Source organism: Arvicanthis niloticus, chromosome X (genome assembly GCF_011762505.2).
Source record: "Arvicanthis niloticus isolate mArvNil1 chromosome X, mArvNil1.pat.X, whole genome shotgun sequence".
In the NCBI taxonomy this organism is placed as follows: Eukaryota; Metazoa; Chordata; class Mammalia; order Rodentia; family Muridae; genus Arvicanthis; species Arvicanthis niloticus.
This window is the reverse complement of record NC_047679.1, coordinates 8,341,181-8,413,269: the sequence shown is the minus strand read 5'-3', so window position 1 is coordinate 8,413,269 and position 72,089 is coordinate 8,341,181. Positions and strand designations below refer to the sequence as shown.

General features: G+C 45.6%; 1 protein-coding gene across 2 annotated transcripts; it reads right to left on the bottom strand.

The window, feature by feature from the left end:
- Window positions 1-29,803: 29,803 nt before the first annotated feature.
- On the bottom strand, window positions 29,804-43,327 carry LOC143435512 (uncharacterized). Of its 2 annotated transcripts, none has more exons than XM_076918427.1 (6): window positions 43,177-43,327; window positions 33,129-33,159; window positions 32,780-32,899; window positions 32,041-32,137; window positions 31,449-31,617; window positions 29,804-29,973 (listed from the first exon to the last, which is right to left on the bottom strand). In XM_076918427.1, exons 1-6 carry the CDS (start codon window positions 43,279-43,281, stop codon window positions 29,848-29,850), a joined length of 648 nt encoding a protein of 215 aa, XP_076774542.1. In that variant the 5' UTR covers window positions 43,282-43,327; the 3' UTR covers window positions 29,804-29,847. The 2 variants fall into 2 exon arrangements, with proteins under 2 accessions (XP_076774542.1, XP_076774543.1); XM_076918428.1 differs by having other exon boundaries at window positions 32,798-32,899.
- Window positions 43,328-72,089: the final 28,762 nt, after the last annotated feature.

Here is a 72,089-nt window from a genome sequence, read left to right as displayed (position 1 = left end):
TGAAGTAGTCACAAGCCCACCCAGGTTCAAGGGATGAGGTTCACAGAAGCAGCTCCTGATGGAACTTGGGATGTGTGGGAACTTGTGGCAGTGTTTTAAAGACCCCTGGAGCTGTTGTGTACAATATCCACTCTTGTTTCCAACCAGCCTTGACCACTGAGGCAAGAGTTTTCTGTTGATCACAATGCCATCAAAGCAATGCTAAGGATGGGGACAAAAATAGGAGAGGAAGAAGGGCTGGGAACAAAAACTCTGCCCTGTCTTTTTTTTTAGGTGTCTAACTCTGCTCTCTCATTTCTGAGAGTCTGTATAGCCCTTCTTTTCCTACCCTCAAAGGCTGGCTGCAGGCTACCTGAAACCTTTGGTTCATTTCTGGGTGAGTGTCCTTAGAAGGGGATGTTAGACTAGCCCACCGAAGGGTCTCTGAGATTATAGCCACAATTCTTGGCAAGGGAGAGTTCTGGAGTGTTGGTTTCCTGCTTCTATCTATCCCCAAGATGCATCTAGTAGCTTGCCTAAGTCTCTGATTTGAGAGAGAGAGAGAGAGAGAGAGAGAGAGAGAGAGAGAGAGAGAGAGAGAATCTGGGTGCTCAGATTTCTCCAATGAGGAATTTAGGGGATTCACTTCCCAGCACTCTCCCTCCCTCCCTTTACAGTCCCTTTTACAGCCAAGAAGACCAAAGATCAGAGGGGCTGTGACTTGTCCAGGGTCACCAAAGTGTCAGTGGTGGAGTCCAAGCTATAGGTCACCCTGCCATCAGCCCTAGGGTATTTTCCATAGCTGGCTGACAGCCAGGGGTTACACTCAGGGGAAAACCACTAATCAGCAGCATTTGGCCGGTTCAGTCAGCGGTTCAGGCCTCTGGACAGCTTTCAGCCTTCCAGGAGGGTCCTGCCCACCCCCAGTAACCCACAGAGGCCCCCCAGGCTGCCAGGGCAGCCTGCGGTCTGCCCAGCTAATGGCAGAGGCTCTGAGGGGAGTGGAGCCTCGGTAATTACAGCATCAAGGAATCACAAATGGCTCTGTGAAGATGACATTAGAGCATTAGACCTGGCACAGCTGCCTCCGCAGAGGTGGTTGGGAGGAGGCAGGGGCTAGGAGCCAGAGCTAGGGGACAGAGACAGATGTGCCTCTGTCTCATTCCATCCCCTTCCCAGGCTGGAATGACAATGCCAGGATTCAGAAGGCCCTCTCGGGCCACCAGTCCCATGTGTGCCAGCAAAGATAGCAGATGTCTTTCAACGTTAAGTAATTGCAGGAAACACTTCTTTAGATAACACACACACATAGATACACGCATGCACGCACACACGTACACACGTACACACACACACACACACAGGAGGATCCATTCAAGAAAAGGGAGCCTTGCTTTTGGGGGGTTAAAAATAACTTCCTCAATCCCCATGGTCCTTTGGCAGCCTAAGAAGCAGACCTGACCCTGCCTAGTGCTGCCCATGACGCTAGGGAAAGACTCTGCATCACTGGTCCTATGGGGGATGGGAGTGGATGAAATGTGTTGGCAAGACTGGAAAACATTGGGGAGGAGGCATTATGGAAGGGTAAGTTTTTGGTCAGGCCTCATCTTCCCAAGTCTGAGAAATGGGTAGGAATTCTACAGGCTGCCTTTGGTCAAGATCTGCACCAGTAGCTATCATCTGTAGCAAAGGCTCTGGGGACCAGACTGAGCTTGCCTGTATTCCCACTGCTGAGTCACCAAGCCTTGATTTCTAAGGCTGGGAGCAAACGTATGTGTAAATGTTTTCTTATGTAAAATGTGTAACCAACCACAGGGCTGGCTTTTTCAAACTTACAAGGAGGGAAGGAAGGAGGAAGAGTTGGGGAGGGAGGGAGGGAAGGGAGAGTGAGAGGGCAGCCAGGGCGGGAAGCACATGGGCCACTTTTATGTACCACTCCTCTGATACACGTAGCGGCGGGGATTGATGCTCTCTTTGAAGTAAATTGCATGCCAGTGCACCATAGCATGAAAGTTAAGACTTAACCATGGCTGGGACCTCTGAGACCCTGCTGGAAGCTAGAATAATTAGCACAGCATTTGGCAGCCTCTCCTCTGGCTCTGCGGGCGGTGACAGGAGTGGTGGCACAAATAGGTCTTCCTGTGTGTTTGTCATGGGGTCTGTGGTGGCTGTGAGGAAAGTGGACCCTGGTCAAGTGGCAAAAAGAATTAAGGGGGCAGGGGCAAGGGCTGGCACTGAACTCATGCAGAGGACAGTGGGTCCTGCTTCTCTCGGAGCTAGGGAGCAAATTCACATAGCTCTGCAGATTTCACATGTTCCCCTGTCACAAAGAGAAGCCAGACATCACCAGTGCTCATGAAGGAACCCAGGAAACACAGCTACAAACCAGATCCCAGGTATACTACAGGTAGGTATCTTGGGGTGTCTGGCCAGTTTGGGGCACTCCCCCACCCCACTATATTTGGTCTAATGTTTATTCAGTGGCTTTCAGAAGACAGTGGGTGAGCCTCCTAGGCCTTTAGGCTTTTCCTCTCCCATCCCTCTCCTTAGGTAGCCTGTGAACCCCTCCGAGGGGCTTTTTTTCATGTTAGAAAGGCAAATAGATCCACATATCCTAAGCCTCAAAGAGGGGAATCTTGACAGCTTCAGCAAGCCCATCCTTGATGCTAACATGGGCTGTTTGACCTCAGGTAAATTCCTGGCCCTCTCTGGGTCTTGGTTTCTGCTTGTGTAGGGGTGGACTGGGGTTGAACAAAGTCACTTTGAAAGGGCTTTGCTAAGTTCTGTACTATAACTGACTTACCACACTCCATCCCCAGGCAGGGATGTCCCTGTGAAACTGTAAGGTGTCAACATGCAGCAGTAGTGTTTAGTTATGGGGTGGCAAATGCTGTAGAGCAGATGGGGGTACCTCCTTGGCAAGGGCTTTTCTAAGGTTGCAAGGGAGATGGGTGTGATTAGTCAGCTTTCCACAAAGCACAGCAATTTTTCCAGACCCCACTTTATAGCCACAGGAAAGCCACACTGGATCAGCATTGCCAAAAGCTTCCATGAGATACAATCTCATAAAAGTTTTTTTTTTTTTTTTAATAAATCTGCCCCCATCTCAACATGGAAGGAAACTGAGGCTCTGGCACGAGGCAAAGAAACAACACCAGGACCTCGTGGGACCTCAGTTCAGGAAGCTCATCTGGCCCCTGTAGTGGCTAGTTATATTCCCAGGCCTGGACAAGCCACAGGGAAGAGAGCTGTAGGCATCCATTTGGAAAGCCATTCTTCAGAATCTGCCTCAACACCTCTCTCCCCTTCTAAACATGGTCCCAGGCTCTCCAGGACTCCAGATTCCTTGGTATTAGCTTCCCTACCTTGAGAAAGAAGAACAAGCTCAAGGCTAGCCTGGGCTGAAGAAGATATTCAAGGTTAGACTTTGAAACGTAATGAGCGCCCACCCCATCCCCTCAAAAGAATGAAGCAAAACTATGACTAGGAACATAGCTCAGTAGTAGAGTATTTGGTTGGCATACATAAAACTCTGGGCTCAATCCCAGTGCCACAAAAGAGAGGGAAAAAGGGAGGGAGAAATAAAAACTATGGCCTCAATCACATGGGTATACAAATCCCAAGCCTTGCACACTAGCTGGATAAATCTGGCTTGTTGAGAACTTCTCAAAGCCTTGGTGTACTCACCTGAAAAGTGGGCATTAAGTCAACCTAAATGAAGTCTTGTAAGGGCTAAGCAAGGCGGGAGAGCCTCCTCATAGGTAGGGTGAACGAGACATTCCCAAAGGCAGCCTTACTTGGCAGCCTCAGAAAGGCTGGGCTTCAGCTCCAAGCTGCTTTTACCTCCAAAGCCTTGTGCTGTGCCCAGCACAGGTTGGACCCTGTAAATATTTGTTGAACTCAATTACAGTTGCAATACCACGGAGGCTCCACTGATGAACAGAGAAAGCTGGAAGGGCCAAGGAAGACTCCCGACAAGGAATGGTGGGGGGGGGGGGGCGCAGTAGAACAGAAAGAGGTTAAATCAGGGAAAGAAGCCATCTGGGAAAGCTCATGCTGAGGGGCCTGGAGTGTTGAGGAGGTTTGGGTCTCTCAGAAGGGAATAGAGGTGCTAGGGCAGATTCTGAAGGGCAGCTTTCTAAAATGCCTACAGTCATCTTTCCTGTGGCTTTTCTAGGCCTGAGAAAAATCTGATCCATAAATCAGAACAAGCAGCCACTGGTGCCAGATGAGATTTCTGAGCAAACTGTCCTTGGCTGCTCCCTCCCAAACTTCCCACCTGCTAAAGAGATGTGGGTGTGGGAGAAGGAAGTGACAGGGACCCCCTCCTATGTCAATCCTGGGTTCAGAAGATTGGGGAATCTCTGGGTCACTGAGAAAATGACTAAGTCCTCCCCCTACTCCAGAGTCTCAAGCCTCAAGCATCTGAATTATAAGAGAGCACACAATCCCACCTTAGAGTGCTCATATCTGCCCCTGACTATGAGACAGCCTTCTTCAGAAAGGGGTCTCTGCCCCCCCCCCCCCCGAATAACTAACTTTTGTACTCAGAGACATTATCCTTCTTGTATCACAACCAGGACAGGGGACACAGACTTACCAAGCAGCCAGAATGGCAGACTCTCTCAGGGTTTTTGGTCTCTCCTCATAGGGATGTATGAGTAGATTGACTACATGCATGAATGAATAAGGAAATCAGCGCATGATGATGGATAGATGGATGGACAGGATGGTAAATAAGTGAATGGCTATGGGAACCGATGGATGGAAGGATGACAAGGAATGAATGGTGTGGATGGATGGATAAATAAATGAATGGATGGATGGATGGATGGATAATAGGAATGGATAGATGGATGGGTGGGTGGGTGGATGGATGGATGGATGGATAAATGGATGGATGAATGGATGGATGGATAAATAAATGAATAAATGGATGGATGGATGGATGGATGGATGGATAATAGGAATGGATAGATGGATGGGTGGGTGGGTGGGTGGATGGATGGATGGATGGATGGACAGGATGGTAAATAAGTGAATGGCTATGGGAACCAATGGATGGAAGGATGACAGGAATGGATGGTGTGGATGGATGGATGGATGGATGGATGGATGGATGGATAATAGGAATGGATAGATGGATGGGTGGGTGGGTGGATGGATGGATGGATGGATGGACAGATGGACTGAGTCCTGACCCTCTTCTGGCTCCCCACAGTGGAGGCCTAACAATTCTTATATAAACAGAGTTTCCTTTCTACTTTTTCTTCAATTATGGCCTTAAAATACTACCTTTTTCCCAGCTCCTTGAGTTACAAATAGCCACACAACAAATTTCCTCTAAGAAATTGTCATTTTAGTTAACTACAATTCCACACATGGGACATTATGGCAAAGGGAAGAGAGACCACCCCAGGTCTAAAAACCAGAGTTAACATCACTGAGTTGTATGACCCTAGATGACCTGTAAAGTGTCTCTGGACCTGGCTCATTCATTACCTGTCATGTCAGAAGGTTAATCGTTATCTCCCAGAGGGAGGGGTATATTTTGAGGAAAGAAGAATCTTCTCACTAAGTGTCTGACATGGTAACTATTCCGTCTTTTTAAAACGTTATTTCTAATTGTGGGTATTTGCATTTATATATTCTTGCGGGCCATAAAATGATGCTGGGCTCCCTTGAGCAAGAGTTACAGGCAACTGTAAGCCACTGGACACAGTTGCTGGGAATCAAGCTCAGGGCCTCTGCAAGAGCAGTACACTCTCTTACTGGCTGAGCCATCTCTTCAGTCCCAATAACTATTCTCCTTTCAAAGATGTGGGTTACCTGAGATTCGAAGCAATCCAGGCCTGGATTGGAAGCTACGTAATCATTCAGCATGACCTTGTGCATCAGTAGGGAGTTGCAAATCCCAGTTACCTGACCTGTCAAAGGAACAGGCTGTGATACCTTTCACCATGAGCCATGAGCAGTAGGCATGCTCTATGAAGAGCTCCTAGCACATGGTAGGTATTCAACATATAATATCACACCGTTTTTTTTTTTTTTTTTCATAAAAGGAGTCAGGGAAACTGAGGCAGAAAATGTCCTGAGTGGCAGGGTCTAGGTATGGTCCATGTCCCAGTAACTAGACCTAGGACCTGTCCAGTAGCCCTGAAAAACCAACATTTAGCCTGATTTCTGACAGGCTGCAGCTCAGGATAGACAGGGTAGACAGGGGCCTGGATTCCTGATCCAATGTTCTTCCCACTGTCCTAAGGTAACACAGGGACTTCTGGAGAGCGGCAGAGCCACGCCACTATGGCTTCCAACTATTTCAGTGGCTTGGGCTCTGGATCTCATCATGCAAGTGATAAACACTGTGCGTCCCTCACAGGGTGGTTGTGGTAGGGAAACGGTGCCTGACACATACAGTGTCCCCAATCAATGTTAGCTGCAATTATTTGCTCTGTGCCACATACAGCTTTGATCTCTCAAAGATCCATTCATCGCTCAGCTCCTTCTTCAAGGGTTTGGGAAAAAAAAAATACGGCAAATGAAATTCTACATGAAATCATCGCTGTAATATTTCTACTGCCAGGACAAATCATGAGAGGGGGAGCAAACCTGGCAGTGATGCCACTGGCCTGCTCACAGTGAGGACGGGACATTAATATAAGCCGATTCGTTTCTAATGGCTGGGAAAGATGGAGGGGGAGGGGATGACTGCCAAAAAAAGCCTCACTAGGGAAAGGGGAAGGAGCTCTCAGTCAGAGCCTCCAAAGGTGACGGGATCCTGTGTCCAGCAGAGAGAAGCTGAGAGGGGAGCATCCTCCCCAAGGATCCAGGCCCAGACACCCTCCCAGCTAGGTTCCTGACTCTGATGCCTCCTCCTGTGGGGTGTAGGGCTTTCTCAAGCCTAAGGAAGGTGAAGTGACTTCTCTTTTCCTCAGAGCGCAGCCTGAGGAGTTTTGCTGTTCACAAACTCCCCCACTCCCTTCTGGGAATTCATCTTTTCAACTAAAGAAGGGGAGTCTTGCTTAAGCGGCAGTTTTCATATCTATGCTGGGGAATGCAAGGGTGAGCAGGGGATACCCTGCTCTTAGTCAGATCCCCCCAAAGGTGAAGGGATCTCCGTGGCCAGCAGCCCGGTGCCGCCACTGCCAGCTTTGCTCCCCCTCTAATGATTAGTCCTGGCAGTGGAAATATTACAGCGACGGTGACAAACAGGGTTGAGTACGGGCCTGGGCTGGACTTTCTCATAGTCTTCCCACCCACCCTTAGCTTAGTTGAGAACTGGGGCTCCAGATACACATATGATTTTGTTCAGAAAAATGGCCGCCCCTCTGTCAAACTCAAGAGGTTCAGAGCCTCTGCACTAAGGCCTCTCCCCTCCCCTCCCTCACCAAGTGTCCTCTATCTTAAGGGTAGTAAAGGAACTAGTTCTGAGTCCAGAGGCCTCTCCAGTTCTTCTTCCTGAGTGGCCTGTTTATCCAGAAAGGGCTGGCTGGACACAATGCCTTGGCCTCAGGCTACCTTCAAGAGCCAAACCCAACAGTCTGTTGGGCTTCCTGCCGTGTGCCAGCATACTCTTTGGCAGAAGAGGTGACCAGCAGGCAAAAGGCATGCTGTTTTGCCTGGGCTGGGGTGCCTCAAAACGCTGTCCTGCCAGTCTCCAAGGAGATCACATATTAAGGCTCAGACCTAGGGGCCAGAGTCACAATGTGACCGTGTCTTCTTTTTCAAGAAAATAGGAGATCAAGGTAGGGTGGAAACACCCCCTTGACTTTCAAGAAGTGGTGTGAATATCCACACACACACCACTCACTTTGAAGTCCCAAGTCCAAATTCAAACTTGAGGTCCCCAAGCAGAAGGCAGGAAGCATTTGTTGAAGCAAGGATATGGCACACCCCATGGACAGTGATGAAGACGATCAATAAATAAGCAACCTGGAGCCAGGCATGGCAGGGCCCTTGAAAGACAGAAAGGCCCAGAAACAATGGTCACAGGTCCACAACCTATTTGACAGTCTTGCTAGGGCTTCGCGCTCACTTTTGCGATAATTTCTCCTCACCAAATTTTTTAACCAAGGCTCAGTCCTCGATGCTGCAGGGTTGGGAAGTAAAGCCTGCTAGAAGGTGGTTAAGTCATATATAAGTGGTGCCCTCAGAAATGGATTAAAGCCTTCTTCTTATTCACTAAGTTAGCTAGCACTGAAGCTTGATCTCCTGTTCTCTCTTGGTCACTAAGTTCTCTGTTCGCCCACTTTGCGCCAGCCGCAGAGCAGACAGGTACAGGTGCCATACTCTTACACTTCCAGAACCGGGAGCCCAAATGAAGTGGGAAAGATAAGGAATTTTTGGAAAGTCAGTTATGTTGGATGGTGTTTTGTTGGGGCAAACACATGAAGGAACACTTCACTGAAGTGGACACAGGTGAGAGGCTAAGGCAGACTCGTGAAGGAATGTGTCACTGAAGCAGACACAGGTGGAGGGATGTTCTGCTAAAGCAAGCACGCGAAAGGACTCGTGATGAAGGATTCTTCACTTACGACGCACAAATATTGGTTCACCTTATATTGCATAGTTGAACTCCATTTGTCAGGACTTCATAGAGAGAAATGCACCAAAAAACTTCTGGTGGTGTGTTGTAGTTTCATGCCACTTCCAGGGGCCTGGGCTGCTAGGAAAAGTGATGTCAGCTGAGACAGACACACATACTGAGGCAAGACACATGCTGAGGCAAGACCTGTAGAGGACATGTAATGTTTGGAGGAAGCATAAATAGGACTCAAGGGACAGTGAAGGAGGCTGATCTGGGCTTGGTTAGTTGCTCCAGCTAGCTGTGCAAGGCTTATTGCTGTCTGCTGATTATCACGTTGCTGAGAGAGGAACAGCCAAGAACTTTTCCTGGCATTCCTGTAGGCCTTGGTCCCTCCTACTGACTTGTGTCAAGGTTGAGGCCTGGCTATCTCTGCTAGGTAGTGCCACCACTGCTGATTCCTGTTTGCTATCCCAGCTCTACCAAACTGAACTGCTGGTGTATCCATGGAGTGTTTGTGAGTGGATTGAGCTGCCGCTGCCTGCTAACCTGTGAACTGAACCACCAATTTCCTGACAACACAGACAGGAGTTGCTCCAAAGAACCTTTTCTAAACAGGTTCACTTCCCAACCCCCCCACATCCTTTCTTTTCCACTACCTCTGGTGGGTGGTGGGCTAGACGGGTTGTTAAAGCATTTAAGAACTAGCATTAAAAATGGGGTTTGAAAAAAAATAATAGTTACATCCAAATAACTTTCTCTTCTTCATAATTCACTTGGTTCCAGGTTTTCTATTCTAGTGATGGAAAATAGACTAAGACGATGTTAAGTTCTGTAGTTTAGGCACCTATCTTAGAAGGATGAACCAGAGGCTTCTGATGGACGGGACTTACAAAAGCAGACAGAGCAAACTACTTTAACAAAAAGCACTTACAACCACGCATGCCGTTCCATGTCTATAATCCCACCAAGCAGGAGGCTGAAGCAGGAGGAGCTCTGAGAGTTCCGCTCTATCTTGGACTATATATCTATATAGTCTATATATCTATATAGCAATCTATATATCTATATAGCAAGACCCTGCCTCAAAAGAAAGGAAGTCAAGAGAAGAGCATCTTCAGTTCTTTGCAATGCACAGGTTAAAGTTTAAATTGTCTTGCTCCAACTACTTTTACTACACTATTTTCTTAGACTGTAGAAAATATTATAGATATTTAGGTGGCTTCTTTTTATTTGGCTGTTTCTCCCACTGATATTCAAGCCTTAGGAGTTTGAAGGTGATGTAATAGGAAAGTGTTTGGCCATCTCAACCAGAGTCAAGTGCCCATCTACCATGACCTTGGTTCCTCTGTACATGCCACAGAAAGGAGTGGGATGCCCAGAGCAAAGCTAATCTGATTGCAACTCCATGGACTATCAATAGGTGGATACATGAATGGAAGAATCAGGATATGTGAAATACTTCACACTACATACCACACTACACAGCAGCGAGAATGACCAAATTGCATCCATACGCAACACCGTAGATAAGTCTCACCATCATAAAAGACAGCAAAAAGGTTAAAGACAGAATTCGGTTGGTAGAGTACTTGCCTAGCATGCACAAGGTCCTGGGTTTGGTTCACAACCCCACAGCATGGTGATGAATACCCCTAATCCCAGCACTTGGGAGGAGGCGGGAAGATACAAAATTCAAGGTCATCCTCAAGTATGTGGTGAGTAGTCAAGTCCAGCCTGGGCTTCTTGTCAAAATAAAGACAGACCCCAGTAGGTAGACTATAGCATTCATTCAGGTCAGGTTGAAAGTCCCTCTCTCTATATAAAATAGAGACCTGCTAGCCTTACAGGAAGCAAGACATGAGGGGAGCTTCCTGGGAGACTGTCCCCACCTCAGTGTTGTCACAAGCAAGGGCTTTCAGCTCCTGAAAAGGTATCAAGCTGAATACCCAGATCTGTGTTCTTCTTTGAATGTAGGTTAGACTTCAATAAAAAAGTAGAAGGGGAAAAAAACAGCTAATGTTGTCTAATGGCCTAAATTCTATGAATATGCAATAAACTTGCAGCCTAAGAATTTTGTCCTGCAATTTGCCTGCTGACTCTAGGTTGGGGAGATGTCAGGGTAACAAAGCACCCCAGGGTGAGCATTTGACAGGAAGCATTAGCTGCCCCCCAGGAGCCTCAAATACCTGATGGCTTTTCTCCTGCTTAAAATTAAAAAACCTGCCTGTAAAGATGCCGAGGAAGGAAGAACCCGCTACGGCCCTCATTTTGCAATGTTATTAACTGTGGGAGTTGAACGCAGTGGGTAGTGGGATTCAGCCACAACTGCTAGCTCCCATGCCTGGGGAGTGGGGCCAGTGGCTTCTTTATCTTTACACACCCCTCCCTGCCAGCCTTACCCACAAAAGCATAAAGATGCTGTTGCTTAATAAACAGTTTCCTATGGGTCATGGCACCCTGGCAGAGGAAAGAGGAAAAATACTTCATTTGAACTTCACATGCACTGCACACCCAACCATATGAAGCACTTTATCTATATGACCTGCTTGCCTCCATGCCTCAGTCCGGAAGTCTGCACTGCTCAGAAGCTTCCAGTTGTCTAAGCCCCATTCATGAACTAGGTGGGACCAATACTAAAAATCCTTCACTTTTTTTTTTATGAGGTCACCTTTAACTGAGTGATTATCTTAGGGTTTTACTGCTGTGAACAGACACCATGACCAAGGCAAGTCTTATAAAGAACAACATTTAATTGGGGCTTGTTTACAGGTTCAGAGGTTCAGTCCAGCATCATCAAGGTGGGAACGTGGCAGCATCCAGGCAGGCATGGTGCAGGAGGAGCTAAGAGTTCTTTCTACATCTTTATCTGAAGGCTGCTAGGAGAGTAGTGGCTTCCAGGCAGCTAGGAGAAGGGGCTTAAAATCCACACCCACAGTGACTCCTACTACTCCAACTGGGCTACACCTTCTAATAGTGCCACTCCCTGAGCCAAGCATGTACAAACCATCATGATGTTCTAGGTTTGCATCGAGACCCTGCCCCACTACCCTCTGCAACTATGGCCCACAGAGGTCAAAGCCAGCTGGTCCCTGACCATTACTCTCCACATGGGCTCATTCAACTAGCCATAGGCTGAACAGATTCAAAAAACTGGGTACAATGGCTCATACATCAGCTCTTTATGCATTAGAATTTCCACAAACATGAGCCACCCCCCCCCCCAGTTTTCTTAATCTTTTCAACCTATAGCTGGTCGAATGAACCCACCCAAAGCTACAAAGTAAGGACCTGTTTCTAAAAACAAAATGAATCACAAAAACAAAGTGATTCTAAAAATAATCTGCATCTACATGGAATAAAATCTGTTTTCTTATTGTCATTCCCGCAACAGTACAATCTAACAACTACTTAAAATGTACATGGTATGAGGTATTAAACATACTCAGAAATGATTTAAAGCATATGGGAAGATGTATATTGGTCATAGGGCATTGTATGTAAAGAACTTGCCAAACCGAGTGGTTGGTGCCCATGCAGATCCTTAATCCAAACCTCTATGTATGCCAAGGGACAACTGTGACAGGAGTGGCAACCCCTACAGTTTGTTAGCGTCGAGGTCTATGCCCACCAACTCCAAGACTCCTCACACAGCACGTTTACAGACAAAGCTATCACTTCCCCCAAACTAGCATCCTCCTCCAACTTTTAGTGGTTGCCAAGATCATGAGATCCACTGGAATTGTTCCCCTCACTGAGGTACTCTGGCTCTTTGTGCAAATGGGTATTGATAGGATTTTTTCTCTGCTGTTGGTGAAATGAGCCAATTCAAGCCAGATTAGAATGTATTAAATGCAGGTTTGTTTGGAAGCTGCTCTCCAGTGGGTGAGTTCACTGGCCCCAAGGCCTGAGGCCAGGGCAGTTAACATGGCAGGGGTAGTTAACAGGGCAGTGGGGAAAAGATGTGGTCACAGACAGGGATGAGAAGAAGAAAAAGAAGAAAGAGAGAACAAGAGACCAAAATGTCTGGATTATATAGGGAGGAGCCTCTGGGGGAAGGGCAGCCCAGCCCGTGGGCTGGAAAGTTCAGGGTTGGAGTCAGGGTATGCCAGGTAGGAACTGAGGAATGCTGGGAAAACCTGGAGGCCAGGTCTGCTTTGATATGTAAAATATGCACCTCAGTCTCTTGTCCTGGGTCTGAAACCAAACAGGTATCTGACCTAGGATACATGGTACCTGGGGACACTGGTGCCTGGGGACAACTTGGAACTTAAGTCTTACTGTTGCAATAAGGCCATAATTTCCTTAATGTCAGAGAGTGCAGAAGTGGGGCTTTTTCTGCTGATCTCCACCCTCAGTATTCAGTGGCTCACTCCAAATTGAGGCTGGGGGTGGGGTTGGCTCTTTCTAGGCAAAGCCCAGGGGCTCCTGGAGCCAGCACACCGCTGCCCAGCCTTGCCACAGCTTCCTCTTTCCCCAGGAACTATGGTCCTACAGGGCAAGTGGTCCAGACATCTCTTGTGTCACAAGCCACTCCCAGACTCAGAAACTTCTAATATCCATGGTCCATTGATTTTACCCAAGAATGTAAACACAGGGCAGTGTAGGCAGGTGGCATCTACCTCTGTCTACCACAAAATCACCTACAGAGGTAAACCAGGACTGACTGAGCCACTTCCCTCAGTGGTCACACACAAGTGACAGGTAGCAGGCAGCTCTCCCAAAGCTGAGGTGCAGGGGTCTGGGTTTCTTGCCCCATGACTCTCTTCATGAGAACTGCATTTCCATACAACCTGGGAGTCACATTCCAGGAATGAGCTTGGGCCAGGCTGAATTGCCTGTTAAGGTCCAGCCTTGGGAGTCACATAGTGTCACTTTGCCCCTCTATTTCCAAGGGAAGAGACATATTTATCTATCCATATAAGGGTCTCAAAATTCTATTGGAGCATTCAGGAGTGGAATTAACACTACAGTTACATGGCTCATTTTGTGAAGCACATTTCGACCTTATATTCAAGCCACAGTAAGAACTTTGTAAACTTCACAACACAACCTTCCCAGATAGTGACTTGGAACTCAAGAGATTATTCATGGGCATATAAAATGGGTCAGTAGCTAAAGGCATTTTTGGCTAAACATGATAATCTGACTTCAATTCCTGGGGATTCACATGGTGAAAAGACAGAATCAACTTCCAAGTTTTCCTCTAGCCTCTGAATGCATGCCATGACACCTACACACCCTCACATATACATATATATGCAAAACAGATTAAAACGTAATAATAAAAAATTTAAAAAGTTATTTGCTCAGAACTCAAATCCATTGCTAAACATGGTAGCTTGTGTATGTATTCCCATCATCCAAGAGGCTAGGTAAGGAATCTCAGGTTAGAGGATAGCCTGGGCTACATAGCATGCTTTGGACCAGCCTGGGCTATATAGTGAGATCCTGTCTTTAAAAATAAAGAAGAACAATTCTCTGAAAAAAAAAAAACTAAAAATAAAACAATAACGAAGGAAGGGAAGAAAGAAGGGAGGGATAAAACAATCAAAAACCCTGTGAGAGTATTAAGATGTATTTTTCTTTAATCTTAAGGAAGAAGCATACAAGAGACTAACAGTGGTTGTTTCTGAGAGGAGGTCTTGTACTGAGTGTCACTGGAACTAACAAGAGAGACTCATTCACATAGAAGAACTTATAGTGGGCAATTTTGTTGGTTGGATAATTTAATATGAGAAGAAAAAGTGCAGGAGGGAGGAGGGGAATATAAATGATGCACCAGTTTCCAGTTGGTATCAGAATCAAACAGCAAAGCCTTCCATGGACCATGTGTTAAAACGGATTTTGACTCACTTTTGCCTCTCCCTGTGGCCGAACCACACCCTCACACCCCTGACCATGCAACTGCACATCTTCTCAAGGACATATCCTGTCCCACTAACATAGGGCTTGGCATTATGATCACCTTTGGCCACCGGGCAAAAGCAACAGTAAGCTGGTTCCAAGTCTTATCCTTATTTGGAGTTGACCATGAGTCACAAGAAGAGCCTTTCCCAGGCAGCTGTGTTTCCTTCTGTCTGAATGAGAGAAGCAGACCAGTGCTTTGGGCCTAATCCACAGCCAGGCGCTGAGCCTTGGCTTCCACCGCTGCAGCAAGCCACGCTCAACTACAGACAATCCAAAGATCCAAAAGTGCTCCATAAGCCCTTGGGAGGCAGAGACTGGTGGATCTCTGTGAATTCAAAGCCAGCCTGGTCTGCAGAGAGAATTCCAGGACAGCAGGGTTGGGGGTGGGGGGGTGGGGGGGTGGGAACACGGTTACATTGAGAAATCCTGTCTCTGGAAAACAAACAAACAAACAAACAAACAAACCAGTGCAAAATAAATACTTGCTATTGCATACCATGTAGATGTGAGGTGTGAATGTGGAGGCTTTAAGCAGCATGATCACACCAAAACACTAACCAGTGCAGTCTCTAAGCCATCTAGCCCCTGATGGTCATTGCAGCACCGTCTCACCTTATACTGTCCTGTGCTTTACCAGATTCTAGCACCTTTTGCAGTATCTGAAGGTTTATAGTTTTCCCGTTACAGACGGTCTACTTGTCGTGCAGGTCTATCTCTACTCACGATTCATGTCCCAGAAGGATATCAAGTGAACACCTACCATCTCCCCTCTATGCTCCCCTTACGTTTGGCTTTCTGAGAAAATCCTGTCTGGTCCTTGTAGTCTTCATATTGGCGCTTTCTGTTGCTGTGGTAAACACCAGGAGCAAAATAACTTGGGAGAGAAAGGGTTCATTTCATCTTCCAAGTTACAGTCCATCATCCAGGGAAGTCAAGGCAGGAACCTGGAAGCAGAAACAAAATCAGAGGCAATGGACAGATGTTGCTTACTGACTGCATTACAACTCAGGCCCACCTCCCAAAGGATGGTACCACTCACATTGGGCTGGGACCTCCTACACCAATTAGTAATCAAGAAAATGCCCCAGACATACCCAAAGGCCGGTCTGATAGAGGCGATTCCTCAACAAAACTCCTCCTTTCCAGGTGTGTAGAGTTGACAACTAAGCTTAGCTGCCACACCTGTATAACTTTCTAACTCTGAGATTCTTGTGTTTCCGTATCTTCTTCCATGGTGCAGGTATCCTCAACTTTTAACGTTCATCTCAGGACTTCTTAGCTTTACAGTGATACTGCAGAAACCACACTCCAAAATTTGATTTTGGATCTTTTCCCAGGCTAACAGTTGCAGTGTGACACTCTCTCAGGACACTCAGCAGGAGCCATACACAGCTCATAGTCAGCCATGCAGTCAGGAGGGGAAGCAGGGACACTCTACAGTGTGCTATATCAGATAAATTACGAGAGCCAGTCAACAGCGTCACAAAACAAGCTTTGTGTAAGTCGATCTGGTCTTACTGTAGGCTAATGTCAGTGTTCTGATCAAGTCAGAGTAGGCCAGGCTAAGTGAGGATATTCAGAAGGTTGGGTGTGTTAAGTACATTCTTATTTTTCTGACACAGGGTCATGAGTATCCCAGGCTGGCCTAGAACTCCAAATGTATCTGGGGTAGGGACAGGGGGCTTGACCTGCCTCCACCTCTCGGGGCCTGGGATTACAGGTTTGTGCCACCTCGTCTAGTATACGCAGTGCTAGACACTGGACCCAGGGCTTTGTGCATACTAGGCACTCCCAACCATACTATATCTCTAGCTCCCCACTTTGTAATTTAGAATACTTTTAAGGTGCAGCAATTTTTGTCTGTCAAGAACTAACTCCATTATAAGTCAAGACTCATAGATATTGGTACTCTGAGTTTCTCAAGGGCAGGGTGCAGGCCTATCTTGTTTACCCATGTATACCCTGTGGTAAAGGTACCTGGCACATAGTGCCTAGTGACTAGATGGAGAGGACTGTTTCTAATCATACAGAGAGGGCTTCTTTCCCACTGGGGACAGGGCTTCAATGAATAACAGCATTTAATCGGAACCATAAGGTGTGAGTGGAATTTAACACAAGCCGGAACACAGCCAGGGGCCACTCCAGGGACTCTGGGAAACAGAGAAGGATGAGGTGGCTGGCCGACACCAGGGTATCATATAGAGGCCAGGGAGATACAAGGGGCTTTCTTGTCCCACTGTGGAGCTTTATTTTCACCAGCTTGGAAGCCATAGGTGGGTTCAAGAAAACAGGGATAAAGCAACAAAGATGTCAAAGGCAGGGGATGGCACTGTTGGTGCAGGATGAAGAGGGCATGAGGTGTGGAGAGAAAGCCATCATGTCTGGGGACAGCATAGAGTAGCCTTTCTGCTAACAGAGCCAGGTAAGTTCTGGCCATTGTGAGAGATTGGGTTAGGGGAGGGGGGATAACATCTGCCTTTCTGCTTTCAGTGACTAAGGGAACAGTATAACTGCTAAATTGCAGAGAAGACAGACTAGCTGGCCTCAAGGGGAAGGCAAGAAGCTTAATTTTACATTTGTCAAGTTGGATGTGAACATGGGTCATCCAGAAGGCAGTTTGGAGCAAGTGCCAGGATTTGGAGAAACAGCTAGAGAGGTGCCCTGGCTTGCCTTCCTACAGAAGTAGACTTCAAGACAAGGATTTATATATGCAAGTGGCTCATAGGGAAGCTATTCCAGAAACAGTGCAAGGGGGCCAGGCAGGTGAGACAAGGAAGAGAAGGTAGCCAATAGAGGGGTATTTGCGGGCAAGTTCACAATGGGACAAATGGAAATTGTATCTCTGGGAGGATGTTCGAACCCAAGAGAAGCAAGCCTGGCACTGCCCACCCAGCTCAAGACTGGGCTGCAGTACAAAGACACTAACCCCCATTAGTCCTCATTTCTCAGCTCTTCCTAGAGACCCCTTCCCCCTGCCACTTCCACATTGCCATTTCCACAGGAAGAGAGGGATCTGGTGACTAAAGAAAACCTTCAAGCAAAGAAATGCTGGTTGCATTGGTAGCCAAGAAGGTAATGCCTGCAGTTAGGGATCTACAAGTATTAGCATGGTTCATCTTCACAAGAACCATTTTAAAGATGAAGAGATAGGGTGTGGTTGAAGTACAGCAGGTAGGACATGAGCTGAGCATGCATGAGGCTCTGGGTTCCATCCCTAGCACCACAAAAACTAAAACTAAAAATAAAGACAAAGACACTGAGCCTCAGAAGCAAACGTGACAGGTCACTGAGTCCTGCTTTACCCAAAGGACTAGCCAATATGGCATAAAAGCATGGCATGTGCAAGGCATTGATGGGACTCAGAAGCTCCCAGAAGCTAGGCTGGATAAACGCCACATAGCTTTAATCCCCAATACCTACAAAGCAAAGGCAAGTGTATCTGTGATTTTGAGAATTGTCTGATTTACATGGCCAATTTCAGGCCAGTTAGGGCTACATAATGAGACTCTGTGTGGTGGTTTGAATGAGAATGTTCCCCATCGCTCATATACTTGAATGCTTGGTCCCCAGTTGGTGGAATTTTAGGAATTTAGTTTAGGAAGAATTTTAGGAGGTGTGGCCTTGTTGGAGGAGGTGCATCATTGGTGGCTGGCTTTGAGGTTTCAAAAGCATGTACCATTACCAGTTAGCTCTCTCTCTGCCTCATGCTTCTGGGTCAAAATATAAGCTCTCACCTGCTGCTCCAGTGCCATGCCTAGCCTACTGCCATGCTCTCTGCCATGGTAGTCCTGGATACTAACCCTCTAAAACTGATTTCTTTCTTTCTTTTTATTATTTTTTCTTCTATATGTTGCCTTGGTCACAGTGTCTAATCACAGCAATAGAAAAATAACTAAGACATCCTGTCTTGGAAAAAAAAAAAAAAAAGAAGCTTCCAGCCTCCAGCCTCAGGAGCCCACTGTCAAAAGAAACGACAGTGACAGTGATGGTGGCCATACGAATATCTTGTCATAAAAGACAAAGTTAGAAAGGAGACAAAAGCCCTACTATTATTAAGTGTCAGGAGCAAGTGATTGGAGCTTGGAAATTTTGAAAGAAATAAAGTCTTTAAATAGCACTGATGACAACCGAGTGGGGAAATCGATTTTACAGCACCTGCTCCTGAGGGCGAGAAGAATGTCACCCCAGGGAGGTAGCTCTGGAGGGCTCACCTAGGGCCTGCCGAGTGTCAGCCTGAGCAGTTGATGTCATACCTGAGATGACAAGAGCAATATCCAAGGGTCACATGTTACAGAGAACTGGGCTTTCTTGGCCATATCAAGGGCAAGCACAGAAGAAATTAATTTACTGATGCCATATGAAGGCGAGTCTGTTTTGAAGAACTGTAGCAAATGGCTGGGAAACTGTGGATCAAACATTTTTTGGAAAGCTCTCAGCTAACGCTAAACCAATTATTAATCATTAACAAGAGTTGCAAAACAGGTCTGTGCTGGCCAATGAAAAGAAATGGGGTTGAGAAGCCTGTGGAAAAGGCAGATGCTTGGTTGTCCTTGGGTATGAGTGAGTTACTGTTTTGTTTTTGTTTTTGTTTTTTTTTCTTATCATTTGGTCATTTCTCACTGAGGCTATGCAGTGACAAAACCACATGTGCTTGAACAGAAAGAACATCATGACAGCGGGGCTGTGTGGCAGAGGACAGATGTTCATATTATGGTGAGAGCCAGGAAGCAGAGTGAGATCAGAAGTGGTCAGAGAAATTCTGTTCCCCTTGACTTACTTCCTCCAACTAGGACCCACCTCCCAGAATTTCCAGAACCTCCCAAAATAGTACAACCATCTGGACTCATCCCAAGCTTGAGCCTATAGGGAACATTTCAGAGTCAAGCTGTAATGGACCCTTGTCCAGAATTGCCCAGGGAGAGTTTTCATGATGCAGATAATCCAATGTGTTAGTTTTATATTTATTGTTGTGATAAAATACCCAGACAAAAGGCAACTTAGTGAAGAAAGAGTTTATTTTAGCTCACAGGTCCAGGTTATACAGTTCATCACAACAGGGAAGAGAAGGCAGCAGGAATGTCAAATAGCTAGTCACAACACACTTACAGTCAAGAGCAGGGAAACTAATGAATGTATGCTTGTGCTCAGCCTGCTTTTCCCACTCTTATTCAGTCCAGGACACCAAGCCCAGGGAATGATGCTGCCCACAGTGGGCTAGTTCTTCCCATATCAGTTAATTTAATCATAACAAATCCCCCATAGAAAGGGCCACAGGCTAACCTGATCTAGGCAGTTCTTTACTAAGGCTCTTTTCAGAGGTGATTCTGCATGGTGTCAAGTCGACAATGAAAATTAATCATCATAAGGGTTGAAAAAATATTACTCAGCAGTTAAGAGTATTTCCAGCCTTTCCAGAGGACCTAAGTTCTCCTAATATCCATGTATGTTCATAGCCACCTGTAACTCTAGCTGTAGAAGATCCAATTCGAAATTCTGGCCTCTGCAAGCACCCTCACACACATAACATACATTTACTCAAACACACACACACACACATGCACATCCTTAAAATAACTGAACAGCATGTCCACACTCACTGCCACTAGCTTCAGCCAATCCTTCAGCATGTCAATCTGTGTCTCCTGTCCACTTTAGTATATGACATCTGTTGTCCTACAGTCTTGTCAAAACTGCCGTTTCAGGGCAGGGCAAAGTAGCGTATGCCTGTAATTCCAGCACTTAGGAGGTGTGGGCAACAGAATCTGGAGTCAAGGTCACCCTCTGCTACTTATGAGTTTAAAGCCAGCCTAGACTACATGAGACCCTGTCTCAAAAAAAAAAATAATAAATAAAAAATAAAAAATGAAAAGAAAATTAAAAAAAAAAACAAAGAACACCCCCCCCCATGTTTCTGCTATTTCATGCCCCCAACTCTTATAGTATCCCAGGCCTCCTCCTCCTTCTGCTGGCTTCCTAAAGGGACTTTAGGAAGTTCTTTGTTCCTGCTCCATGTTCTTTCCAATACCCATATAGATGGCTTCATTTTCCCTGTTCACCCCTGTATTCATCTCTTCCTCTACCTGCCAGTACCCAGCACATAGTCAGACTCCTAGCTGTCAAATGATTGTCAAATACTCTTAAATGAGAGAAGCATTTTCAGGCATTTCCTCAAAGACAGGTAGCTCACTGAAGAGGCCCTGGCCTTGCCTTAGGTGGAAATAGTAAAAGAAAAAGACAAAATACCCACTCAGAGACAGTAGGGACACAGGCAGTGAACTCACAGGGAAAAATCTTACTTCTCTCAGCCACAAGAAGCAGCCACAATGAGCTGAGCTCAGTCTACACTCTTGCAGGATTTTTCCCAGTCACTGAGTATCCCATGGGGACCACGACTGTCAAAGCTACTGTGGCTTTCATGGCTGTCATGGCAAGCCAGAGCTCCCATCAAAAGGGCTGCCTAGGAAGATCCCCAGCAGTCTGCCTTTGTCCTCCCCCCCCCCCCCCCCGGTGATTTACGGCCACCTCCACACACATGTACTCACTCATCCTGTCCACTGACTGAAGCTGGGCTGAGGCCCATAAACTAGGCAACAGCTATTGGCAAATTCATTAATTAGGATTCTGTTTGTACTTTTATTGTGAAGGAAAATCATTTGTCAGCTTAAAGTCAGACCCAGTGCCTGATGAGAGCTGTTATTCTAAGAAGGAATTGACTGCAGGCTCTGCAGAACATCCCCTTTCCCCTCCCCATCTCCACTACCCCACCCCACCCCCATTCCACCTCTACCCTGACTCCCATCCCTCTGCTCAAAGCCTGTGTGTCAGATCTAGTGAATTGCTTTCCGCATTGGCCTCCACCAACCTGAATTGCCTTCTGTTCAAAGATATGGATCAAGGGGGCTGGCCCTTCCCAGCTCCATAGAGTGACACCACAGGAGTCAAAGCTAGCCATGGCAGTCCCTGTTTCCTGTCCCAGTAGCGTGACTATGACCAATGAGGAGAGGGAAGAAGTCAGTCAGGGCTCTTTGCAAAGGACCAGAGAACGGAGCATTCTGTCAAAAAGCCTTTGAACTTGTTTTGGAACCTGACTCCAGGAGCTAAGGAAGCTCTGTTGGGAACAAGAGACAAGACTGAGGGTCAGCATGAATAGGCTGAGGATGGCAGAGCAGAAAGGAGGGACCCTGGGTATCGACGACAACGACAGTAGTGGTTGCTGAATTCATTACCCAGGAGTAGTCCTGCGCTGGACTTCTTGGCTGCAGGGAAAAAGAATTTTGTGGTCTACACCACCTGCAGCGAGCTTTGAGTTGTAATGTAGGCATCAAATACCTCTGCAAACACCCTACCTCCACCACAGCCAGCTGAATCCCCCCTCTCTCCCCACCACTGCCTTCATTTGGATACCTACTCTACTAACAGTTGTGTTGTTCTGTCTGGTGCCAGGGATGAAACTGGGATGACCAATTTCAGACCCTAACAAGGCTCCAGTTGCCCATGTGTAAGCCTCTTTGCCATCAAGCACGCGCGCGCGCACACACACACACACACACACACACACACTTACTCATGCTTGATCACACATGCCCTCATACATACATACATCCACGTGCTCACACACTTGCATGCTCATTCACATACACATCCATTCACATATTCACACACACTCTCACACATGCACAGTCTCATGCACATGCACACAGCCACATTCACAGTCTCGATGACACACACTCACGCATGTATGAAATGCACATATGTAATTACACATAATTGCTCTGTACATGGATGTCTCTTATACAGGTTGAGTTGTGTACTCTTAAATTCCCATGTTAGCCTCTTCACTCTAGGTACCCCACACTGTGAGTTCAACTGGAACTAGGGTCATTGCAATTTCGATTAATGAAGATGTGATTATATAGTACAGGTTGGGTCTCTAATCTGATGTCACTGGGATCCTTATAAAAAGGGCACATTTAGAGGCAGACACGTACTTGGGGGTTGGAATCACTTGGCCATAAGTGAAAGAACTACCAGCAGCTAGGAGAGAAGCCTGGAGCCAATCTCCCTCCATCACTTTCAAAAGGGACAGGGGCCACCCTGGGTTTGACAGGGTTATAACATCTTGACTTAAAGCTTTCAACCTCTAGTAGTGTGAGAAACCACATTTGTATCATCCCTGTGCATGGCAATTGGTTACAGTATCCCTAACAAACAAATCTTGTCCCTTACATACATAACAAGGCAATGGTACTACATGTGGACCCACTTCATCTACAGAGGACAAAAAGCATGCTTGGTGGAGATAGCGCATCTTTTCTAAGTTGTGAAGTTCCTCCAAAGGTCTTCATACACAGAACGGGCTGGGCAGGCCAGTTGGGTAGCTGCCCAGAGCACCAGGCTATTAGAGGATCCAAAATATCACTGGAATAAATAGAAACATCCAGGCCAGTTGACGCAAGTTTCCACAAGCTTCTACCAAAGTAAACAGCAGCCTTTTATGGCAATTTAAAAAGCACTCTTGCCAGGCACAGACCCTCTCTTTGGGTATTTTTGTGCTCCACCCATATAGCTACCTGCCATCAGCTCCCATTCTAAAGCCAAAGAAAGGATGGTATCGCTATCTGACACAAACGAGTATTTGCGTTATTATTTGTAACTTCTTCAATATGTTCCCCTCCACACACAAATTGTCTGACTTGAGAAAATGCCTAAGAAAGCTGATGCTAGGACCCACAAAGAGGGTAAGATATTTACCATTTTAGACCATTAGTTTTTCTCTACCCAGGGACAGTAAATCACCTAGTAAATCTGTCCTGTGAATAAGAGATTTTAATTAATGTTTGACAGAATCTGTTGCCTGACCCACAGTCTCCTTTCTGCCCCCTTTCCCATGCTAAGAGCATCTGAAATTTTACTTGGCATAAGGTCACTGAGCATAAAGACTACATCTCCCAGTCTCCCACACTGACCTCGTTCAGAAGCTGTTATTAGATGCTTTGAGGTTCACTTGTGTGACAACGGCCCTCAGACTCTGATAATCCCAGACCAACCGGCCATAGGGACAGTGCTCACTCCCCATCTTACCACATAAAGTGCCACCTGATAAGGTCTACCTGAGAGGGCCTTACTTCGTGTCATAAAACCTGGTGGCGTTACTAAGATGGGCCCTTACATTTCCAGGAGGCCTCTCAAAATTAAGACTGAAGCCAGGTATGCGGCATGCTTTTAGATTCCAGCACTCTAGCAGCAGAGGCAGGTGGATCTCTGTGAGTTTCAGGCCAGCCTGGTGTCTCCCCCCTCCCCTTCCCCTTCCCCCTCCCCCTACCCTCTTCCTCTCCCCCTCCCTCTCCCCTTCCTCCTCCCCTCCCCCTCTCTCCCTCCCCTCCCCTCTCCCTCTCCCCCTCCCCTCTCCCCTTCCCTCTCCCTCTCCCTCTCCCCTCTCTCACAGACACACTGGTTCTGTGAAAAAGAATGCTTACTGAAAGGTATGAGGATCTGAGTTCAAATGTCAATACCCACATTTGAAAAAAAAAATGGATATAACTGAATGTGTGCCTGTAGCCCTTAGCACTACAATGAATAGAGGCAGGAGAATTGCTGCGTGTTTCTGGCCATCATCCTAGCTTCAGGTGTAGTGAAAGATCCTGTCCCAAAGGACTAGGGCAGAAAGCACTAGAACAGAACACCTGAGGTCATCCTCTAGTCTCAAGTAAACATAGACACATGCACCTGTACATACCCATACACACTAAATAAATAAGAATCTTAAATTCAAAAATAAGGTGACATGGGGAGCGCTCAGACCATGGCCACCTCATTAGTAGTAGCACTGGAAACAGCTGTGTCTAGGGCACTCTGGCAACACACTTACAAGGAAAGTCCTATCCTCACCCTGTCTTGCAGCCCTGGGGTCAGGCACATGCTCCTCCTCAGGGACCCCCTCCCCAAGTACACAGGCAAACAGGAGTTAAACAGTCCTTTAAAGAGCTGTACAGAGGGGATGGGACAGCTGGAGACATCAGGCAGGCAAACTTCCTCTGTATCCTGGCCTTCTCTTCCATCTCAGTACATCCAGCCACTTCTGTTCTCATAGCCTTGCTGTCCTGGTAGCTACCTGCTGCCATGCAGCTGCCAATATCTGCAAAAATACATATTACTCAAAAATGGTAACACTGGAAAGAGAGAAAGGAGGGACCGAGGAAGGAAGGGAGAAAAAAAGGAAGATGTTAAAATGATTTATATTTCAGAGCTCAAAAATTGTCACTTCCCTCTATCCTGTGTCATCATGCCTTCTGGTCATTTCCTCTACATACACACACACACACACACACACACACACACACACACACACACACACACACACTTAAGAGGGGCATACAGAGTGCTTTAGCTGCTCGGCAGCCATCTGCCCTATTTGAGCAGGAGCCCAGCAGAGCTAGCTGCAGCCAGCAGACATTCTGGCAAGACTCCAAGACTTCTGAGTTAGGACCTCAGTTACTTAGCAAGCCTTTATATCCACCAGCCTTCATTTCGCAGCTGTAGGCTATGCCGGGTACACAGGCACTACACCAAGCAAGGTAGGTGAGGTCCAGGCTTTCTACTTCTGGGCAAAATAAACAATGAGCTAACAAATTGGCAAACAGCAGTTGGTAGCAAGAGCCACCAGGAAGCTCGCTTGAGTGACCTGTAGGCTAACTAAGATTTTTTAAAAGTCTGAAATGTCATTATTGAAGGTACAGCTGACACAAAGGGCCTGAGGCAGGTTAATGAGGTAGGGTTTCAACTGGACTCAGAAAGAAGAGGTAGCCTTGTCAAAAATGTGTTCTCCCTTTGATTATGTGTTAGTACAAAGGAAACCACAGGCATGGCTAAGACCCACCTTAGCCAAGTGAGCAGAGCAAGTAGACATGTATGTGCCCCTGCTGCTGTGCACGGAGGACATGCATCCTTGGAGTGGTGCTTTTGCCCGACATCCAGAAACAGAATCAGTTACCCAGAAACACCAGAAAAAGCCAAACAATGGGGCAATCTGCAAAAACAACCAGCCGGTACTCCAAAGTCCTCCTGTCATGAAACGAAGACACATTGAGAAATGGTGTCAGCTTTAAAAAGGGAGGGCCACGACTGCATACAGCATGTGACTCTAGGTTGGATCCTGGGCCAGAAAAGCATTCTTTATTTATTTTTTTCTTCTAAAGGACCCTCCTGAGGCACTTGAGGAGATTTGAACAAGATGTGTGGATCAGGTAATAGTGTTAGATTGGTGTCAATTTCCCGATTATGATGAACTGTACTGTGGTTTTTTGGTTATTTGTGTAATGTTAGGAATGGAAGCCAGGTCCTGGACTCCACTACTGAGCTATATCTCTACCCCCTATACTTCCTTTTTTTCTGAGACAATGTCTCAAATTTAAGGGCTAGCTCCTTACTTCCAACCCCCCAATGCTGTGACTACAGAGGTATCCTACCATATCTAATATTGTGTATGTGCTACTGTGACTCAAACCAGGATCTTAGGCACTCTCCCAACTAAGCCCCATCCTCAATCCCAATTATTATATTATACTATATTACATGTGTATATGATGCGAGAAGAGGAGACTTCTCCCAGGGCACATGTATGGAGGTCAGAGGACAGTTTTGTGGAGTCGGTTCTGGTTCCTTCCACCTTTATGTGGGTTCCAGGGATGAAACTCAGGCAAGTGCCTTCACCTGTACCATCCCATTAACCCAATTGCTTTTTAAAGAGAAGTCCTGAGGCTGGGGGGCAGTGGGGCACACCTTTAATCCCAGCACTCAAGAGGCAGCAGAGACAAGCAGATCTCTCTGAATTGGTGGCCAGCCTGGTCTACAGAGTGAATTCCAAGACAGCCAGGGCTATGCAGAGAAACCCTGTCTTGAAAAATAAACAAAAGAGAGATGGATTTCCCGTTGTTTTAGGTAGTACACGCTGAAACATTTAGACGCAAAGGTACATCAGCTTGCTTAATGTCAGAGGTCACAGGGAAATCCTGCCATGGAACGAGGAAGGGAGGGAGACAGAGGCAGAATGAATGCAAATTGCTAAAAATGCCTGACACCTCTGAATACAGGGGGCACAGGAACTCTTGAAGCTCTTTTTGCAGCTTCTCGAGTCTAAAACTATTTCAAAATCAAAATTTCATAAAATATAATAAAAAATAGTTTTAAACTTCATAAAATAATAATAATAAAAATGTTGTCTTCCCTGGCCCCTTAGGTGGTTCATACATGTTGAGTGAAGGGGCAGCATGAGAAACAGATGCCTGCAAGGGGTCGACAGAAGCCCTGCCTTCCAGATGGCAGAGAAATTAGGATTCCAAAATCTTCCTAGCTCAGGGTTGGGGACCCAGCTCAGGGGACCCAGCTCAGTCGATAGCATGCTTGCCTGGCATGCACAAAGCCCTAGGCTCCAACCCAGCATCGTAGAAAACCCAGTGGTGGAATACACCTGTAATCCCAGTACTCAGGGCGGAGGCAGGCAGGTCAGAAGTGCAACCTTAACTACACAGGGAATTGGAGCCTTGCCTGGAATACATAAGAATCTGTTTGGGGTACCCGCGAGCAGGACGGGGAAGGTCTTTCTGTCTTAAGGAATCTACTGGGTCTCCCAGACTGAGAACAAGAAACCCATCCAATACTGATCAAATGGCTACTTTACAACCCGTCAAAAAGCAATCAAAGGATGGATCCCAGAGAGGCTAACTCAGCAGTGTGCCAGGCTATCTATCGCCCTGCTGCCTCCCAGCTTGCATTTGCCAGCGTCCCACACCACCCATCATCCCCTAGGCCAGTCTCAGTCTCTGAGGAAATAAGGCACTCCAGGCCCCAGCAGACCCTTGCCAAGACCCTTTTGACCCTAGCAGGAGCAGCCAGGCTCGGGTGGGAAAGAATAAAGGAGCTGGCTTTCTCCAGGGGACGCCCCTTCTCAGACTGGTGCAGGGGACGCGTGGCACAGCCTGCAAGGCTGTCTAAACAAGCAGGGGCTGAGCCGCACACCAGGCGCCACACTCATTAAACAGGAGGCCAGCCGCAGGGCTAATCTGACAGGCTGCCTCCAGACACCCGGGGGAGGGGGGGCAGCGATGTCGGAGGGGGGGTGCACTGCAGGTGGACAGGGAGCATGTCTCAGAGAGGCCGGGTGGTCCGAGGGTCCCTGAGCAATGTGTGGCCTCCCTCTCCGGTTCTCCTCACACATACTCACACAGAAATCAACAGCACTGTGGGGAAGGACATGAGGACATTTACACATCTCATTTACACACCACCTTGGGGAAGGGGACTCTGAAACGTCATTCCTGGCTCAGTGATTCCCCACTGGACGCCTGCAGCCTGCTTTGCTGGATTAGAGGCAGCAGAAAAAGGAGGCCAGAATGCAAACGCGCTGATAGATGGCTACTAGCAGGTCCCTAGGAGGACCTAGACCTTGATTCTTTCCAATTCTTTCCTTGGAGCCACCGCTGAAGCGCAGTGAATAAGACGCGCCAGAATTCAGAACAGCGAGGGCCCAAGGTCTGGGTAGGGATGTCAGCCTGTGTGTCAGGCCCAGCCTGGCGCCTGGCCAGCTGGGAGGCTGGGAGGCTGGGGAGGCAGGAGGTTTGCAGGCTCATAAAAAGAAATGGCTTGTTCTTTTGCCAGATGAGAGCACGCCAGGTTGGGCGGGGAGAAGAAAGGCGCTGCTAGTGCCGGGACATTTCTGCCTAAGACAGTGTTCTCTTTGCAGGTAGGGAGGCTGGCTGAGATCTGTGTGTGCCCCACTTGCAGGTGACACAGCTGCAAATAAAATAACTGAGGCCTGAGAGACGGAATACCTTGGCCTGAAGCACCTTCCCCCCTCCCCACAGGCCTGTACTCCCACTTTCTCTATGGTAAAGAAACTTCTGGGACACTTGAGGACATACGAAAAATAAGATCCATTTGCCAAGTCAGCCTGGCCCCTCATCAACTTGAGTGTTCACGTATTTTGCCCAAGCTAGGCAAAACTTAGTGGTTTCCTGACTTTCAGATTTCTTCTGGACTTGAAATGACCCAAACTCAAGAAGTGTTTTAAATTTTTTATTATATTGACTTTGGGTATGAATATGTGTGCCATGCGCGTGGAGAACAACTTTCTGCAATCAATTCTCTTCTTCCACCTAGGGATCGAACTCAGGTCATCAGGCTTGGTAGCACGTGCCTTTGCCAGCTGAGCCGTTTCCCTGGCCCTCAAAGGGCATTCTCTCAACCAGCTTCAGATACAGGGCTAGTCGTGTGTGTGTGTGTGTGTGTGTGTGTGTGTGTGTGTGTTGGTGGGGGGGAGGAGGTATTTCATTTCAATCTATCACAGGCAGATACAATAAAAATGATTTGCTAGGAATAGGAAATGAAAAAGAAACAATGTATGAAACGCAAGCCCAGATCTTTATCATTAAATGTAGCAACCATCTGAATCCTCTGTCAACATGCTATGAAAGTCTCCAAACACTTGTTCCTAATTTCTGGACTTAGCTCACTGAGGACAGGTGCCAGGCAGACTGTGAACTGGCACTAACGCCCAGAGTACACTTTGAGTAGCAGTGGCGAAAAGCCAAGGTCAAAGCATGTAGCTTCTGGATGTAACTCTTAGGGAGGCCTAGTGTGCCCTGGCCGGCACAAGGAAAAAAAAAAAAAAAAAAAAAAAAAAAAAAAAAAAAAAAAAAACTGAGTTCTGCTAGGGGTGGTAGGCCTCATGTGGTAGTGAACCCCAATCACAAAATGATTTGGGTGCTACTTCATAACTGTAATTTTGCTTTTGCTTTTGCTTTTGTTACGGGTCATAATGTAAATATCTGATGGGCAGAACATTTGATATGTGACTAGAATAGTGATTGGTAATGAGTAGCTGGTGTTCTCTGAGGAGAGTAGAAAGATGTGCTCTGGAACCTTTGAAGAGGCTGTGATGTCCCCTAACTGAACCCTGATTCACATTCACCAGCTGGCACAACCGCTACCTTTCAGTCTCTGGTGTAAGGGCATCCAGGAAACTACCTGGCACCATTGCTAACCCCAACAACCAGGGGCAGTTCCATTCAGTACACCATGCCACTCAGAGAGTTTTCTTTCCATGGTGAAGCCCAGCAGATGATTTGGGGACACCTCTTCCAAACATTCACTCCCCAGAACTCCCAATAAAAAACTCATAGGCTAATACACTGCCACCGAAGGCAAGGCACAGCTCACTTCTGGTACCCACTTCCCTCCCAGGTCCCAGAGTAGGAGATTAAAACCACTTCCCTGAGATCCTGCTTCCTTATCTTACAGTCTGGCAAGGCAGTGAATCAGGCCCTCTTCCCATTCCTCCTGTTCCTCTGGACTCGCTGAGTAAGAACTTTAAAAACGGACAAAGCTGCAGACAACTAATGGTTATAACTCTATTTCCTCCCAGTAGATTCCAATGCAGGTTAATTGGACACAGTGGAGCAATGATTTCCTGGGTGAGCACTGACCAGCATCTTCTCCCTGGTACTCTGAACTCCATTTGGAAATCCACAGGAAAATAATGCCCAGGGGTCAGTGAAATGGATACACTGTAAAACAAAACAAAACAAAACAAGACAAAAGCAAAACACTTGCCAAGCAAGCATGATGACATGAAGGATAGAACAGACTGCCCCAAAGTTGTCCTCTGATCTCCATCTGTGCACAGTGACACACATCATACACACACACACACACACACACACAATGGTAATAAATAAATATAAATTATAAATAAAATAGTGCCTTAACAAGCCCTGCTGCATATGACACGGTGAGTCCCTCTAGCCCCTAGAGCAATGTTTCTCAACTGGAAGTCACAACCCCTTTGGGGGTCCCATATCAGATATCCTGAATCTCAAATATTTACGTTACAGTTCATAACAATGCCAAAATTACAGTAACAAAGTAGCATCGAAAATAATTGTATGGTTGGGGGTCACCACACATGAAGAACTGTATTAAAGGGTTACAGCATTAGGAAGGTTGAGAACCACTGCTCTAGGGTTTATTGAAAGGGCTGTCCCCTTGACAACTTAGAGACAGAGCATGCTTCCTACAGAGGCCAAGGGCTGAGCTTTCCCATAATTCCATTAGTCTGCAGATGATTAGTGAACACCTACTGGGTGTCAGGTACCAGGAGGGAACCAAATGGACAGGGAAGCTGCACAGTCAGGGGCCTTCATTCAAAGTGCACTCAAGTTTACAGTGGTGACATTGCCACTGCCCTGTGACAACAGCTATGTTCCATCCAGGTCTTCAAAGTAAAGCATGAGCCATCCTTGAGCTCTCAGTTCCTTGGTGGTCTTCCTCAACTCCTGAAGAGCCTCCTGGCAAGGGCTATGCCCTCAGCAGCAGCCCCTCCCCCCACTCCCACTGATCAGTGGCCTCATGAGTGTTGCCCAGGAAACTCACACGTTTTGGGCTTTACCAGGTCTGGGCTCCTAGTTACCACATAGCCTGGTGCTGGGAGAGACATACCAAATTAAAGAGCTCAGAACTGTGTTGACCATGACCTTGACTGACTGACAGCCTCAAGCTAAGTAAACCCTAGCCTGGGTATCCCACAGCAAGAAGGGGAGAAGCCCAAATATTCAGGCTGGGTCATCCTCTCTGTCTGAATTTTGGTCCCTGTCTTTAGGGGTCTTCCCAAGTTTTGGTACACAAATGGTTCTTCATCTATCAAAAAATATAATCAGATTTAATATGTTCTCTATGTCAGCTACAAACTCAGGGTACAACCAAACTCCTCCACTGACTTCTTTACCTCCTGTCCACCATGCCTTCTTCAAAGCACTCCAGAGTTGCTCAGGAGGAAGCCCTCAGAGCTGACTTGGGCTTCCGAGGGACTATAGGCCCTTTTTCTGAATATTTTCTCTCCCAAGGTGGCTGGAGACAATCAACAGTCATTTGGGGCGTAGAGAGCAGAAAGTTACCCATGCCTGCCTAGAAGCACCTGAGAACCACCTCTGTGAGGAAACCCAGGCAGCTGGACTGGCCTCCGGCAGACAGCAACAATACTCACCTTTCCCTTCCTGGGTTCCTGGGTTCGGGCCAGAGCATCCACTGTGGCTGGGAGAGAGTGTGGTCCCAGGCAGACCCAGCCAAACAGCCTTCCAATCAACTGCCTCATGCTTGTTTTCACAGCTGTTCCTCCAGCCAGGCTGTTCCAGTGAGCAAAGGAATCTGTTTGTCTGAGAAAAAGAATGTGGCAGAAAGGCAGGAGGTGCCTGGAGCAGCCAAGGCAACCTTGGCGGCTTCAGAGTTGCTCATAGCCCCTCCCCCTTCCCCCTCCAGCCATACTCTGGGTCCAAGACGCTGATGTCACAAGCTCAGAAACACCCTCCTCACCTTCACCCACACTCATCAGGAGCTCTCCTCTATGTACCAGGAATTAGGATAGTGTCCTGAGAACAGGTGTCAGGCACACAGGACAGAAGCCACCCTCACCCCGTGCACCCAACCACACACACATACACACACACACACACAAAGAGAGAGACATTGGTGGGGTGGAGGTCCCCTGAGAAAGAAGTCACTCAGTGGTGTGTGTGAGAACAGAGCTCATGGGGAAAGGGCATAGAAAGCAGGAGCACAAGTCACCCCACTGGCCTTACCTTTGGCCCAGCCTCATGACAGGATAGGAGGCTGAGCTAGGCTCAGGTAGAATGAAGTCCATCAGGCAAACAGGAGGTCCAGCCACAGCCCCCAGGCCTGTCAATCATGTCGTAAAGCACTGTGAATACCTCAGGGTAGAGATGGACCAAGTTTCCTCATTTGTGGGGTTTGGGCCATAGGGAACACATAGGATCCCCAAAGAAGGGCCCTCATATCTCCAGGTACTGGTTTTTCTCACTTAGCTCATGCCAACCTCAAACTTACCTAGCAGAGTATGAATATGAACTTCTGGTCCTCCTGACTCTACCTCCTGAGAGTTGGGGTTACAGGCTTCTGCCACTATACCAGATTTGTGTGATGCTGGGGCTAGAAGTTGGGCCTTGTTATGTTAAGCGAACAGTCTCTACATCCCTAGTCCCTCCAGGCACACCTGTTATCCCATCCTTACCCATATTCACCATGCTACCAGTCCTCTGGAGTGACCAGGTATGGGCTGGGACTGGGCTATAGAGGGGACATAACTTCTAGAACAACTTTCTGGATTTTACCAGGCTCCCATCCTTAACTGGTCAGATTGTGTTTGGAAACTGCTACTGTGCTCTGGCTTGAGTGGAGCCTCTCAAGTGTGCAGCACAAGTAAAATACACCATTAACAGTAATAAAAATTCTTCTCTCCAATTGTTCTAATCATTAATAATCTGGATGTCACTGAGTTAACCCCCCCACACACATACATACTGTCATGCCCTTGGTCACCTTCGCATACTGTGCTTCCAAATGGCTCTAGGCCAAGGGACTTGGCCAAGTTCATACAGGAAGAGTGAGTGACCAGGAAAAGATGTCTTGGAGTGGACTTTCCTAAAAGAGATCCCAGGAAAGATTAATAATAATAATAATAATAGTTATTATTATTATTATTCGAGAGTGGGGCAGTGTGATGATTTATGTTGTCAATTTGATAGGATCTTACTCACCTAAAAGAAAAGCATTCAGCCATACCTATAAGGAATTATCTAGGCTAGTTAAGCCTCTGGGCATTCTAGGAGTAGGGTGTCTTGGTCAGGTTAATTAAAACAGGAAGACTTACCACTGTGGGTGACATCATTCTCTTGATTGGCCTGAATAAAAAGGGGGAAAGTGACCTGAGTTCTGCTTCTTGGTTGTAGATGCAAGATGACCAGCGGCTCCAAACCCCTCCTGCCTTGATTTCCACAACCTTATGAACTATTCCCATGAACTGTGAGCCACAGTAAACCCTTGCCCGCTTAAGTTGCTTTTGTCAGAGTATTAGCACAGCAACAGGAAACTAAGACAGGTAGTGAGTCGGGAAAGAAAGCAGCAGATAGATGAGCACTATCAGGCAAATCACCAGAGTGAGACGCTGGGGTGTCTCAGTGAGACCTCTTAAAAAGACACCTTAGCATTGCCACAGTTGAGGTATGGGAAGCTGCGATAACTCCCCTCCATCATTGCCTGGGAGATGCTCTGTGTACATGCTCTGTGTACATTGCCTGGAAACCCTTGCAGTGGGGTTCTCAGGCACTCAGAGAAAGTTCTGGATTAGTGAGGGTCACAGGAATTGAGCTAGAGCGAGCACGGTGACACATGTCTATAATCTCAGCACTTAGGAGACTCGAGTAGGAGAATTATGAATTTTAGGCCAGCCTGGACCTAGAGTAAGACTCTCTTTAAAATTTAAAAAATAAATTGAGTGTCCAAAGCTTTGTAGCACTGCAGCCACCTAAGTCACACACTTATCCTCCAAGTTCCCAGTGACTGATATAATCTACTTACTGTCTCCAATAGATTGCCCTCTCTGAACATTTCACATAGATACAATCACACAGCATGTGGACTCTTTTGACTGGTTTCTTTCATGTAGGTAGGGTGTGTGTCTCCATGTCTACAGGTGTGGAGGCCAAAAGTTGACACTGGGTGTCCTCTATTCCTCTCTACCTTAGTTTTAAGACAGGGTCTCTCACTGAATCTGGAGCTGGTTGTTTTGGCTAAGTCTGCTGGCCAATAAACCTCCGGTATCTCCCTGGTTTTACTTCCCCCAGCTCTGGGATTACAGATGTTAGCTAGCCACCAGGTCCAGTTTTTGCATCAGAACTAGGGATCCCAACTTAGGTCCTCATGTAGGATTAGGTTTTTCAAAACCTGCTTTAAGGGTTTGTAAATGCTTTAAATTCCCTTCTAGTCCAGAGGTAGTAGAAAGGAAAGGTTAATAGGGCAAAGGAGAATATGGTCCTGTTTAGAAATAGTTCTTTGGGGGCAATTCCAAAAACATCGTCATTGTCAGAATAGTAGCAATTCAGCTCACACAAATCAGCAGTGGTACTTAATCTACTAGCGAACACCATTCACGAATCAGCAAGGGCAGTTCAATCCAGAAGAAACTGTGAGACTCTGCCAATCAGCCACAGTCCTTGGAAGCAGCAAGAAGCCACTGAAATATCACAAGAAATTCTTGGCGAACCGGTGGTGGCGCAGCCCGTAAGGCATCCGCGGGTTCGAATCCCGCTTGTTCCCATGTGTCTCCTCCCACGTCTCATGGGAAAAAAAATCTTTGCTGCATTTCTTTTTACAAAGTCACAACAAACAATGATCAGTGAAGAGTGGCAAGGCAAACCAATGCCACAGCCTTGTTCACTGTCTGCTTGGTTATACTTATAATGTTTCCAAACATCATGTGTCCTCTCAAGTGTCTGCTTTAGCAAAATATCACATGCCCCTTTTCCAGGCAGCTTCCAGAAAAAACACCATGTGTCTGTTCTCAGCAAATATCCTCTTATAAGACAGTTTCCAGAAAAACATCACATGACACAACTGAGTCTCCAAAGAAACCAGAAATTTCCACTTCTTCCTCATGTTTGCACAACAAATGCTTTTGCTAGCTAAGCCATCTCCCCAACCCCTAACATGGGGTTTATAAGGTTCATTCACATTATAGAACAGATTAGTCCTTCTCTTTTGTGGTTGAACAATATTTCATTGTATGGACATGCCGTAGTGTTTAAGCACTGATGGATATTTATATAAAGTTTTTAAGATTTACTTTTATTATTTTAATGTACATGTGGGGTTGTGTATATGAGTTCAGGGCTCTGGAAGGCCAAACCTAGGATCCCAGTAACTGGAGTTACAGACAGTTATGAACTGCCAGTTGTGTGTTGGGTATTAAACTCGGGTCCTCTGGAAAAGCAGACAGTGTCCTTAACTGCTGAACCATGTGTAAGTTTTTGTGTGGACTTGGCTATATACCTGAACAGCATGGTGAGTCTGTATTTATCTTTTTGAAGAACCAAAAACCTATATTCTATAATATTTATGCCTTGTTAGACTTCTACCAGGAATTAGGAGGATTCGAATTTCTCCATACCCTCCCTCCGTTCCTCTTTCTTCCTCCCTCCCTTCTATCTTTCTTATTTTCTCTCCTCCCTCCCTTCTATTCCTTTCTTCTTCTGTCCTTTCTTTCCTCCATTCCTTTGCTTGTTTTCTTTCTTTCTTCCCCTCCCTCCCTCCTTCCCTCCCTCCCTCCCTCCCTCCCTCCCTCCCTTCCTCCCTCCCTCCCTCTCTCCCTTCTACTTCCCTCTTCTTTTTTGGATACTCTGGGCACGAACCCATATGTCATTGTGGTTTTCAGGTTTTGTTTGCTTGTTTTGTGACTTTTTGATGTTGTTACTTGGTGGGGTTTGTGTGTGGTTTGTTGTTATTGTGTTTTTTGTTTGGGGGACACAGTCTCACTCTGTAGCCCTATCTGGCCTGGAACTTGCTCGGCAGACTAGGCTGGCCTCAAATTCACAAAGTTTGCCTGTCTCTCTCTGCCTCCACAGGTAGCTCATTGGTTTTCTTGATGATGTCTAGCATGTCTTTTTCTTGGTTTTGTTTGGGGTTTGTCCTTCTTATGTAGCCAGGGCTAGCTTTGAATTCCTGATCCTCTGCCTCTATCTTCCAAGTGTTGGGATTGCAGATATGTGCCACCATGTCCAGCTATTTTCTATTTTCTGATTTCTTCTTCCCCCACATCAAAATTTAAAATGTTTTCCTAGAAGGAGGGTAGGGGACAGAACATAGATTTAAGATGTGATTCTTCAGAAGAAAATAGTCCTTTTAAAACAAATCAAGAAATTTCTCCAGTGGGTTCCTTACATTGATTTCTTTCTGCCCCAGGAGGTCTTCCTGGAAAGGGAAGGAAGAGGCTCATTTAGTGGGACCATAAAGAACATAGGCTCTGGGGCCAAACTGGACTTTAAACCCCAGCCCTGACACCAGGTGGGCAAGTTGCTTAATTCTCTGAGCCTCAGTTTCCTCATTTGCACAGTAGGGTGTAGCTGGAGAAGAAGCGTGGAGAGTCACCGAGGTTAAGGTGAAAAAGCCAGTGGCAATAGAAGCCTAGAAACCCATCAATCACAGGACAGAGATAAGAAAATCGAGAGCTCTCCGAGTGTGGGAAAATGCAAGTAACTACATAAATGACCTATATAAAAAGGATGACGATGTTCAGGGTCTAAGAGCTTTTGAGCCTTGTACGTTTTCCAGCTTTTAGTCAACTTCACTCTTTAAAAGGCTGTTCTTTTTCTTACTCAAGTATTTCAAACACTATTTCTTTTGACCCTGGTCAAAATTATTGTTGTTGTTGTTGCTGTTATTAATTTTCTGTGTATGGGTACGTATTTGTGTGCATGTGTACACAGGCAAGAGAGCACATGCATATATGTAGAGGTCAGAGGACAACTTTCTGGAGTTGATTATCTCCTTCCATTGGGTGGGTCCCAGGGATCCCTCTCAAGTCATCAGGCTTAGCAGCAAGTGCTTTTTATTGGCTGCGCCATCTCCCTAGTTAAGGTCTGTGTTCCTGGACAGAAGAACCTGGAAATATGAGCAAGTGTCCTCGGGACTCTGGTCTGCACCTATAATAGGAATGGCCCTTGTTCCCAGTAGGATTGTTAAAACTATTAAATGACATCCCAGACGTATCTCAGTTTACCTAAGGAAAGCTGTGGTAGTCAAACACAAGGGTGAGATGGGTGACTTCTGGGTTTGCCTGGGAAAGGCTCAATTTTACACAGATTCTCAACCTGTGGGGTCGCATATCAGATATTTACATTGCAACTCATAACCGTAGCAAAATTAGTTATGAAGTAGCAGTGAAAAGAATTGTATGGTTAGGGGTCACCACAATACAAGGGACTGTGTTAAAGGGCCACAGCATTAGGAAGGTTGAGAACTACTGGGCTAAAAGATGACCCTGTTTCAGCCTGTAGGACCTGGTTGGTCCTCTGAACTGGGAAGAAAACTCCACCTTTGATCATCTGCCAAGAGCTGCCATTGTGGTCTTTGTTTTCCCACACCCAGGGGGTGTAACTAGGGATGAAAACAGCCCCACTTGCTTTGTTTGTTGGTCGCCACTGCCACTGAATGCTATCCTGTAATCCCCTTTACCCTGCCACCCAAGTGGCTCGCACCCAGGAATTTTAATTGACCTGGATTTAGAAATTTTGTTAACAATGAGTCATAGGCGAAGAACAACAACAGGGAGAGTGGATTTAAATACTCAAAACTGTTAGATGGGGCAGTCAAGCCCCCAGAAAGCTGCTCAGTGGGAGCCAAAGGGAAGGTGGCATTCCCTGCTTATCTCAGAACAAAGCAACATTCAAATGCTTTATCTTAAAATGGACCCTCTCCTTTCCTAACCATGCCCACCACCTGCCTACATCTGCCTACATCTGTGATGCCTTGGCTCCAGGTAGCCAGGCCTCCGTTTGGCCCCAGCTCTGTTAAGTCTAGTTGGCGGTCATCTTGTGAAACTAGGAAGGCCTCTGTTTCATAGGCGAAGTGGATGAGGCCTCAAAAGGTAACTAAGCATTGGTGCGTTCACATAGGACCTCCCTCGTTTTCAGCCTTCAGTGGCTATTCCAACCCATTAGCACATGAGAACGCCCCTGCAGGAGCAGTTGCCATACCAGGTTATTCCTGTTCTGGTTCACTGGAGCCAACATCTAGATTTTTAACCTAGTAATGAGGCTATGGAGTTGGTGACCACAGGTTTCGTACTGAGAGCCACTGGCCAAAGACTTCTGCCCTGTATTACCCATTCCTAACTACTTCAGCAGCTTCAGATGAACAGATTTGGGTCCCACCCCCCACCCCCAAGGAATCAGTCAATGACTATATCTGAAAGGAGAGGTGACAGCTTGCAACTGCAGGGTCAAGCACATGAACGTGAGGGCCTTGGGCAAGACAGAGCTAGCCCAGGTTTAAGGTTTGAGCACGTGGGGTTAATTCAAAATCCCTTCTGGGAAGTGGGGTGTCTGGAGAAGGAGGAAGGTGGAGTGATTGCTTATCCACAGACCCATCAAGGTCTTGACTGTGTTAAAACCCAATCATTACTTCCAGGTTTAGGCAATGTCTTCTGCTTCTGCTCAGTAATGCATGAGTCTTGGAGCCGTGGCCAGAGAAATGGCGAGCCGTCGTATATTGAGCGAGTGATAATGGAATCCAGGAGGTGGAAATTACAAGTCGAAAAGTAAAATCGATGCCCTGACTGTGAAATGACTGAAGGCCTGGTGAGGAGCTGTGTGGATGTGGGTCCCCTGCTTGCTCCAAGAGGGCCTCTAAGACACTTGGCAATTCAGAAGTTCCTTGTGGGCAGGGAGCATATTTTAATCATGGGTAATCATATCATATGATGTCAGGCTGGAACAGGCCTTAGAGAGCTTCCAGCCTTGGAATGGCAAATTGGTTTTATTTTGGTGCCAGCTCCAATCGGTTAGTGATGGCTGCTTGGAGCGCTGGACTGAGAAGGGTTCTGCATCTCTGGGCTCCCACTACCATCAATCAGCTGTGCTTACCACAGGCAGGGTGGCAGGGAGACAACACTCGGCTCTAATTAGCCAACCCTGATGTAGCTCCACCTGCCCTGCTGAACAAGAACTGAGGCGAGAACTGTGTCACTGACCAGTGTCCCTGGCCATACCTCAGTGTGTTCCTGTCTCCTAACAGCCATCTTCTACTAAGCTAGGGGGTCCATGAAAGTGGTCAAGGGTCTATGAACTCGATGGGGGTGGGAGGTGAGACAGAAAATGTGTCTTCAGTATAACTAACCTCTAACTGAAACCAAGTACTTCCTTCCATTTCATGCCACGATGTTTGGTTCATCCTGTGACTGTGACCAGCAGAAACCACAGCTATCCTCAGAGCACTTGGGAGTTGCTATCTCTAAAGATTTCCTCTACCCCTTGCTAGTGTGAAACAATGGTAGTTGTTAGATCTGCCACTAAATCCTATTCTTTAATGCGTTCATGAAAAACCACATTGATTACTACCCCACAAAGTTGTTTTTTTTTTAATATTTAGATAACTACATATCAATCTAATTGGTCTCCTCTGTAATCCTGTTTTGTGCATGGAAATACACCAGTCTGAGAAGGGATATACAGGTCTCCTTGGGTACTAGAGGGATGCACAGCCAACTACCAGTTAAAAGCACAACTCCCCCCTCCCCAGGTGTGTCAGGCCCTGCCCAGCACAAGCTTCAGGTAGAGAAGTAGATAAAGGCACCAAGGGTAGCCTTTGGTACTTCAGATTCATTGCTGTGATTTGGTGGCAGCTGGCAGCTGAGACAGTGAGAATTGGCTGCTCTCCACTCTGAAGAGGCAGCTGACCTCTGGGGCTCCCTGGTCTCAGATGCCCAGACGGTGACAGCTCTGGCCCCATGCCAGGCCTCCTTGGTTTGGCCTTCCACAGCAATGGTCAGTCTGGGTCACAAATACAACAGCACTGCAATGTTTGGCCCAGGCCTTCTTTCTCCTATGGCAACCTAACCCTGGGATTCTGTGCCCACCAGGACTATAAAAGGCTGCACAATCACAGGTTATCTTTGTTCCCAGCCCTGCAAGCTTACTGCTACAGCCCAATGTGGTCTCTAGCTGTAGGGTCGGAGACAATGACAACCTGCGGATGTTTTGATTTCATTTCCAAAACTGCATGGATTCTTCAGCCATGAGACAGATATGCAGATAGATGTAGGATTACAGGCTATTAGACCTAGACACCATCTCCAAAAATCACCTCTTCTCCCATCCCCTACCCCCATCTTCACTTTGCAAAGTAAGACACTGGCTGAGAGAGGGACCATGACCTTCTCATGTGGGACAGACCTGGGTCTAGAATCCACAGTTCCAAACCATCAGGCCAGTCCTTCCCCCCAGTACTTCACAGCCTCATAAATAATGGAAGAGTTGGGTACTTTAACCTTCTGTCTCAGAGTAAGGACTGGGGAAAAATAAAAGCATGTTCTCCTAGCTCAAAGTCACCATCTTATGAGATGAAGGGATCACACTGGGGCTACCCATTTCCAGCAATCTCTGCACACACCACCACATTGATGCTCTGTGACTCGCAGAGCCAGAAAGACTATGACAAAATTCACTTAAAGATGCTGAGAAATTTTGGAAATGGGTTGGGGTAAAGAATGGACCTCCCTTATATCCTAGTGGCATCACCAACAGTACCAAATGGTGCTTTCCAGATGGAGCCTGCCCTACTTGAGGAATCTTCCCTACAGCCTTTGAAGTCAAGAAGCCTGCCAGAGATACAAGGTCCTTCAGTTAGCCCTCATTGAATATTCAAAAGTGTATTTCTTGCTCAAGTCCCATTTCTGGCAGCCATTCTAAAACCAGCCTTCTCCAAGGTAATTCATTAATCCAAACTTCAGGTTTCTTCCATCCCTTAGAAATGGCACTACCAAATTCAATAGGTGACTTGCAAGGTCAAAAGAGAATAGAAAAAGGAAATGGCAGAACCTGAAATGGGAGAAGTTATGATTCAACATCCCTTCTATTCATTTTCTAGAGACTACAGCTATGTCACATGGCCCCAATTTAAATTCAAAGAATCCAGGGAAATGTAGTCTAGATGGAAACTCAATAAGATAAGAAGATGGCTGTGATGAAAACAGAACGTCCCTGCTACAAATTTCAATGCTACACTATTATCCTAGTAAAAATTCTTTGTGTTGAGCTGGATGTGACGGTACATACCTATAATCCCAGCATCAAATTGGCAGAGGCAGGTGGATCTCTATGAGTTTGAAGCCAGCTGGGTCTATATATCAAGTTTCAGGTCAGCCAGGGAGACACTGTCTTTAAAAAAAAAATCTTTTGGATTCATGTGACAAACTAGTTTGTGTGATATGGGAAAATGTTGGAAAGATACAATTAAAAGGTTGCTGGGCAGCTCCAAAAAACTAACAGGATGTCACCTAAGCACGCTTGGGAAGAGTGAGATGACTAATCTTATTGGCTTGATTCATCCATTCAACAAACACTATTGAGCCCTTACAGACCTCTTTCTGTGTTGTGTCTGGGTTGCTATCCCCAAATCCCTCACAGAAACTACTGAAGAGAGCAAAAGGCTTCTTCTCCTGGTCCCCAGTTTCAGAAGTATAGTCCATGATGACAGGAAGACATGACCAACTTTATGGTATTGGAAATATATGGCTAAGGTTCTATCCTTCACTGTGGGAGACAGAAAAAGAAGAGCTAGACAAGAACTAGAGCCCTCCCTCCAAACAGGAATCACCGTGACTCGCCACACTTCTTGAGATGAGCATATCTGAAGAAAGGTCGCAGTGGGCACTTGTTCCATGTCCTCTTGGTAACTGGCCACTATCAAAGGTTGTGACTGGCTGGGCATGCTTGTAATCTCAGCACTTGGGAGGTAGAGGTGGTCGCACAGCAGACTAGGCCAGCCTCAACTGTATAAAGGGGCTTTATCTCAAAATAACAATGAAACGTTGATACTCAAGAAAAAAAATGACAAACTTTTCACTATGACCTGCAAGACCTTCCCAGCCTGGCCCTGCCTGCTAAGCAGACCACATACCAACCTTCTCTACAAATGGGACCCTTTGTGAGTTTGAGGTTAGCCTGGTCTGCAGAGTGAGTTCCAGGACAGCGGGCATTGTTACACAGAGAAACACTGTCTCGAAATATCCTGCCAGGAAGAGAAAGAGAGAGACAGAGACAGAGACAGAGACGGAGGAAGGAGAGAGAGAAAAAGGAGGGAATAAAGAAAAGGGGAGGGAAGAAGGAAGGAAGGAAGGAAGGAAGGAAAGAGAAATACTAGTAAGAAGGAAGGGTATGGCCATATCCACCAGCCTCAGAAACACGTGGCTCGAACTGAGAAGAAGCACCTAGACACCTGGAATGGACCTGCTAGACTGACCAGCTCATGCTCATCCCCATACCTCACCCCAGTTTCTGCCATAAGTCCTTATAAAAGCCCCCACCCAGACTAGAAGCTTGATGGTACCATGGTTCCTGGGACCCCTCCTGTTACACACTAGCTCTGTGCCCCCATTGCCACCTATGAATCTATAAGAAATAGACTGCTCTCTAAAACTCACCCTCTGCGGTCTATGAATTTCATTCTTCAAATTCTCAAGACAAGAACCCAAAAGCCACTGGCTCAGAGTGTCTTAGGTAGCTGTGGAGTTTCCAGGACCCTAGCTTCTGAGAAAGGCCCCATTATTCTCAGAGACACCCCAAAATTCCTGTATTGCATACACACTAAATGCAATCTTTCTTTCTCTCTTTCTTTCTCTCTTTCTTTCTTTCTTTCTTTCGTTTTTAAAACAGTGTCTTAAAGACAGTAGCTAGTCCTGGCTGGCCTGAAACTCACTGTGTAGACCAGACTGGCCTGTAACTCATAGAAATCCACTGGCCTCTAAAATTAAAAAAAAAAAATCCACATATAAACTCTTTGTTTATAGTTTAGGTATGCTAACGTTCCGGGAAGCACATGGCACACGGGAGGCCTGAGCAATCAGAAGGGATTGCCACGGTTCCTGGCTCTGGGAGGTTTTGAAGAAGCACAGGAGGGTAGCCAGCCAGAAAGACCCACTTGGCAGAAACCCTAGGAAGAATTTAGCACTAACTTTACCTCAGACCTTTGAAAGGACAAAGGACCAGGGCAGTGGCGTGAGTATCTTATCCAGCACGTTGGTTCTGTAGCTTCCAAAGACAGGACTCAGAAAAACTCTGACACCCCCCAACCCCCCACCTCCCCCACCCCGCTGCTGTGACCCAGCAGGACCCCTCCTAGAAGGCCAACACCAAGGTTTCACTTACAGATGCAAAGGAAACGGATATAGCCCAACTTTCTCTCGTTTCTGTTTGCCTCTGTTGTGGGTGGGCATCCCTAGCACTGTGGAGGTGGTCAGCTAAGAGCTGCATCTGCCAAGATGTCACAGGGGCGAGATGAGGAGATTTCAGTTGCTTCTTGTGTTTCAACCTCTTTTCTGATCTGGGAGGAGGAAGAAAGCCAACCCACGTGGGTGACTCAGAAAACAAGCCTAGATAAGAGCATATTGACAGGCCCAGCTAGCAGGCCCCTCATTCACACCGGCTTCAAAGACAAACACTTTCCGTTTGTCGATTTGTTTTAGGCCCTTGCCGAATCTGCAACTCTGTGGCCTTGACTCTAAAAATAAATCTCCTGCAGTAATGACGAGGCAAAGAGGAAGGCGTGCAGGGAAGGAAAAGAGGAGGGAGGCAAAGCAAAGACAAGCCAGGAGAGAAACCGAATACCAAAACAGGAAGAAGGGATGTGGGGAACTCGCCCCTGGCTGCTTCCTCCAGAGCAGCAGCTAGGCGCATTGCAAAGCCATCAGCAGGATCAGCTGTAGCTAGCAGAGGCCTGCGGTTGATCAGAACCCAACCTGAGAGCAGGGTGGGGGAGGGGGAGGAGAAGGGGAAGGGGGGAGGCAGGGACAGTCCTAGTGAGCTATTTTGCCTTCAACCTCCTGCTATCTGTAGCCCACCAACCAATAACTCAGCGACAACTAGGAGCCTATTAAAAATGTAGATTCCCCAGCCCCACCCCAGACCCTCAGAAGCACACCACGAATGAGAATGAGCCTTCAGTCAGTTGGAGATGGAAAAGCCAGGCAGGGTCCCCTGGGTGTCGATGAATGTAAACCCAACTCAAGCGAAGTTGGGCTCTTCACTTTCCTCACTTCAGACAAAGTAGAAGTTGAGCCTTCCCCGCCTCTGCCCCCATGAGGAAGATGGTGCCTAGAACTTTGCTTACAATAAAGGAACAGCAAGCGCCTCAATGCAGTTTCGTGTTGATCATAGTCCCCGCTGTTAGAATGTGCCTGTTTAGCACCTGGTCCCAGGATCCTTAGAAGGTTCTTAGGTTCATGATCAACCAGCGCTGATGTAACTTGCCACTCCCAGGGGTCCCTCTGGGACCTGCCCTTAGCTGAGCCCATGGCCTCAGTCCGAAATGCTCCCTGTTTCCTCTTTGTGACTGTGGCTTTTGATTCATGCCTACACCCCTTACTTCATCCTGTCCTTCACTTGGGCCTGGCTGATGCTGGGGAAAACCTGTCCTTACTGTTTTCATCAGTTCTCCAAAGAGACTGTCCATCCTCCTTGCTGCTTCTGTGGTTAGAAACTGTTATTTAGTGTGGATTCCAGGTCCCCTGCTCTTGCCCAGGCTGGGCAGGTGAGCAGGCAGGCCATTGTTTAGATGCTGAGCAGGTGACAAATAGTTATGGCTGTTCTTCACTAGAATTCTAAATAGTAGCTGTCACTCTTCATTGACTATAAAATGTACAAATGTGAATGATAAGAAAGAACGTAACTGTGGCCCATCTTATCAAATTTATTTTAGCTGTGCTTTAAAATCAATTTAATTTGTAAATTATTCATGGCATGTAGCAACTTGCACATCCAAACCCTAGGCTTTTAAAGATTGCCCTAACTTTTCCTAGACGTTTGTACATGGGTTTTTTTTTTTTTATCATTTTTTATTACAAGAGTAATGCATATCTATTTTAGAAAATGTGGATACTACAGATAAGCAAAACTAATTATTTCATTATTATCACCTTTAATCCTATGACCAAGAAATAATCACTGGTAACATTTGGGTGTATATCCATCACTCCTTTTTCATTCTGTGCACATACATGTGAACTGCTCACTTGCTCTCTCTTTTTAAAGTCAATATGTGCGTGCTAGCTTGTCTCCATCAATTCTTTCCCCTTTGTACTGGAGCCCCACGGCCCCAGCCCCAGCCCCAGCCCCATCGTGTTCTAATGCCAATTCATATCAGCTTGCCAGGACAAATTCTGTGCACTTCTTTCTACCTCTGCTGCATTTAGCAACTGCAGGTTGTTGGTGTTTGGGGTCCATGTTGGAAAATATTCTCTACCAAGGTTTTGGATTTCTTTTATTTGCGCCCCCGACCCAGACACTTGAGTGTTAACATACCCCTACATTGCATGTACCCAGGGCTGGCTTCATGAGCTGAAAACTGAGCAGTTGGCTAGAGCCTACAGTCACAGTAGCCTCACGGATGGTTTAATGCTGGGCTGTCTATATCTTATAATTCTTAATAAGTTTACTTCTCAACACATGTCTCATAACTGAGGCCTGCCAGGGCAACAGAGCATATGCATGGGTGAGCTATGTACCATATGGATGCTGACCTTCCTGGTGGCTCCATTAGCATATAGTGTTCACGGTGGCCCCAAGTATGGAGTTCAAGTGAGCCAATAAGGCATTGGAGCGCAGGGTGACTGGAAGTAGGTACAAGGTAAGCATGTTACGTCCACAACTGAGGAAAAGGCAGTTGACAGCTTATGATTCCAGATGCATAAAGGTGTTTTAAAACAAAGCAAAACAAAAACAAAAAACAAATGACCATGAGTCAGGCAGAAGAAAAGAAAAAAAAAAAAAGGTACTGTTGGTCCAGCAAGATGGCTCAGTGAAGTAAAGATGCCTGCTGCCAAGACTAATGACCTGAGTTCAATCCCCTGACCCACATGGAGGATGGAGAGAACTAACTTTTCTTCTGGCTGCCACATACTGGAAATGGTATCCATGTGCAGCGCCCCCCCCATCCAAAAGTACACAAAATAAAACTAAGTGTGATTCAATTCAAAAATAAGGTTGCCACATTGGTGGTACATGGCTTTATTTAAGCTTTGTTTATTTGTATGTATGTATGTATGTATGTATGTATGTATGTATGAATTATGTATGTATGTATTTTTGAGGCAGTATTTCATGGTGTAGCTCTGTTTCAAAAGCAAGATAACATCTGTGAGTTTGGGGCTAGCCTGGTCTACATAGCAATTTCAGGCCAGCCAAAGCTATATAATAAAATACTGCCTCAAAAATTTATACATGCATGCATGCATGCATGCATGCATACATACATACATACACACAGAGACAGACAGACAGACAGACAGACAGATAAACAATGCTCTTTTGTAGGGGGAGCTTCTGGGGAGCCTTATGCATGCTAGACAAGTACTCTATCACTGAGATATACCCTCAGACCCTATTTTTTCCCTTTCATTACTTTTGTGTATCTATCAGCCACTTCTGCCACAAATGGTGACAGAGAAGGAAGGTGAAAGATGAGGCGACTTAGAGTTTCCTTTTCTTCTAAGCCTTCCTTACAAGGAAGCTGCAAGCAGAGTGGGTAGAAAGCAAAGCAGTGAGGAAGTCAGCGAGATCAGTTGAGTTAGTTTTCTGCTGCCTTTCTGGCATTCTGGTAAGAACAAAATACATATGCATGTACAAGCAATGGAGCACAAATTGGGTAATTCTGGTGATGCTGCAAACTAGTTAAATGCTCTTATATTTGCATTTAAAACCGACAGCACACACTACATGGATGAATGGTACACTCATGTTAATAACTTAAATTTTCTAATTTTTCTTTACTTAGCAACTCATTAACTAGCAAATAAACACTATAAGTCAAAAGAGGGTGCATGGAAGAAAGTGGGGGAAAGCTTTATATTTTAAATGTTTGCTGCAGTTCAAATGGTTGTGCTCCCTCCAAAACTCCTGTTACTCTCCAAGGCAATGGTATTAAGAGGTAGATCCTTTAGGAGGTATGAAGACTAAGCCTGTCAACTTGATGAGCTCTAGATTCACTCGGGATACAGGCCTCTGCCTGTGGAGGGTTATCTTAAGTAGGTTAATTGAGGTGAGAGGACCTGCCTGCTCTGGGCGGTACCATTCCCTGGGCTGAGATCCTGGATTGTCTAAAATGGAGAAAGTGAACTGAGCGCCAACATTTTTACCTCTCTCACAGTGATTACAATGTAAAGTGAGCAGCTGCTTCAAGCTCCTTCCTCCATCTTGTTTCCTCCACGGTAAACTGTGAGCCAAAATAAATCCTTCCTACCTTAAATTGCCTTTGTGAGAGTATTTTACCATAGCAACTGGAAAAGTAACAGAGACAGATGTGACTAAGACAGGTGACTGAGGCATGAGGGCTCACTCTTCAGAAGTGGGATTACATGGCCTTTGAAAAGCATCTGAAGGACCATGTTTGGCCCCTTCAGTTGCCATGTGTGCTGTCCTATGGGGGCACCGTGATCCTCCCCTCCAGAGGACATGGCAACAAAGGTGCCATCTTGGAGTTGAGATAAGACTCACCAGATCCTAAACTTGTTCTTACCTTGATCTTTCTTTGGGTCTAAGCCTCCAAAATTGTAAGAAACAAATTTCTTTTTTTTTTTTTTTTCTTTATTTATTTTTTTTTTTTTTTTTTTTTTTTTTTTTGTTTTTCGAGACAGGGTTTCTCTGTGTAGCCCTGGCTGTCCTGGAACTCACTCTGTAGACCAGGCTGGCCTTGAACTCAGAAATCCTCCTGCCTCTGCCTCCCAAGTGCTGGGATTAAAGGCGTGCGCCACCACACCCGGTAGAAACAAATTTCTTTTGGTTATAAATGACCCACCTCGAGAGGAGATCTTTGGTCCCATGAAAGCTGAACACCGAGTGGGGGGGAATTTGACGGTAGGGAGGTGGGAGTGGGGGGGGCATAGGTGGGGGTACATCCTCATAGAAGCATGAGGAGGGGGGATGGGACAGGAGGTTCCTGGCTGGTGGGGGGAATGGGAGTAAGGGGATAAAATCTGAAATGTAAATATAATATCTAATAAAAATAAATTAAATAAATAAATAAATAAATAAATAAATGACCCACCTCAGGTGACTTCAGCACAGCAGCACAAAGCAAACTCAGCCAAAGCCTTGGCAGCTGGCATCTTTACTTCACGGAGCCATCTTGCCACTAGTTTGTTTTTTTTTTTCCTAACCTTGACCCCCTACGTCTTCACTTTCACTGGGTCTGTCTTCCAAATTGCAAAGCCAGCCCTGTCCTTGCCACTCTCCCCAGTGAAGGACAGTCTGTTTCTCTACCCCTTGAATCTACACTATCCTGGGATTATTTTAACCAGTATAATTTCATAGAAGATTCTTTAGTTGGATCTTTAGTGAGAGAACTAAAAGTTTCTGCTTCTTGCCTCTTGAAGCTCTGAAGCCACCATAGATCTCAGGCTACTGTACTCCACTAGATATGCCAAGGATGAAGCCATCTCTGACATCCAGCCCTCAGTTGACAGCAGTGCCTTCTGCCGACAGTTATAGGAGAGGCAGATCTCAAGCAGAAAGCAGCTGCTAGAATTCTGGTGGCTGCTGCCTGGTGATCCTTAGCTTTGGGAAGTTTTGTTCTGACACAAGAGATACCCAGAGCGATGTGCCCATTTTATGACTTGTTTGAGGTTTGTTGTTGTTATCGTTGTTGTCATTGTTGTTTTTGTGATTTTGAAGACTTTTTTGCAAAAATAAGAACATTGAGTAGCAGAGACTATTAGATATTGTTGGTAGGACTTGTGAGACTGAGAAAATGGGTCAATAGATAAGGTTCTTCTGCTTAGGAGGCAAAAACAGGGACTCCCAAACCAACCTGGCTAGCTACATTAGCTGAAATGGAGAGTTCCAGATGCAGGTAGAAACCTTGCTTTAAAAAAAAAAAGTGGTGAGCAATCAGGAGAAACATCTGACATCAGCTTCTAAGCTCCATGTACATGTGCACATGACCTCTATATGTGAGCCTGCAAGCATGTGAACATAAATATACATACAACCACATACACATATATATGCTGTCTTAGTTACTTTTCTATTGATATGATTTTTAAAACTCATGATCAAAGCAACTGATAAAGGAAAGGATTTAACTTGGTGTCTTAGTTAGGGTTTTACTGCTGTGAACAGACACCATGACCAAGGCAACTCTTATAAGGATAACATTTAATTGGGGCTGGCTCACAGGTTCAGAGGTTCAGTCCATTATCGTCAGGGTGGGAGCACGGCAGCATCCAGGCAGGCATGATGCAGGAGGAGCTGAGAGTTTTACATCTTCATCTGGAGGCTGTTATGAGGACACACACTTCCAGGCAGCTAGGATGAGGGTCTTAAAGCCCACACCCACAGTGACATAATCAACTCCAACAAGGCCATACCTCCTAATAGTGCCACTCCCTGGGCCAAGCATCTAAAAACCATCTCACTTGGCTTATAGTTTTAGAGACTTAGAGGCCATGATGGCAGAGTGAAGGAACAGTGGAGAATTCACATCTTAATCCATAACCACCAGGCAGAAAGAGAGCACTGGGAGTCTCATGAGTCTTTCAAAACCTCAAAGTACACCCCTGATGGCATACCTCCTCCAACAAGGCCACACCCCTGATCCTTCCCAAATAGTTTCACCAACTGGAGACCACGTGTAAGCCTATGGTGGCTATTCTCATTCAAAACACCACACAGGCCAATTTTTTTAAAGAGTAAATCTCAAAGTTAATGTGCCTGAGAGTTAGCTGAGGTGGAGCAGGTATGATTAGCATGCATATGTGTGTCTGTTTGTACCCACCCAGTCAGTATGAATGTGGCCAAGGAATGTGGTCCAAGTATAAATCCCTACATGACACTGAGACCGTCATTGGGTGGGTTACAGTTGGTGTCACTGCTTCAGAATGTAGCCATGGGATGTTGATCAGATTCCCATGGCAGCCCAGCACCGCTTTATTCGCCTTGATGGTAGGCTGGGAGGCCTGACTGGAAGACAAATAAGCCCAGCCCTCATAGAACTTTCTGAACCATTTAGCAAAAAGACAACAGAGAATGCAAAGGATGGTCTGTGTTTCTCTTACGGATGTAACAGAACTTTCTGGAAATGCATCCAACTCTTATTGATTCAGCCAAAGTCGATGATTCATGGGGCGACTCATGGTAACAGAGAGAGAAAAGCCACACCCATCTGTCACTATCAGACTCTGCCTTTCTGTCATTGTTCCCAAAGAGACAAGGGTCGGTTACCAAATACCACTTAAGTTAGAGAAAGCTAAAACTCATAAGAATATTTTAATTAGCCACGCCAAGAGAAAATTAATATTACTACAATTCAAAGTTCCCTCAGCCAAGTGTGGAAACTCCCATTTGTAACCCCAGTGCTCTTGAGGCTTAAGACAAGAACACTGCAAATTTTAGGATAACCTGGATTACAAGTGAGACACTGTCTTGAAAAAAAAAAAAACACCTTTTGATTATGATTTGGGGGCCTTTCATTCCTGGTTCCTAGTTTGGTGCCAGCCTCCTGGTGATTGATCAGTAATTATGATCCTTTTTAGTTATCAATAAATTCTGAACATCAAAGCTCCAGTCTCAATGTCATGCAGACATCGTGGGATATTATTAGCATTCAGTGGACTTCATCAGATCCTTGTGGGAAACCTCTTGAAAGAGAGAGACATTGTGCATATCTTGGTGAAATTAATTTCCTTAAAGTCTCCCAGAAGTGTCTGGGTCCTGGAGAAACAGCTGAGACCTAGCTGTTCTTAGGAAGAGATTTAAAGGAGCCAGGCTCAGTATCTCCTACGACAGAGGGCAAAAGATAAGGACTGAATGCTGAGTTCTGGGGATGGGGCCACAAAGAATGGGTGGAACCACAGACGCTGAAGCAATGTACAAACAAGCATCCAAGTGTCGTACATTGAGAGGCACTTAAGACCATCATGAAGTCTGTCCATAGCAGACACAGAGTATCAAAATACCTGGTACATAGTAACTTCTAGAGGAAAATGCTTCTTCCCCTAATCTCTCAGCAGCATGGGGAGCTCTCCCAGGCTTCAGCTTTTCAGCAGACTAGGGGTATTTGTTATGGAAGAAACAGAATAGAGGGGATCATCGGTTGTCTCCTGCTACATAACGAGCACATACCAGTAGCTCAAAGGCTCACTCTCCACTCACTTTTTTTTTTTTTTAATCTGTAGATTGGCACGGCTCAGTTGGATTCGACTGGATAGTCCTCTTCTGGATGCCAGCCTGCCTGGATCTGGATGCTCATTGCGGATTGGGGTCAGATTTGACTCTGGATCCCAGAAAATAGTGTACACTGCTATACACATAATATTTGTGTGCCCCCACCCCAAATTCATATCTGGTGATGGTATGAGGAAGCAGGGATTTTAGGGGGAATGTGGGTAATCAGGCAATAAGGACAAGGTTCTGGTGAGTAGGATTAATATAATCATAAAGATGGCCCAGTGGTGGCGTAGATGGTTCAGTGACTAAGAGCACTTTTTGCTCTTGCAGAGGATCTGGGTTCAATTCCCAGCACAGCCATTCATCCATCCAATACCAGGAGATCCATTGCCCTCTTCTGACTTGCCCGGGCACCAGGCATGTACATGGTGCACATTCAGATACGCAAGCAAAACAGTCATACACATAACAGAAATCCAATCTAGTCTTTAGAGATGTGTCCCAAGGTTGACGAGATAGCTCAGCAGGTAAACTTGCTTGCTATGTGAGCCTGGTGACCCAAGTTCAATTCCCAGAACCAGTATAAAGGTACAAGGTCAGAACTGACTCCACAAAGTTGTCCTCTGAGTCCCTGCAGTCATATGGTAGCATGCACCCCCCCCATACGCAATCAAGTGCATATCACACATAAATAAATAAATAAATAAATAAATAAACGAACAAATCAATTTAAAATATAACCCATGGAGGCTCATACTGATAATTCCAGCGCTCAGGAGGCAAAGACAGGAGGATTTCTAGTTTAAGGCCAGATTGTAAATTACATAGTGAATTTTAGGCCAGCCCAAACTGCTCATTGAAACCCTGTTTCAAAGTCTCACAGGCACACACACACACACACACACACACACACACACACACACACACTTCCCCTGCCTCTTCTACTATAGAGGAACATGGTGAGAAAGACAGCCGTCTGTGAAGCAGGAAGTGGGCACTCATAATTCAGGACCGCCTGGGACTTCAATCTTGGTCTTGTCAGACTCCTGAACTTTGAGCAATGCATTTCTTTTATTTATAAGCTACTGGGTCTATCATAGCTTATTATCAAATCCCAAATGGACTAATACAGTGCTTGTCCTAGTTCGGGTTACTATTGCCGTGCTGCTGATGCTTCTTGTTTTTATTGTTGTTGTTGTTCTCCTCCTCTTCTTTCTCCTCCTCTTCCTCTTTCTTCTCTTCCTCCTCCTCCTCCTCCTTCTCTTCCTCCTCCTTTTTGTTTTTCTTTTCTGAGACAGGGTTTCTCTGTATAGCCTTGGACATCCTAGAACTCTAGACCAGGCTAAACTTAAACTCATAGATCTGCCTGCCTCTGGCTCCAGAGCACTGGGATTAAAGGTGCTCCACTAAAGACTAGCTTGAAAGGGCTTATTTCACTCACAGTTCCATATGACAGTTCATTATCAAAAGCAGTGAGGTCAGGAATTCACACAGGGCAGGGACCTGGAGGCAGAAGCTGATGCAGAAGCCACAGAGGGAAACTGCTTACTGGCTTGCTTCCCCTGGCTTTCTCAGCTTGCTTTCTTACAGAACCCAGGACCACCAGCCCAGGGGTGGCACCTACCCAGAATTAGCTTGGCCTGGCCCCATTGATCATTAATTGAGAAAATGCCCTATGTGCTTACCTGTAGCCTAGTCTTATGAAGGCATCTTTAAAGTTGAAGTTCCCTCCTCTCCAATGATTCTAGCTTGTGTCAAGTTGACATAAAACTACCGAGCACACCAGTAGTCCATGGGAATCAAAGACTCCACCTGCCATCTATCTGTAATCTAGTTCTTCATTTCTGTCCACATTCATAAGAGACACAAGTAGTCCCCAAATTGTACTCAGTTTCAGTGCTTCAGTAGTATGCACTTCTAGTGACAATGTTAGAAGTAGGAAAGGACCACCACAGTTCAAGATTGAGACCAAAAGGGGACCCATAGTGTGTGTGTGTGTGTGTGTGTGTGTGTGTGTGTGTGTGTGTGTGTATCCCAGAAGCCAATCCACAGACCCATGTTGGGACAACAGAAGAGACATAGTGTAAGGATGCTACTTACCATGGAAAATGGTAAGGAGCTATACCAGCTTCTTTCCTCTTCCTTCCCTATGACTTCTATCTGTACTTCCCACTGGCCACATCATATATTGGAAGCCAAAAAAAAAATAAATAAAATAAAAAGGAAACTGTAGTTTCCCAAGAAGCCATAGGAACAAGCTTGAAAATGACATGCCTGGGCCAGGGAAACAGGGAGGGGTATAACAGGCCTCTGCTGGGGTAGTAGAAAGGAGGACGACAGACCTGGTCATGGTGGAGGGATGAATATGACAATGTTTACAGGTCCCAGAGCTGTTATCCCACCCAGACAAGGGATTGGACCAGAGTTTTAGCATTCACTGTCAAAACCCAACTCTTATCAGCTTGGCCTAGATAGCTACTGTTAGGCCTGAGGCCTTCTCCAGCCTGAGCCCCAGCTGCCCACAGTGCTATCTGCCCATTACCAGATCCTGATACATGTATCTTCCACTCCTTCCCTCCTCCCAGCCCAAACAAACTCTTAGTCCTGGAATCCTTCTCTAGGTTTTGCCCTTAGGAAAAGCCGATCTAGGGCAAACCCTAAACACAACTCCCATGAGCACCAGAGACTCTTCTTATCAGTATGTTTTGTGGTGCTCTGGAACAAAAATGGCTGCCCGACGGGTCTCTGAAGACCGAGACTCCCTGTATCAATCCCTAAAACTCCCAACTTTTCTGCCTATTTGGCTTTTCCATTCTTCTTTTTTCTTCTCTCCATGGGAGGAAGGAGGGGCAGAGCTAGTGGCCAAAGGACACCACCACCGCAGTAACAGTCTAAGGCAGCCTTGGACTTAGGATGCTCTCCCAAAATCAATGCCCCATTTCCACGGATGTGCTCCCTCCCATCTCCCCAACTCCTCCCCCCACAAGAGGTTACCTCTCTGAGAAGGGAGTGAGTTAAGTGCTGCGTTACCAAGGAACTGCCACACTAGCCACCAAAGTGACTGCTCGTTATTTGAACACTTTCTTCTATTTGACTGAATACAGGAAAAATGTCACAAATAGAATATTCATCATCGCCCTTGCGCGCCTTTTCTTCCCTGCTTATCTCTCTGCTGTCATGTACGAATCCCAGCTTCAGATTCATTTGGTATGTTGAGTGCGTGCCCAGGGAGATGATGCTGCTGAAAAGGCTGGCCCACATGCTCTGTGCTGCGACAGCCTCCCTCCCCACTGGAAACACCCCACCAGACAAACGCCACTCACACTGACCCCTTGAGGCTAGGACACCGTCTGCCTAAGTGGAAGGGCCTTCTGCTCCACGCAGAGGGAACATAAAGGACCCGAGGAGCCTTCACAGCCATTTAGTGATTCTCGGCATGTCACTTTTACAGACACCTCAGCTTCCAGAGCTGTATCCTCAGGTGCTTCTTAGAAGACGCGGGATGGCATCCCCACCCCACTTCAAACACCGTCTGTTTCAAGATCCTCAGAGGGACTAACACAGCCTGCCAATTTCTCAGCTAGAGTCATCGACGCGCAGCTTCTCCCTGCCTCCTTTCCATCAGGGCCAGCCACTCCCCAGCTGGCTCCTGGTCCAGCTAGGCCCTATTCAGCACACTGGCTCCTGTCAAGCTGCAGGGAACATGTTTCCAGGACTGAGAAATCAAAGTACTTATTGCCCTGACAAATAAATATTATGTTCAACTGCAGTAACATAAACCTGAAAACCTGGCAACGTAAGTAAGATTGGTGGTGGTGGTGGTGGTGGGGTGTTCCTCTCTGGTAACATCAGCCCAATGGCAGGCTACCCAGGGGTGCTGCCCCATGAGACCATCCAAGAACCCAGCTTATTTTTCTTCATTCTTAGGATGGGACCACAGGCTCTTACAAAGGCCAACAGAACTCAGCCACCCCATCAGAATTTCAGACAGATTGTAAACAAAGGGCAGAGGTGCCCACTCACATTCCAACATTCCAAGAAGTTCCACCCCAAAGGCCTTGCTATATCTTGTTGTCCAGGGCATGTCACATGACCAACCCTAGCTGCAAGGGAGGCTATGAAGTCTAGGCTTTCAGCTGGGCATACTGCTGTAGTGTATGAAGTTGGAGTTCTGTTGCTTTGGTCAGCCAAACTATGCCTCCCCAAAACTGAAATGGGGAAGCCTAAACCCTCGTGGCTTCAGAATGTGACTGGGCTTGTGAAGAGGGCTCCTATACAGATGAATATGTTAGATGAGGTCCTTAGGTTGGGCCCTAACCCAAAATGGCAGGTGTCCTTAGAAGGGAAGGTTAAAATCCAGGCACACAGGCACACAGGAGAACTCAGGGTGAAGATGACTGTATACAAGCCAAGGAGAGGGTCCTCGAGATAAACCAACCCTGCCAATGTCTTGATCTCAGACTTCCAGCCCCCAGGAACTTGGTGCAATACATGCATTGTTTTAGTCACAATGACTAGTATTTTGTCAGGGCCATCCAATTCCATAAGTAAGGAGTAAGATAACAGAGGACATGGGTTACTATGACCAGTAGCTAATACATTTGGCAAGATTCCACATGTATATACCACCTGGGCTTTTATAGCTATCTGTCACTGGTCATGGTGGCCCACACACTTAATTCCAGCCCTCGAGAAGCAGAGGCAGACAGATCTTTGTGAGTTCAAGGCCAGCCTAGTCTATATAGTTCCAGGCCATTCATGGGGCAACATAGTGATCCTGTCTCAAGAAGAAAAGGAAAAAGGAGGCTATTTGTCAAATATTCTCACAAAATTTTTGAAGAACCATTTAAAGGTATTTTATAGCATGTGGTGCCCAAAGGGCTTCACCAACCCCTCCCTTCCTGGCCAGCTCTTGGCATGTCCTCTCTTCATGTCTTTGCATGATTCTCCTCCTTAGAAATGCTTGTATATAAACCTTGTGGCCTCTCCGGAGTGACTTGAGAAGTATTTAAATAGCCCTCCCTCCTTGCCACTGGCCAGAAATAGCCTGAAAATCTAAAGTTGGTGCTTCATTCCTTTGGTTAATCTATTCTCCCTGTGAAAGGGCAAATTAACTAGCAAAGGCGGCAGGACTGGTGAGCACTGAGCAGCTTTTGATGGGGGATAAAACACAGAGCAGGACCAGGAGGATGTCTGGAAAGGGCGTACCATGGAGCCAGAGGCCAGAACAAGGGCACAGAAGGCCTATGTGAGGTCTCTACAGTACAGAGGAGGTCCCTCAAACACTACAAATTCATTCTGCTTTGCAAAATGGTCATGTGGAAAGATGCTGGGGTCAAGAGCAAACATTTTTCCAAAAATAGTACTGTACCCTTGTCTCATTTCATCCTCCAATAAAACTGCATTTACATAAGACCCACCTATGAATTTATGGTCCTGTGTTCCCTTTTCTGGTGCTATGGTCTAAATGTGTTCCCTGCATTTCAAGTAATCTGGAAAGTCACATGGGCTAACAGTATTTGAAGATAGAGACATTACAGAAATCATTGGAATTAGACATTTTAAAAAGTTATTTACTTGGTGTGTATGCATGCATGCATGTCTCATGGCATGTATGTGGAGGTCAACTTGCAGGACTTGGTTCTGTCCTTTCACCATGTGGGTTCCAGGGATTGGGCTCAGGTCATCAGGCTTGGTGGTAGAAGCTGTTACCCACTGAGCTACCTCTCCAGTCTAATTATTGTGATCAGATGCAATGGTGAGTATAAGAACATCATTTTGCAATTGATGGCTTTATAAGAAGAAGGAAGGAGATCTGAGTTAGCACACTCGGTCTTGTCCTGTGATGTTCTGTATCACCTTAGGATATTACAGAGAGTCCCCACTAGCAAACAGGCTCTCACCAGATGTTGCCCTAGTGACTAGAACAATGAGAAATACATTTTTCTCCTTTATAAATTACCTTACCTAGTCTCTGGTACTCAGTTATACCAGCAGAAACCAAAGACACATGACCTGGAACCTTCTCCACAAGACAACACTGGATAGCTGGATTGGGCTATTCTGTCCCTGCCTGGGTTAGGGACAGTACTTTCGTCACATGAGATGCTGCAAACACCAGGCATCTGTCTCTGTCTTTCAGAATCTGACAGTTCTCTTTTCTTCAATTTGTTCCCTCTTTGCTTTGATGATTAGCACCTTGAAGAATTCTTGAGGGAAGGGAGCTGGGAAGACAACCCTGTCAGTACAGTCCGTGAGGGCCTGAGCTCCAATCCCCAGCAGCTACAGAAAAGCCAGGGAAGAAGGGGCAGGAGAGATATCCCTGTAGTTGATGCTCTTGCAGAAGATCTGAGTTCAGTGCCCAACACTCAGGTTGGGTGGTTTACAACCACCTGTAGTTCCAGTTCCAAGGAAATCTGAGTGCCTGCAGTCACATATATACACAGATACGGATAATTTAAAATAATAAAGAAGAATACTTTCCCCAAAAGCTAGGCAAAGCAGTACACATCTGTCAATCCCACACTTGGGAGAGGACAATAAGGATAAGCAAATCCATGAAACTCAATGGCCAGCCAGCCTAACAAAATCAATGAGCTCCAGGGTCAAAGAGACTCTCGAAGAAGAAGAAGAAGAAGAAGAAGAAGAAGAGGAGGAGGAGGAGGAGGAGGAGGAGGAGGAGGAGGAGGAGGAGGAGGAGGAGGAGGAGGAGGAGGAGGAGGAGGAGGAGGAGGAGGAGGAAGAAGAAGAAGAAGAAGAAGAAGAAGAAGAAGAAGAAGAAGAAGAAGAAGAAGAAGAAGAAGAAGAAGAAGAAGAAGAAGAAGAAGAAGTGGTGGAGAACAATTAAGGAAGACAGCTTCGACTTCTGGTCTTCCCACACACTTAAACAAACATGTACATACAACAGAGAGAGAGAGAGAGAGAGAGAGAGAGAGAGAGAGAGAGAGTTAGAGTTAGTTCTTAGGAAACATTAGACTTTGTAAGTTCTTAGATGTCCAAAAAATATGTTAAATTTATCCCCACAGCATAATACATTGTAGTAGGACTAGTAGCTTGTGGTACTTGGGATGGAACCCAGGTTTCATACTACCCCAGATAGGCAAACACTCTACCAGTGCCACAAGTGAATACTTATTAACTAGTGTTCCCCTGTTTACTTGCTTTTTCTCAATACAACACACACTATTTTAAACTTCATGACGTCTGAGCTAGCCTATAGCTACAGCTCTAGGAAGCCTTCCTGTATTGTTCTGATAATAGGAGGCATGAAGAAAAGATAGTTGGGCAAGAAGATTGAACATTCTAGTTTGTAGCTTCAACAGGATGTAGTTGCTAGTTTCTCGTTTTCCTTTTGGACCTTGACTAATAGAAGACTTAGAGAATTCAACTCAAAAATGGTCTCTCAGAAGTTTGAAGACATTGTGGTGTTGTCTTCCAGTTTAAGCAAAACTGAGAAGCAAAAATGGCAACCATAAAATGTTTCTGAGTGTACATTCTCAAAGTAATTCAAAATCAGAATCTAAGGAGTCTCTGGCTGTGTTTGCCACAAAGGTCTTACTGCAAAGGTCTTTGCTGCAGCCTTGGCTCTGAACTTGAAGCACCATGGATGCCCTCAAACTGTGAAATGCCATCACACCGTACAATGCTGAGTTCTGCTTTGCCCCGTGAATGCCCTTGTACCACACAGTCCCAAGTGCTTCCTGAAACACCTCAGTTTATTTTTGAGACTTGTATGTTGTGAGCTATAGTCTTAAGGAAACATAATGGTTTAATGGGAGGAAGACTTTTAATACTTCCCATAGGTGTGAAAATATCAAGTTTTATATTTTAGGATTATATCATGTTACAATATTTCATTTTTTTTATTTTGTTTTTCGAGACAGGGTTTCTGTGTATAGCCCTGGCTGTCCTGGAACTCTGTAGACCAGGCTGGCCTTGAACTCAGAAATCCACCTGCCTCTGCCTCCCAAGTGCTGGGATTAAAGGCATGCACCACCACTGCCCAGCAATGTTTCCTCTTTAAAATTGATTTTTGGGGGCCTGGAGAGATGGGCCATTGGTTAAGAGCACGGACTGCTCATCCATAGGTCTTGAGTTCAATTCCCAGCAACTACTTGGTGGCTCACAGCCATCTGTAATGAGATCCAATGTTCCCTTCTGGTATTTCTGAAGACAGCTACAGTGTATTCATATACATAAAATAAATAAATCTTTAAAACAATAATAAAAATATAAAAAGTCATACGTTTCATAAAAGTCATTTGTTCGGGGACTAGGAATATAGTGCAAAATCCTGATTCAGTCCCTACTACTGCAAGTTAGATGATAGGATGATAGATAGATAGATAGATAGATAGATAGATAGATAGATAGATAGACAGATATTAAACTCATTCTGGCTTGGGATTAGGACAGTATCTGCAAGAATTTTTTAAATGGCCCTAAAATTTCTTCTGCCATTTTAGCCTATGTATTTATTCAAATCGGTGTCCTTGGCATTGACTATTACAGATGAAAATATCATTTATCTCTGAAAAATGTTGAAGATGCTTTACTGCAGAGCCAAAGATTCAGCCAGGGACAAAGGGATGTGACTCAATTGGTAAAGCACTCACCTAGCGTGCAAAGGTCCCTGGGTTTGATCCCCAGTATTGCATAAAACTCAAGTATGATATCACACACCTGCAATCCCCCAGCATGTGGGAGGTAGAGGCAAGAGGATCTGAACGTCAAGGCCATCTCAGTTATATCCAGTTCAAGACCAGCCTGGACTACTTGAGACTCTGTATCAAAGAAATATAGGTCACCAAGCCTGGAGATCTAAGTTCAATCCCAGTGACCTACATAATGGTAGACAGAGATATTCTCTGAACCCCTGACATGTGTGCTGTGACATACATGTACACACACATACACACTTGCACTCTCGAAAAGACGAACACATATGCACACATGAACAGGCATGCACACACACAACATCATTATCCTCTTTATAAAGTACAGCCAGTATTTCATTCTTTACGTAAAAATCAAGGAGCACGTCTATCTCATTAGCATTCACCATTAGAAAATGTCAAAACTGTAAGTAGACCAAATGATTGTTTTGAAATAAATTCATGATCTCATCTCAGGGTCCATTTTATTTGTATATCTGTTTGATATTCCTAGATAACCTGGACTGCATAAAAGTGTCTCAGGTGACAGGAGTGTGAGAAAGTCTAAGACGCTCCATTCTTGGTCCTCAGCTTAAGTCTTTCAGCCAAGTTCTGACCTTTTATTTCCCTGGAGGATCTTAATTTTTTTTTTTTTTTTTTTTTTTTTTTTTTTTTACTATCACCCTTGGAGTCCAGAAATCTTGATGCCTTTAGGGACTGGGTCTTTTATAATTCTTGTTTGGCATTTGCTCTGCTTTTTAAATCTAAAGATTGCAGTCTCTCTCCTGCTCGGAGAAATTGTTTATTCTATCGTTACTTTGATTATTTCCTCTCCTGCAGGCTGTCTATTCTTGGCTTCTGAGAACTCCTATTAGAGTTGAATTGCAGGTTCATCCCATGCCTCTTAATTTTTCTGTTATATGTTTTCTTTTTAATGTCCTTGTCCATTTTGAACTTTCTAAGAGAATCTTTCAATGCTGTCATCAATTCGGTTTTCAGCCACAGCCACTTGGCCACTGGGCCCCTCCAATGAAGAATTGCACTTTCCATTCCAAACACTCAGACATTTTCTTTTGACAGCAGTCAGCTGTCTATTTATAGACGCTACTTTTATTTCATGTAAATATCTTTCTATATCCCAGCAGAGTTCTGCAGGGATTAGCTCTTCTGTTTGCTTAATTTGGCATCTCTCTTTTCTTCAAATGTGTTTCATAAGTCTTTACTCTGTTCCTGTGATCGATGGAAGTCCAGGCTTATCTCCAGTGGAATCTGGCATGTACTTTCTAAGTGCCAGTGTAAAATGCTTGTTCTCCGTGAGAGTGAATCTGGTGACAGGAATCCATAGTCTCCTGGCTAGATTGGAGAGGAGGTCTGGATCTAGCCATGGTTTCATTTAGAGTGTTTGGGCAGTGTCTCAGTTCCCTGGGGCTGCTAAAACACAATTGTGCACAGTGGCTAGTTTACTAAACAACAGAAATTTGTTTCTTGGTGCTGTGGCCTGGAAGTTCCAGATCAGGTAGCTAGCAGGGCTGAGTTCTAGGTCACCTGGCAGAAAGAGAAGAGAAAGTTCTTGTGAAGTGGAAACTTAAGGGTTCTTTGGAGAGTCCGTTGTATTGGATGGTGGTTTCCTGGGGCAAACAGGTGAAGGAGTGTTTTTGCTGATGTATCCACAGGTAAAAGGCTAAGGCAGACTTGTGAAGGAACTGAAGCAGACCCAGCAGAGAGGATGTTCTGCTAAAGCAAGCAAGTAAAAGGACATGTGATGAAGGATTCTTTGCTAAGGACACATGTATTGGTCTGTCTTACATTGTGTAGTTGAGTTCCTTTTGTCAGGCTCCATAGATAGAAACACACCAAAAAAAACTTCTGGTGGTGTGCTGCAGTTTCTTGCTACTTCCTCCGACTTGGGCTGATTGGCAGAATGATGTCAGCTGAGACAGACACTTGTGCTGAGGCAAGTGAAGGACACATGATGTTTGGAGGGAGTATAAATAGAACTCGACAGTTGGTGAAGAAGGAGGCTGATCTAGGCTTGCCAGTACAGCTAGCTAGCTGTGCAATGCTTGGTGGTCTCTCATGTGTACTGATCTTTGCTTCTCTGAGAGAGGCACAGCTGAGAACTTCTCCTGGCATTCCTCCAGGTACCTCTTGCTGACTTTTGCCAAGGCTGAGGCCTGGCTGTCTCTGCTAGGTAGTGCCACGGCTGCTGCTAACTGGACTCTACAGAACTAGACTGCTGGTGTATCTGTGAAGTGTTTGTGAGTGGATGAAGCTGCCACTGCTGACTCCTGTAAACTGAACTGCTGATTTCCTGACAATACAGATAGGAGTTACTCTAAAGAACCATTTCTAAACAGGTCCACTTCTCCCATATCCTTTCTTTGCCACTACCTCTGGTAGGTGGTGGGCTAGAAGGGAGGTTAAAGTGTTTAAGAACCATCATTAAAAGTAGATTTTGAAAAAATTGAAGTTATTCCCTTGGGCCTCATCCCTGAATATAACTGTCCCCACAGGCTCATGAGCTTGCATACTTGGTCCTGAAGGAATAACCTGGTTGGGGTGGTTGTCAACCCTCTGGAACTCTGACCTACTAGCAAAAGTGGCTCTCTGGGAGTGGTAGCCACTTCTGGTTCCCACTCAGGCCCTTCTGTTTCCTGAATCCCCAAGATGTGAGGAGCCATCACATGCTTCTTCACCACGGTTGACTCTTGTCCTGAATTCATGAACCAAAATAAATCCTTTTCTTCTGTAAGAATTTAGTCACAGAAATTAGAAAGGTAACGAACGTGTGCTCTACCCTCCTGACCCAATTTCAGAGTAGTTACCTCCCAGAGATGCCACCTCCTAACACCATCCCATGAGAGAGTGTGTTATGATGGTGTCTCCGTGAGCAAGTAGGTACCTGACAAAAACAATTTAAGGGAGAAAGCCTTTGCTTTGTTTCCCTGTTGTGGAGGAATTTCAGCCTATCATAGCAAGGAAGTCATGCCAGAGTAGTTCTGCCTGTGCTGATGGAAGAAAGCAGAGGAGACTGCTCCTGAGGTGATAGACCAGGAAGAAGAGAAAGCAGTTAGGAGTCTGGAGTAGACATAACCTTCAAAGATCACCCTTAGTGACTTCATGTTGCCAACCAGGCCCCACCTACTCAAAGCTCTCTAGCCTTCTAAGACAGTGCCTCGAGCTGAGAGCCAAGTATTCAAAGTATGAATTTGTGGAGGGTATTTCAGATTGAAACCATAATGTTTTGGCATAAGAATATAGGGGTGTCCAAGCATTCAGTCCATAGCAAGTAGGTTGTTTCCAATGGTGAGGACTCCCTTCTCTAGTAGCTACCACCCTTCCCCTAGCCACAGCCTGTAAAAGTATCCTGAGTCAGAGCCTTCACTTTGGAGAACTATTCTTATGGCTTTGGACCAGATTCAAGTGCTAGAAAGCAGCTCCCAGAGAACACTCTTAACTCCCATCCACCAACACCTCCTCTGCCCTTCCTACTTCCTCCAGCCTTTGATGCCTCTGCTTTGGGGATCCTTACAGGACTTTATCTTTGAGAGAGAGGACCCCACCCCCACCCTAACCCCCATGAATAAGCCTCTGTAGAAGTATGTGTGAGGACTTGAGTTCCATCCCTATCACCCACTACACACACACACACACACACAATTAAGATGGTAGCTTTACATATGTGTATTTTGTTACAACTAAAAATCAAAATAAATATTTTATAATGAATCCTTCCCCTCTTCCCATCAACTCATCTTCCCAAATATACACACTCAAGCACACATCCCTGTATAATACCCCCTTACTTAATGTCATTAATCTCATCAGTTTGTGTGGCATTTGAGGGGAAAGGCAAATGGTAGCTCAGCAGTCTTGAGACACAATCTTACCTGGGAAGATGAGCATAGCTCAGCAATGATGATGAGTGCTTACCACACTGTCCTTTCTATTTCTGACTTGTCTAGGAAAAGACCTTAATTAAGAGACTTTTAGAAACAAAAATTTGGGCTGCAGAGTTGGCTCAGGAGCACTGGCTGCTCCTTGGAAGGCCTTGAGTCCAATTCCCAGCAACCACATGGTAACTCACAACCATCTATCATGGGATCTGATGCCCTCTTCTGTCTGATGTTCTCTTCTGTGATGCAAGTAGAGTGTGCTCATATACATAAATAAATCTTTTAAAAATATGTTTGAGGAATGAATGCTACTGAATGAAATATTTTTACCAAGATATCTCTAGCCCACTGATTCTCAGACAGAGGGGTTAGGGAAGGAGAGATCCATTCTTCTCCTTGTGTGAGAGAATTATTGAAAATTATGGTGTGTCTTCTGCAGAAATGGCAAGCCGATTTTTGTAGGCTTAAATTTTTCAAAACCTGCTTTAATAAGGGTTTTTAAATGTTTCAACCTTCCTTCTAGCCTGCCATCTGCCATAGGTGGTGGAAAAGAAAGGTTAACATGAAACAGGGGTTGTACACCTGTTTGGAAATAGTTCTTTGAGCCTATTCCAATCCTTTTTGTCAGCCCAGTCCACTAGCAAAACACCAACACAAATCAGCAGTGGCAGTTCAATCCAGAAGAATCCTCAAGGCTTCACACTTCGGTTTGAGTCTGTGGAAGTGGCAAGAAGCTGCCAGAATATCATGAGAAGTTTGTTGGTTTCAATTTTTCAAACCCTTCTTTTAATAAGGGTTCTTAAATGCTTTAACATCCTGTCTAGCCCACACCACCCACCAGAGGTAGTGGGAAAGAAAGGTTATTAGGATTTGGGGGAGTGGACCTGTTTGGAAATAGTTCTTTGGAGCAAATTCAATCTGTATTGTCAGTATATCAGCAGTTCAGTTCAGTTCAGTAGTGTCAGGATAGCAAACACAAATCAGCAGTGGCACAACCCAGCAGAAACAGCAAGGCCTCTGTCTAATCAGCACAGTGACCAGGACCAGCAGGGACACCATGAGAAGTTCTCTGTGCCTCTCTCAACAAAGTGAAGATTAGTGAAGATGAAGATGCTAAACCAAGAGTTGCTATGTGAGCCCACCATCACTGTCTGTTGAGTCCTACTTATACTCCTTCCAAACATCATGTGGCCTCCCCACGGGTCTTGCCTCAGCAAAACACCATGTAAGTCTGTCTTAACAAAGCTCCATGTGAGTCTGTCTTAGCTTACATCACTCTGCTAGTGGACCCAAGTCTGCGGAAGTGGCAAGAAGCTACTAGCACACCACAAGAAGTATTTTGGTGCATTTTTTCTTATAGAAAAAATTTTTATAAGTCATGACAAATGGTGACCATTAAGGAATAGAAAGGCATACCAATACCATCCAGCATCATCTGCCCTCTGTTGGGTCCTTCTTAATTAACATCCTGTATCCTTTCACATGTTTGCTTTAGCAAAACATCTTTTCACCTGTGTCTGCTTCAGGGAACTATTTCTTCATGTGTCAGCTTTAGCGAAATATCCTTTCACCTGTGTGCCCCAGCAAACCATCATCTGACATAACTGACTTTCCAAAGAAACCAGAAGCTTTCACTTCAGAAGTTCTTTGGTGAGTTACTCTTACGAAGTCATGACAAACAAAGATCAGCAACATGATGCAAGGTGAAGATCAGCAATGCAAGGTAAACCAATGCTGGCGCATCGTCAACAAAGACTAGCAAGGTAGAGCAAAGCTAACCAATGACAGAGCGTCCTCCCACTGTCTGTGGGGTCATATGTATACTCTTTCTAAACACCATGCATCCTCTCATGTGTCTGTTTCAGCAAATCATTCTTTTACCTGTCTGCTTCAGCAGAACATTGTATGACATAACTGAGTTTCCAAAGAAACCAGAAATGTCCACTTCAGTTTTTGTTTGTCTGGAACTCTCTGTGTAGACCCAGTTAGCCTTAAGCTCTCTCTACCTCTACCTCCCAAGTGCTGGAATTAAAGGTGGGGACCACAATGCTTGGCAACAGCAAGCACTCTTATATGATGAGCCATCTCTCCAGCCCAGGAGATATTTTTTTTATTGTTTTGGTATTGGGAAACCTGGAGGCTCTGAAGCACTGAGCATGCATTCTATCCTCAAGCCCCATCTCTTCCTACCATCATTGGGAACCTGAACCTAGCATTAACTTCTACTATTAATTTTTAAAATTATAACCTAATGAAAATTAGAATGAATTTTAGAATTATCACAAAATACAATTGTGATCAAATCCTCTCTCAGAGATACATACTAAAACAATTATGGGTGAAATGTTGTGACACTCAGGACCTGCTGCAGAATAACAAAGGAAGCCAAACATATTCCCCCAAAGGAATATTCTAGAATGGTTCCAGAGCAACACTATCCAAAAGTCAACTGAATGAAGACTGGATAAGCTGTGCCATGCCCATACAACAGAATACTACTCAGCAATGAAAAGGAATGAACTGTGGCTGATTCATACAAAGCCTGGATGGATGGCACCAGCATGACTATGTGTAAGACATCATACCTCAAGAGTTCATAACATATTACTACATAAAAGGTGGGGTGGTTTTTTTTTTGGTTTGGTTGGTTTTTTTGTTTGTTTGTCTGTTTGGTTGGTTGGTTTTGATTTTTCCAGACAGAATTTCTCTATATAGTCCTGGGTGGCCTCCAACTTGGAGATCTGCCTGCCTTTGCTTTCCAAGCTCTGGGATTAAATGCATGTGCCACCACTGCCCAGCACAAGCAGAGCTTTTGATGACATTAAAAGTCAACAAAGCCATTGTCCTACGGGGAAAAAAAAGGAATAAAATATTTGTTACTAAAAAATTAAAAATCATAACTCAGGCTCTCCTGATGGCTCAGTGAGTAAAGCAATTGCCTTATGAGGGTCTGAGTTAATTCCACATAAAAGCTGGAGTGAGCAGCAGAAATCTATAATTCCAGGATTCTCAGGGATGCAAACAAAGGGACCCCTAGATTCTATTGAGCAGCCATTTAAGCTGAATGGATAAGCTCCTGAGAGACCCCATCTAAAAATTAATAAGTTGGAGAGTAAGGATGACAGTAGATATTAACCTGTGACTTCTCTGTGCATACACATACCCCCCATACACAGATCATAATTGCACAAGAGGGCCACACTGACATTACAAGACATGAGTTCATAGTCGTTGGGCCCAGGTCAGAGCTAATTACAGTGTTGGATGTTTGTTTCCTTGAGGCAGAATCTCTGTAGGTTTGACTGGCTTGGAACTCCCTTTGTAACCAAAACTAACCTCGAACTCACGGCAACCTTCCTGCCTTCCCCTCCTGACTGCTGTGATTACAAGTGTGTGATATCATGTTCGGATTAATTACAGTATTCAATATTCCCAATAGTTAATTTTTGTTTAATATTCATAATTTTCCACATATTTTAAAAAGTGATTTGACTATTAAAATCCATGTTTTCCCCCATGGTGGGGTGAAGGTTGAGATTGGTTTGGTTTGGAAGATGGGGGGTGGAGTGTTTCAAATACAATTCCCTGTAGGTCTTTGTATTTGAGTTCTCTCACCCTCCTCTCTATTGCCCTCCACAGCCTCAGGATGCGGGCCTATATATTCAGATTCAGGGACAACTGTTTTCACAAGAAAGCTATCCAGAGCTTCCATTAGCCACTATGCACTTCTATTGATTTATATCTGCCCAGATATATTTAGGGTTTGCAAAGATGTACACAGAAACACGGCATAAAATAAATTGCAAATTAGTAAGAACAGATGAGGCAAAAAGAAAAAAAATAAGAAAGTAAGATGGAGCCAGAGGGGTGGGTCGTGATTGCCCAAGATGCCTACCACAAAACCCTCTCTCCTAATAGGAGGCAGAATGTAAATTTGAATGAGTCATCCCCCACCCCCAGTACCCTAGATGCTAAAGGAAGGCCAGCCACACTGATTTCCAGAATGAGTGATATAAAACCAAAGTGGGCAATCAAGAGAAATATCAAACCACAAAATGGGAAGAACCACCCATATGAAGGAAAAGACACAGTCCATGCTTCTGAACTCAAGTTCCAAGCCATCTCAGGCTCTTAGGGAAGGCAGGGGACATAGATTTACCATTGGATGGCACTGGAGGTGGAGCTTAAACCCTCCCTTGAGACCAAGTAGCTAGAGAATACAGGAACTAGGAGTCCCCGCCCCTACTCAAACAGCTGCCAGGGAAATTCCCAGGGGCTAGGAACTTTAAGAGGACAGAGTGATGGAGGTGCCATCCTGGTTCTGGGCCATCAAGCAGGGCTGCAATCATTTCTAGTAGAAGAATGTTTTTCTAATTTAAGGCAATGATGACTAAACACCCACCGAAATCATCTTTTAAAAGTCATTAGTCTTTGATAGCCAGGCCTCCTAATGAATCCTCCAGGCTCAGCTAGCACAAAATACGCTGCAAGGTGACCCAGGTGATTAGTTGCTAGGATTGAAAGCCAAGCTGCAGGTAGTCTGGGAATCCTTACCACAAACAGTGGTTTTGGGATCCAGCAAAATTTAACTGTACTTCTTGCTGTCAATAATGAGGTGGAGGCTTTCTGTGGAAGTCATTCCTGGGTGTCATGCCTGATAATAAAAAGAGCCAGCATACGTACATGAAGCCTTTTCTCCATGCTAGGAGTTGTATTTTCTTATGGGATTCTTAGAGGAATCCACCATTCCCATCTTCCAGATGTCTTTACCTGCCAGTGTGATGTAAATTTCTAAAATGAAACACTATCTGCACAGGAACACTCCAACCCCTGCAGTACTTGAAGGGAGGTTTTGATTAGTTAATTATTTTCACTCCTCCTTCAGAAAGAGAGATGGAGATTCAAACAGGTGACTTAACTTGCCTTGGGACTCAAAGCGAGTGAGGCTCCAAGGTAAAAGTCATAGGGGCCTTCTGACTCCAGAGACACACCCCAGGAACCAGCACCAGCTGGCTGACTGACAAGTGACCCGGGAAGAGGTCTGCTTTGTCTGGTTTGGGGTTTTTTTTTGTTTGTTTGGTTGGTTGTTTTGTTTTGTTTTGTTTTGTTTTAAGGCAGTGTTTCCTCATCCTTGGCTGTCCTGGAACTTACTTTGTAGACCAGGCTGATTTCAAACTCACAGAGATCTGACTGCCACTGCTTCTTGAGTGTTGGGAATTAAAGGCATGTGCCACCACTGTGGCATCTTTGCCATTTTTTTCATCTTCAAGCCAAATGATAGATTTATTATCTTTTCAATAACCCTGAAAACAGTTAGCCTTAGCCCCATTTTACAGGTGAAAAAAACTTCTTACAGACTAACTTCTATGCCATAAAAGGAGTGTAAGAGTTAAAATTTAAGCCTGGGACCAACAATTTTTCTGCTAGGTGATGCTGGACAGGGCAGAGGCAGAGGTAGATAGGGATATAAGTTCAGAAATCAGTAAGACCACAGAGCCAAGACCAGTGGCACAAGCCCTAAATCCCAGCTACTCAGGAGGCTGAGGCAAAGAGATTGCAAGCTCAATTCCAGCCTGGGGAACTTAGAGAGACCCTGTCCCAAAAAGAAAACGTGAAGAGAGAGCCAGGGATGGAGCTCAGTGTATGCAGGGCCCTAATTTCCACAAAACATCACCCAAGTATCATGTTGGAATGTTCCTCTGGCCTTTGCTCTCAAGAAGTTCATAATCTAGCAGCGAAGATGATTTGTGTGTGTTCCCCCAAAAGAAAAAAAAATGCAAGGGAAATGGCAAGAGAAGAACTGAGAAGTGGGGGGATGGCGGCGTTCACCACAGAATGTTGTCTTGATGACTTGTTGCTGTGACGAAATACCTGGCAAAAGCAACTTAAGGAGAGAAGGGTTTGGTTTGGCCTTTTAGGCTGAGGCTGCAGTCCATCAGGGAAGTGCAGGCATGGCACAAGGATCATGAGGTAGTTTGTCTCATTGTGTCTGCAGTAGGGGAGCAGAGAGATGACCATTGATGCTCAGCTCTCTCTCTCTCCTTATCATTTGGTCCAGGACCCCCTGCCATTAAATGGTACTACCCACATTTAGGATGGATCATCCTATCTCCATTAACCCAACCTAAATAGCCCTTACAGACATGCCCAGAGGTTTGTTTCTGGATGATTCTAGACCTCATCAAGTTGACAACCAATATTAACTGTCATTGGTGTTTTAACAGGGAGAGATTTAACACATTGAATTATATGTTAACAGCATCATTTTGGAGGCTATGAAGACATGTGATGCTTAGACCTTCCAGAAATGAGCTCCAGGGCTGACCCTCTGGGAGAGCTACACTCTCAGCCACAATCAGAGAAGTGGTGATGTTGAGCTACTACTGGGACTGATGGGTTGAGAGGCACAGCCATACGTGTGGTTTAAGAGTCAAAAGGCTGCTGGCATCCAGTTTGGGAATGTAGAGTCTGACTGCTGTGATGATTCTCACCACCCACAAAGCTGGACTGAAGATGTCATAATATGTCCAGAGAAATTTCCATCTGTACAATCTTGCTTGCATATAGAAGGCACCAAAGATGCAGAACTATGACCTACCTCATGTCTGTCCAGCAAATCTTGAGCAGTCAGAAGTAAAGGCCTGCTAATGGAACATCTGCTTGTAACTCTGAACCTTAGCTACAGGGGGATCTAGGAAAGGTAATTTTTCAGTTTTCTTGTTTCTGCTCTATGGGAAACCATATTGATGAGGGTAAGAGCCAAGTACCAATATAGTGGTATAGCTGCAAAATCACCTGCACGCCTCAGAGGAAAGCCTTGATTTATAGCAGTTGCCAATTCTCATTGTGTAAATGTTCTCAAGGTGATTGACGTGAAGCTACCAGTGTGTTATCAGTAAACATAGAGTTGGAAACGACATGTACAACTGACCCTTCCAAGTTAGAACAAACCAGTTCCAGAAAGCTACCCCTAATAGAGTACCAGCTAATGTCAGAGGCAGTGAGAAGAAAGACAACCGAAGTAAGAGAAGGACTCTGGATGTCTCACTTGTTCTAATAAGTAGAGCAACCTCTCTGCTTGTTACTAAACAAGATCTATGTCTCCCACCACTAAGGGCACCAATCACTGAAATGTTTCAGTTGCACTACAAAGATTCATGAGGTGATGCTGTTGCAGAGTCAATGTTTGGGATAAAAAAGCAAGGTGGTCAGGGCATGGGGCAAGGAGATTAAAGTAAGGAGTGAGGTAATGGGACTTCTGTGCATAGACAATAAAACCTGATGGCTCTTTAGAGGACGTGGGACACCTACGAAGGCCCAGGAGGTCAGTGACTTCAACCTGTCCAAGCTAATCAAGGCTACTTCTAAATGACTGAAAAACAATGTCATCATTCCCACAGCGACTGTGGATGGGGGGTGTGACCTACGGGCATGACTTATAGGGGCCCATTTGCTATTTAGCTAATCAACTTCTAAAATTAGTGTTGTGAGCACATCACCAGAAACAAGCCAAACTAGAGGCTGCACTCAGATTCTCCTTCCATTTCCCACTTGTATCCAGCGACAAGGCCCAATGGCTTCCTTATTCCCTTACCTATGAGCACCATAGCCCTTCTGTCCACCACTAAGACTGATCAGTACAACTGCGGCTTGGATGATGGGAGGAACACAGCCGGTTAAATGAGAGCTTGTCCACACATGGGAGACCCACTACAGCGTGATACTTCCAGGGCCCTGGCGGATTAGGGTTCTCTAGTCTTTATCTTCCCCAAATGCTCACAAGATGGCAACAGGAAGGAGCCAGAGGCCCATGAGTGACCGAGCAAATAAGGAGATGATTTGCTGACCAACTCGAAAATTCTTGCTGAAAAGAATCTTCTGGGCCTTTTTTTTCCTGTGTGTGTGTGTGTGTGTGTGTGTGTGTGTGTGTGTGTGTGTGGTGGGAAGAGGAGGTTTGTTTTATACGTAGTTAGAGAAAAACATCCTGAAGTCAGCCACTTGGATCAAAGAAAACAAACTTCAAAAGGAGCCTCTTTTAGAAGCGGGTATGAAAGTCAGAGGAAGGATCCGTATGTCATTTTACAGAGAGGCGCGTGTAGCTCAGGCTAACCTCAAACTCAGGAGCCTAGAATGACCTTGAACTCTTACTTCCAAATGCTGGGATTACAGGTGTGTGCCACCAAACCAAGTTTATACAATTCTGGGGAATTGAATCTAGGGTGTGTGTGTGAGTGTCTGTCTGTCTGTATACACTCAAGTGTGGCAGATGTGCAAGCCTCTGTGTGTGTGTGTGTGTGACAGAGAGAGAAACAGAGAGAGAGAGAGAGAGAGAGAGAGAGAGAGAGAGAGAGAG

Bases quoted from the DNA above. Each gene is read 5' to 3' on its own strand.
- LOC143435512 (XM_076918427.1), bottom strand. From the start codon at position 43,281: ATGCAGCTCTTAGCTGACCACCTCCACAGTGCTAGGGATGCCCACCCA. The intron at 32,900-33,128 runs GTAAGTCTTCCT...GATCTCTTTTAG, and splicing joins GAATGATGTCACCCACAGTG to GAAAGTCCACTCCAAGACAT. The intron at 29,974-31,448 runs GTGAGTATTGTT...TTTGTTTTACAG, and splicing joins AGGAACCCAGGAAGGGAAAG to TGTATCCATTTCACTGACCC.